At 39.5% G+C, this 72,089-nt stretch overlaps 1 protein-coding gene across 1 annotated transcript; it reads right to left on the bottom strand.

Moving 5' to 3' along the window:
- Positions 1-14,814: 14,814 nt before the first annotated feature.
- FAAP20 (FA core complex associated protein 20) lies at positions 14,815-66,134 on the bottom strand. Its single transcript, XM_053689867.1, has 5 exons — positions 65,946-66,134; positions 65,109-65,228; positions 38,691-38,835; positions 20,252-20,856; positions 14,815-15,096 (listed from the first exon to the last, which is right to left on the bottom strand). The coding sequence occupies exons 1-5, from the start codon at positions 66,035-66,037 to the stop codon at positions 15,024-15,026; spliced, it is 1,035 nt and encodes a 344-aa protein (XP_053545842.1). The 5' UTR covers positions 66,038-66,134; the 3' UTR covers positions 14,815-15,023.
- Positions 66,135-72,089: the final 5,955 nt, after the last annotated feature.

Here is a 72,089-nt window from a genome sequence, read left to right as displayed (position 1 = left end):
CAGCCCTAGTGGAATGAGCTGTGATTCTTTCGGGAGGCTGCCGTCCGGCAGTCTCGTAAGCCAATCTGATGATGCTTTTAATCCAAAAAGAGAGAGAGGTAGAAGTTGCTTTTTGACCTCTCCTTTTACCTGAATAAACAACAAACAAGGAAGATGTTTGTCTAAAATCCTTTGTAGCATCTAAATAGAATTTTAGAGCGCGAACAACATCCAAATTGTGCAACAAACGTTCCTTCTTTGAAACTGGTTTCGGACACAGAGAAGGTACGATAATCTCCTGGTTAATGTTTTTGTTAGAAACAACTTTTGGAAGAAAACCAGGTTTAGTACGTAAAACCACCTTATCTGCATGGAACACCAGATAAGGAGGAGAACACTGCAGAGCAGATAATTCCGAAACTCTTCTAGCAGAAGAAATTGCAACTAAAAACAAAACTTTCCAAGATAATAACTTAATATCAACGGAATGTAAGGGTTCAAACGGAACCCCCTGAAGAACTGAAAGAACTAAGTTGAGACTCCAAGGAGGAGTCAAAGGTTTGTAAACAGGCTTAATTCTAACCAGAGCCTGAACAAAGGCTTGAACATCTGGCACAGCTGCCAGCTTTTTGTGAAGTAACACAGACAAGGCAGAAATCTGTCCCTTCAGGGAACTTGCAGATAATCCTTTTTCCAATCCTTCTTGAAGGAAGGCTAGAATCTTAGGAATCTTAACCTTGTCCCAAGGGAATCCTTTAGATTCACACCAACAGATATATTTTTTCCAAATTTTGTGGTAAATCTTTCTAGTTACAGGCTTTCTGGCCTGAATAAGAGTATCGATAACAGAATCTGAGAACCCTCGCTTCGATAAGATCAAGCGTTCAATCTCCAAGCAGTCAGCTGGAGTGAAACCAGATTCGGATGTTCGAACGGACCCTGAACAAGAAGGTCTCGTCTCAAAGGTAGCTTCCAAGGTGGAGCCGATGACATATTCACCAGATCTGCATACCAAGTCCTGCGTGGCCACGCAGGAGCTATCAAGATCACCGACGCCCTCTCCTGGTTGATCCTGGCTACCAGCCTGGGGATGAGAGGAAACGGCGGGAACACATAAGCTAGTTTGAAGGTCCAAGGTGCTACTAGTGCATCCACTAGAGCCGCCTTGGGATCCCTGGATCTGGACCCGTAGCAAGGAACTTTGAAGTTCTGACGAGAGGCCATCAGATCCATGTCTGGAATGCCCCACAGCTGAGTGACTTGGGCAAAGATTTCCGGATGGAGTTCCCACTCCCCCGGATGCAAAGTCTGACGACTCAGAAAATCCGCTTCCCAATTTTCCACTCCTGGGATGTGGATAGCAGACAGGTGGCAGGAGTGAGACTCCGCCCATAGAATGATTTTGGTCACTTCTTCCATCGCTAAGGAACTCCTCGTTCCCCCCTGATGGTTGATGTACGCAACAGTTGTCATGTTGTCTGATTGAAACCGTATGAACTTGGCCCTCGCTAGCTGAGGCCAAGCCTTGAGAGCATTGAATATCGCTCTCAGTTCCAGAATATTTATCGGTAGAAGAGATTCTTCCCGAGACCAAAGACCCTGAGCTTTCAGGGATCCCCAGACCGCGCCCCAGCCCATCAGACTGGCGTCGGTCGTGACAATGACCCACTCTGGTCTGCGGAATGTCATCCCTTGTGACAGGTTGTCCAGGGACAGCCACCAACGGAGTGAGTCTCTGGTCCTCTGATTTACTTGTATCTTCGGAGACAAGTCTGTATAGTCCCCATTCCACTGACTGAGCATGCACAGTTGTAATGGTCTTAGATGAATGCGCGCAAAAGGAACTATGTCCATTGCCGCTACCATCAAACCGATCACTTCCATGCACTGCGCTATGGAAGGAAGAGGAACGGAATGAAGTATCCGACAAGAGTCTAGAAGTTTTGTTTTTCTGGCCTCTGTCAGAAAAATCCTCATTTCTAAGGAGTCTATTATTGTTCCCAAGAAGGGAACCCTTGTTGACGGAGATAGAGAACTCTTTTCCACGTTCACTTTCCATCCGTGAGATCTGAGAAAGGCCAGGACCATGTCCGTGTGAGCCTTTGCTTGAGGAAGGGACGACGCTTGAATCAGAATGTCGTCCAAGTAAGGTACTACAGCAATGCCCCTTGGTCTTAGCACAGCTAGAAGGGACCCTAGTACCTTTGTGAAAATCCTTGGAGCAGTGGCTAATCCGAAAGGAAGCGCCACGAACTGGAAATGCTTGTCCAGGAATGCAAACCTTAGGAACCGATGATGTTCCTTGTGGATAGGAATATGTAGATACGCATCCTTTAAATCCACCGTGGTCATGAATTGACCTTCCTGGATGGAAGGAAGAATAGTTCGAATGGTTTCCATCTTGAACGATGGAACCTTGAGAAACTTGTTTAAGATCTTGAGATCTAAGATTGGTCTGAACGTTCCCTCTTTTTTGGGAACTATGAACAGATTGGAGTAGAACCCCATCCCTTGTTCTCTTAATGGAACAGGATGAATCACTCCCATTTTTAACAGGTCTTCTACACAATGTAAGAATGCCTGTCTTTTTATGTGGTCTGAAGACAACTGAGACCTGTGGAACCTCCCCCTTGGGGGAAGCCCCTTGAATTCCAGAAGATAACCTTGGGAGACTATTTCTAGCGCCCAAGGATCCAGAACATCTCTTGCCCAAGCCTGAGCGAAGAGAGAGAGTCTGCCCCCCACCAGATCCGGTCCCGGATCGGGGGCCAACATTTCATGCTGTCTTGGTAGCAGTGGCAGGTTTCTTGGCCTGCTTTCCCTTGTTCCAGCCTTGCATTGGTCTCCAAGCTGGCTTGGCTTGAGAAGTATTACCCTCTTGCTTAGAGGACGTAGCACTTTGGGCTGGTCCGTTTCTACGAAAGGGACGAAAATTAGGTTTATTTTTTGCCTTGAAAGGCCGATCCTGAGGAAGGGCGTGGCCCTTACCCCCAGTGATATCAGAGATAATCTCTTTCAAGTCAGGGCCAAACAGCGTTTTCCCCTTGAAAGGAATGTTAAGTAGCTTGTTCTTGGAAGACGCATCAGCTGACCAAGATTTCAACCAAAGCGCTCTGCGCGCCACAATAGCAAACCCTGAATTCTTAGCCGCTAACCTAGCCAATTGCAAAGTGGCGTCTAGGGTGAAAGAATTAGCCAATTTGAGAGCATTGATTCTGTCCATAATCTCCTCATAAGGAGGAGAATCACTATCGACCGCCTTTATCAGCTCATCGAACCAGAAACATGCGGCTGTAGCTACAGGGACAATGCATGAAATTGGTTGTAGAAGGTAACCCTGCTGAACAAACATCTTTTTAAGTAAACCTTCTAATTTTTTATCCATAGGATCTTTGAAAGCACAACTATCCTCTATGGGTATAGTGGTGCGTTTGTTTAAAGTGGAAACCGCTCCCTCGACCTTGGGGACTGTCTGCCATAAGTCCTTTCTGGGGTCGACCATAGGAAACAATTTTTTAAATATGGGGGGAGGGACGAAAGGAATACCGGGCCTTTCCCATTCTTTATTAACAATGTCCGCCACCCGCTTGGGTATAGGAAAAGCTTCTGGGAGCCCCGGGACCTCTAGGAACTTGTCCATTTTACATAGTTTCTCTGGGATGACCAACTTGTCACAATCATCCAGAGTGGATAATACCTCCTTGAGCAGAATGCGGAGATGTTCCAACTTAAATTTAAACGTAATCACATCAGGTTCAGCTTGTTGAGAAATGTTCCCTGAATCAGTAATTTCTCCCTCAGACCAAACCTCCCTGGCCCCATCAGACTGGGTTAGGGGCCCTTCAGAACCATTATTATCAGCGTCGTCATGCTCTTCAGTATCTAAAACAGAGCAGTCGCGCTTACGCTGATAAGTGTTCATTTTGGCTAAAATGTTTTTGACAGAATTATCCATTACAGCCGTTAATTGTTGCATAGTAAGGAGTATTGGCGCGCTAGATGTACTAGGGGCCTCCTGAGTGGGCAAGACTCGTGTAGACGAAGGAGGGAATGATGCAGTACCATGCTTACTCCCCTCACTTGAGGAATCATCTTGGGCATCATTGTCATTGTCGCATAAATCACATTTATTTAAATGAATAGGAATTCTGGCTTCCCCACATTCAGAACACAGTCTATCTGGTAGTTCAGACATGTTAAACAGGCATAACTTGATAACAAAGTACAAAAAACGTTTTAAAATAAAACCGTTACTGTCACTTTAAATTTTAAACTGAACACACTTTATTACTGCAATTGCGAAAAAACATGAAGGAATTGTTCAAAATTCACCAAATTTTCACCACAGTGTCTTAAAGCCTTAAAAGTATTGCACACCAAATTTGGAAGCTTTAACCCTTAAAATAACGGAACCGGAGCCGTTTTTAACTTTAACCCCTTTACAGTCCCTGGTATCTGCTTTGCTGAGACCCAACCAAGCCCAAAGGGGAATACGATACCAAATGACGCCTTCAGAAGTCTTTTCTAAGTATCAGAGCTCCTCTCACATGCGACTGCATGTCATGCCTCTCAAAAACAAGTGCGCAACACCGGCGCGAAAATGAGGCTCTGCCTATGATTTGGGAAAGCCCCTAAAGAATAAGGTGTCTAAAACAGTGCCTGCCGATATTATTATATCAAAATACCCAGATAAAATGATTCCTCAAGGCTAAATATGTGTTAATAATGAATCGATTTAGCCCAGAAAAAGTCTACAGTCTTAATAAGCCCTTGTGAAGCCCTTATTTACGATCTTAATAAACATGGCTTACCGGATCCCATAGGGAAAATGACAGCTTCCAGCATTACATCGTCTTGTTAGAATGTGTCATACCTCAAGCAGCAAGAGACTGCACACTGTTCCCCCAACTGAAGTTAATTGCTCTCAACAGTCCTGTGTGGAACAGCCATGGATTTTAGTGACGGTTGCTAAAATCATTTTCCTCATACAAACAGAAATCTTCATCTCCTTTCTGTTTCTGAGTAAATAGTACATACCAGCACTATTTTAAAATAACAAACTCTTGATTGAATAATAAAAACTACAGTTAAACACTAAAAAACTCTAAGCCATCTCCGTGGAGATGTTGCCTGTACAACGGCAAAGAGAATGACTGGGGTAGGCGGAGCCTAGGAGGGATCATGTGACCAGCTTTGCTGGGCTCTTTGCCATTTCCTGTTGGGGAAGAGAATATCCCCACAAGTAAGGATGACGCCGTGGACCGGACACACCTATGTTGGAGAAAAGATACTTCTTAAAGATTAAAGCATCTATTTCCATTAGCCTCTGGTCGCTGCTGGAGAAAATGTAAGGGACTAGGATCACTGTATCATATTTGGTGGTTATGCACTAAAATACAACAATTTTGGGACGAAGTTAAGCTAAACTTAAATTGTTTATTGGAAAGCAATCTAGACTCCCTCATTCCACTGTTTAATAACAATCCTAATATAAAATCAAAGGTGCACATGAAAGTATTTAAATTAGCACTTAATAGTACCAAACAACTAATCCCTAGACCAGTGATTTTCAACCTTTTTTTTGCCGTGGCACACTTTTTAAAATCCTGCGGCACACCATCATCCCAAAGTTTTATAAAATCACACATTTTAGCCTAATACAGGATATATATATATATATATATATATATATATATATATATATATATATATATATATATACACACACACTGTACTGTGCTGTCATGCCATGCCTCCTACAAACTATACATGACATATTGACATTCATTCACAAACAATCATAATGATTGTCTGTGAATGAATGTCAATATGTCAAGGTTGTAAATGATGCCTGATGAGCCTGTCACATACCTCCCAATATTTCAAAATTTGAAAGAGGGACACCCCCGCTAGCTGGAACTGTTCTGGAGGAGGAGCAAAGCTGCGCCAGCATGCATGGGGGATTGAAGTGTTGCGGCGTGTAGAGCCGGCACTAGACACGTGTTGTGGTGGGAGGGGGTTCCTTCCAAGTGTGAACACGGGTTGGGGAAGCGAGCTGCCGCTGCGCTGTTACCCTCAGTCATCCTCTCACTCAAAAAAAAACAAAAAACGTCCCAGAATGAAAAACAAGCAAAATTTAAAAAATATGTCACACTGTTGTCAGTCTGCCGCGACACACCTGAGGACCTCTGACGGCACACTAGTGTGCCACGGCACACTGGTTGAAAAACACTGCCCTAGACTATGGGAACATGACAGGGCCCCCACTTTCTAAGCATGAATTCTCAAGTTATTCTTAACCTATCATTAGAGAGATATCTATCAGATAAACTGAACTTCTACAATGATATGTTTACATGGGAGTCAAGACCTAACTTTCATAAACTTAAACTCCCTGGAATGTTAGAGCCAATATTCACAAAAATCTAAAACTCACATGTAGGTTTTAAACCAAAGTCAGTCTTTTATCCTACCCATGTGAGGGGATCCATATTTGAATCCTTTCATAAGCAAGGGAGTAGGAACAAGGATAACTTAACTCCATCATTTAGAATAGCTTTGAAAACATTGCAGAGTAGGAAAGGGATTTTGATGAGTACGGGACACAAAATGCGTAAAATGCAGGAGGGTGCTGGACTCTTGTTTGATTATTTTATAAGCGTTTGATTTTTTCCCCTACGCTGTTTTTCATTTTTCCACCTTGTGGTTTTTATCGTCTCACTTTTTGCAATAAAAATATGTTTTTACTGGATTTAGCCGGTCTAGGGTCTCGTTTGTTTTCTGCTATATGTTTGGACTATACCCATTGGGCTCTCCAATAGGAGAAGGGGCTTTTACTTTGTAACCTGAAAGCATTATCATTACACCAGCCGTGAAGAGGATGCTGCAATGTCTGCAGGATTGACGCAAGTGAAACTTTGTATATGTATTTTCACTTATATGCATTTGATATCTTGCTGTTGGGAATTCGTATATGTTATTGATTTACTGCTATCTCTGATGGGCTGTTGTTCTAGCACATGAGTGCAGTACTGTTAAGAGAGATGCTCACATCCACCTTAGTCCACTACGGGTCATTCCTCCAGGCCAATATTATTTTGTGAAGCTGACACTATTTTATTGTGCAAGCTTTAGAAAGATTTTTTTATTGTGTAAGTTAATTGAATTATTATCTAAAAGAATGGATAACAGTTAACTAAACTGTAAAATAAATAATAAAAATGATATCTTGTATCCATTTAATTGATTAATGCCGTTACTGTGTGTGTCTATCCTAATATGCTTGCACATATATTGAAATAGTGACACCTAGTGGTCATGTCTATGAAGCCAAGCCTGTTTAAAATCCAAATTTGAAAACTGTGGGAAAACGAAACATTTTTTGTTACTGTGCTACGTTGAACGAATAAGCTATTGTGAAATACTTATGTAATGTCTGCTTTGCCCACAAGTGTGATCTCATTTACAAATATATATTTGATGTGGAGGTTCAGAGGGCAGGTCTGTGGATCATGTAAACCATGTATGCTTTATATGCAAAGCTGTACCGTTATCTTCTCTCAACTTTGTAAAAACTGTTCGGAGTATATTTCCAATCCTAGACAGGGCTTGTCTGTGCTGTATACACCTTGGGGGCCAGGGATCTGCTGCCTCTCTAACCAGTCCCTCGCGGAACCTTGCTGAGAAATATATCAATTCTACAATGGCTGAAACTATAACTAGCATGTCTCATCCAGCTAAGCACATATCTGTACCAGCAGTTGAGGTTACCTCTCCTCACAATTGTCCCCTGGGCCACCTATATATAGTGCCTTGTCTAGCTCCCCTAAACAGACAGGGTACAATTGATTCATCGTGCTTCTTTGCTGGGAATTAACTAAGTCGCAGGACACCATTGTAGGTATACTGGGGGAAGATGTATCTTTTACTTTTGGGTTAGAGCACATTCATGATTTGTTAAAGGGATAGTGTACACAGGCAAGCATTAGATACAACTCATTGTATTTAAATCTGGTGCAGGAACACATTTTAAAAGGGGCTGTGCTCACTCACCCCCACTGGGATGCATTATTGCAGTGATGGGTAAAGGTTTCAACAGGAAATGCAGCTATTTCAAATAACAAAATAAATATAAAGGAGCTATTTGCACCCGGAGGCTAGCACTAAGGTGTTAAGTTCTTTAAATCAGAAACATCTGTCTTCCCTATACCAGAAATAGTTTCTGAGCTGGTGCCTAAAGAGTGGAACAAGCCAGGGGTACACTTTGTTCCTTCAGCCAAGTTTAAGGCTATGTTTCCCGTACCAGCTTCTAATTTGGAAACCTGGAGACAGTCTATAAGGTTGACTGAGCTATCTCCAATTTAGCCAGGTGGACTACCAAGCAGTCCTTTAAAGGATGACAAACTGGAAGCCAATTGGCCACATGCAGCCCTCTGTACTAGTTTTTGTGATCCCTTAGAAAATGCAGAACTAACAATGTGTGCCATGGTTTGTGTGTCCCCAGCAAAAAGAGGAACTAAAAGTGTGTCTTCGGTACTTCTGGTGGGTAGGCACACAAAGTGGTCCTTTCGAGAGATTAACCCCTTAATGGTATGTACAGGGTACGTTGCTGGTCTTTCTATGGAGGGGGGGGGGTTGTTTTTTAATAGTGTCGAGACTGCACTTTTTTACCAAGAGTGCTGGAGGGAGGGTCTAATAGCAAGGTCTTGCTGCTCGCGGCAAGACACGCTCTATTACAGGCAGATAATCCCTTAACAACCAGCGATGTATAGGGTTATTTGTGATGCAGCAGTTGAAATGACTTGCATTAATGCTAAAAGTGCTGCAAAGGTCTGATTTAGATAGACATGCCTTATGCTATCATATCAATAGTTACTAGTTGTAATGGTCCCTTTTTTCCTGCAGAATAAAAAATGCAAAAGGCCAAACTGCATGGCACTCCAGGAACAAAATTGCCTCTTCTTCCACCAAGGTTGCAGTATTGCCTCTTAGACTTCATGGAGGCCTAGCTCATCCAGCAAGTCAGCATAAAGGTGTGTCCTCCTGTCAGGATTCAATCCCTGGCCGGGGCATATTGAGACTTTTTCAGGAGCTGTGGGCAAGCACATGTGTCCTCTTGTCAGGATTCAATTCCTGTTGGGGGCAGATTTTTCAGGAGGTGTGGACAAGCTCTATTGAAATTCCCTGGGTCTTAGAGATTTTTTTTTTTTTTCTTTATCAAGAGTCTATCAAAGCAAAAGCATTTTCTCTTGCATTGCAGATCTAGGGGAATAGAGGCATTGCTCAGGTTCCCTGGGGGGCAAACACAAGGTTTTCTACATTAGTTTCAAAATGAGACATTTTTGTCTTCAAGGTGGAAACTATACACACTATTCTTCCTCTAATGCAGGTCAGTTTATGTCAACCATAGACTTAAAAGCATATCTGCACATTCTGATCCTCATGAACCATGTGAAGCTACTCGAGTTTGCTTTTCTGGACTGACATTACCAGTTTGTAGTTCTGCTGTTCAGTCTTTAGGGTGTTCACCAAGATATTGGGGGCCTTTCTAATGGAGGCCCATACTCAACGCATTTCAGTGGCTCCTTATCTGGATGGTAATTCTGGTGCAGGCTCCTCCTTTTCAGAAGACAGTCAAGCACACAGGTGCCTTACTGCTGTTTCTGCTCGGCAAACACAATTGATGCATAAATGTACCAAAGAAGATCTCTCTTGTTCCAATTACTCAAATTTGCTTCTTGTCTCCTGTCTCTGACAGAAGAAGACTGGCCCAAGTTTCAGTCAGCATGTGCCCGGTTGCAGCACACCCCTTTTCCAGATAATTGAAGCAGGGGGGTTGAAAGTTTCCAGTTCAGATGTTGAGGTTTATTTTATGTCAGTAGGACATCACAAGGACTTGTCTCAGTTTATCTCCATGGATCAGGTGACAAAACAGTCCCTGAATTGGTGGCAGACTCACCCTTCTATTAACCAATGAACCTAATTTTATTGGACAAACTAGACACTACCCTATAGGATAGGGGGGAGGACAGGGAGCAAGGTTACTTATCAAGATTTTGGAACTCTGAGTGATCTTCAGAGCTCTACAGAGTTGGACCACTTTCAGTCAGGAATTTTACATTTAGTTCCAACTGGACAATGTGACGTAGCTTATGTCAATCATCAGGAAGGAATCTGGGTTCCTCAACTATGAGAGTGATGTCACCTATACTACGGTCAGAAATTTATTCGGCCATTCAAGTTTCAAGAGTTTACAACTCGGAGACAGACTTACTCAGTCGCTGATGCCTTCATCTAGGGCTAGGGTTTTTGACCAGACAGTAACATGTTGGAGAAGGCCAGAGATAGACCGTACGGCATTATATTTGAATTACAAGCTTCCCTGCTACCCCGCTAGGTCCTGGGACCCTCAGACAGTTTTGGTGGCTGCATTAGTGGTGCCATTGTTGTTCAAGCTAATGTACCATTACATTTGTGTTACTACCCAGATTCAATCAGGAAAACGTGGCAGTGATTCTGATTGTTCTAGCTTGGCCTGACAGATCTCTTCTTGCCCATAATGACCTCTTCCCCTCTTTAATTAGGATCTTCAGACCTTAGCTTTGACGGCCTGGTGATGGAGAACATGATCCTGGCTGACAGAGGCTTGTCTGACAAGGTGGTTGAAACATGTAACCAGACGTATAGACCACAAGGAAAGGTGAGTATCTGGCACTGTATGTTGCTTGGAATTTTAGTTGGAAATCCTTTTTGGTTTCCTAGAATCATGGGGCTCCATTTATGAAGCAGCGGATGCTGCTTCGGAGCCCCATCGTTTCTGGTCTGCCTGAAACAGAAGTTAAGAAGCAGCAGTCGTAAGACACCTTTTAGGTGGTGGACTGAAATCATCCCGATCCGATACGCTTGGGATGATTGATGGCCCCTGCTAGCGGCCGATTGGCCACCGGTGAGCAGGGGGCGGCATTGCACAAGCATTTCCCCAGAAATGCTTGTGCAATGTTAAATGCTGACAGCGTATGCTGTCTGCATTTAGCAAGGTAAAGCGGACATGATTCGCTACAACGAATCATGTCCCCTTGCCCTTTATTAAATCTACCCCATGGAAAATTGCTAAGGCTCCTGCTATACAGACCATATTAAATTTGTTATTTGGCCTGTAATTCCAACTCTAAGTTTCAATTTAGTCTTGAGGGTTTTTGAGACCCAACGGTTTGAAATTATCCACGGTCTAGCTCTTTAACTCTTGATTTTGAAGGTTCTTTTTATGTTAGTTAATTTTTTCATTTTGCCATGGTTTCTGAACTTTCAGCTCTACCCTGCAAGTCTCCTTTACTGGCTTTTTCATCAGGAAATTGCTGTTTTGAGAACTACCTATTTGTTTTTTGTATCTAAAGACACGATTAATCATGAGATTGCGTTACCTTCTTTGTGTCCAACTTTTAAGAATTCTAGGGAGCAAATTCTTCAAAACCTTGGAGTTGTTCGAGCTCTTAAATTTGATTACATTTTATGTGGAGTCAACTGAGCCTTTTATACTTTCCTCTCTTCATTTTTCTGGAACCTGCTAGGGTCATATGGCTACAGCTTCTACACTGGCAGCCTGGCGTAATACTTTAATTAGAAGGACTTACATTGTGGCAGATAAGTTGCACCATGAGTGTATTATTGCTCATTCCTCAAGTGCAGTAGCTCCTATTTGGGCCTTTGGCAATGATGCTTTTTTGGGACATCCCTCATCTGAAATGGCATTTGGCCTGAAGGTTAGTAATCTGCCTGCCTACCTTCTGAGTCCCACCCTATTTCTGGTGGTCTTGTGGACTTCATTGCTTGGATATTGGATTCCAAAGTGGTAAGGGAGTGCTGGGAGATGGGGTGTTTAGGTTTGTTTGCCTTTTCCTGCAATAAACCATGGACTAAATATCCAAAAATGCAACTCCTTTGCCCCTGTTAACGAGGATGAAGTTTCTGCCCTTATATTGTCCTCCCACTTCACTACCTGTCCCCTCGACCCCATCCCCTCACAGCTACTCCCCTCCCTCTATTCTACCCTCACCCCCATACTCAAACACATTTTCAAGCTCTCCCTCATCACTGGTATATTTCCCTCATCTCTAAAACATGCACTGGTCACACCTATCCTCAAAAAACCTTCCCTCTATCCAACCTCCCCATCCAACTACCGCCTTATTTCCCTACTCCCTCTTGCCTCAAAGCTCCTCGAAAAGCTAGTATACGCACATCTATCCCATTTCCTTACACTAAACTCTCTTCTTGACCCACTGCAATCTGGATTTCGTCCCCATCACTCTACAGAGACAGCAATTGTCAAGGTTACCAACGACTTACTAACAGCAAAATCCAAAGGCCACTTCTCTCTGCTTATCCTCCTTGACCTGTCTGCAGCCTTTGACACTGTTGACCACCCTCTTCTGCTCCAAACCCTCCAATCCTTCGGCATCTGCGACACAGCTCTCTTGTGGTTCTCTTCCTAACTGACTAACCGTACATTTAGTGTAGCCTTCTCCGGAGCACCCTGTGCCCGTTACCACTTTCTGTTGGGGTACCTCAAGGCTCTGTCCTCAGTCCCCTTCTCTTTTCAATCTACACGTCATCATTAGGTTCCTTAATAAAGTCCCATGGGTTTCAATATCATTTGTATGCCGATGACACCCAAATCTACCGCTCTGCACCAGACCTACCTCCTTCCTTACTAACCCGTATCACTAACTGTCTTTCTCATATCTCACCTTGGATGTCCTCTAACTACCTTAAGCTAAATCTCTCCAAAACTGAACTCCTTATTTTTCCCCCTTCTTCCAATGTCTCCACCCCCAAAATTTCTATAACTGTTGATAATTCCATCATTACTCCTACCCCGCATGCCCGATGTCTTGGGGTCACACTTGACTCAGATCTTTCCTTCACTCCTCACATTCAGTCCTTGGCTAAAGCCTGCCGCTTCCACCTTAAAAACATCTCTAAAATTAGACATTTCCTTACACAAGATACAACTAAGATTTTAATCCACTCTCTCATCCTTTCCTGCCTTGACTACTGCAACTCCATCCTCTCTGGCCTACCTAGCTGCCCCATAGCTCCTTTACAATCCATTATGAATGCCTCTGCCAGGCTCATCTTCCTTACTCGTCGCTCTTCATCTGCACCTCTCTGCCAATACCTTCACTGGCTTCCTCTTGCCTCTAGAATTAAACACAAAATCCTCACTCTGACATACAAAGCTCTCAACTGCACTGCTCCCCCCTACATTTCAGAACTTGTCTCCAGATACTCTCCCTCCCGTCCCCTTCGATCAGCTCAGGATCTCCTCCTCTCTTGTTACTTCCTCACATTCCCGTTTACAGGACTTCTCCAGACTGGCCCCCATCTTGTGGAACTCCCTGCCTCGCTCCACAAGACTCTCCCCTAGTTTTAACAGCTTCAAGCGCTCCCTAAAAACTCTACTATTGCTTACAACCAACACTAACCTTTCCTAACTCCACTGCTTTCCCCTTGAACCCGTTAGAATGTAAGCCTATGGGCCCAGCTGTTTGCAGATCGCCTTCATAAGAGCCAACTGCAACAGTGAAACTCTTGGCAGGGCCCTCTACCCACTTGATCCCTACAAAAGCTATCCTGTATACTGACTATGTTTACAGCACTGCGTAATCTGTTGGCGCTCTACAAATACCTGATAATAATAATGGACTCTCAGGATGATTTGAAAGAAAAGGCCATATAATGTCATACTAGGCCAGAGCAAACAGAAAAAGAAGAGCTGTGACCCAATAGCGGGTGAAGAGGCAGCAATTGTATGATCTATCTAAATCATGAAAAAATTGGGTTTCATTTCCCTTTATGATTTTCTACCTATATTCCCATACAACAACAGTTCCTTTCTCTGTGGCACACTGTCAGTCCTGAAGGATTTCTGCAAATTAGTGTATAATGTAAAATGCTACTATATTAAAAGGGACACTCAAGTCAAAATAAACTTTTATGATTTAGATATAGTATGCAGTTTTAAGACACCTTCCAATTTACTTCCATAAACTAAATGTGCACAGTCTTTTCATATTCACACTTTCTGGGGAACAAGATCCTACTGAGCATGTGCACAAGCTCACAGTGTATCCGTATACTAGTCTGTGATTGGCTGATGTATGTCACATGACACAGGGGGCTGGAAAATGGGAGATTTTTTTCTGACAAATTTATGTCTATTTCCGCCCTCCTGTATCATGCGACAGCCATCAGCCAATCACAAATGCGTATACATATATTCTGTGAATTCTTGCACATGCTTAGTAGGAGCTGGTAACTCAAAAAGTGTAAATATAAGAATAAAGTGCACATTTTGTTAATGGAAGTAAATTGGAAAGTTTAAAATTTCATACCCTATCTGAATCATGAAAGTTTAATTTTGACTTGAGTGTCCCTTTAAAGGGACACTCAGGTAAAATAACATTTTCATGATTCAGATGCAGCCTGTAATTTTAAACAACTTTCCAATTTACTTCCATTAAAAAAAATGTGCACATTCTTTTATATTTACACTTTTTGAGTCACCAGCTCCTACTGAGCATGTGCAAGAATTCACAGACTATACGTATATGCATTTGTGATTGGCCGATTGCTATCACATGGTACATGGGGAGTGGAAATATACATAAATTTGAAATTTGTTAGAAAAAAATCTACTACTTATTTGAAATTCAGAGTAAATGCTATTGTATTGTCTTGTTATCTTGCATTTGTTGATTATGCAAATCTACTGTGTTTACTGGTCCTTTAACTACAACAGTATTTTGACACAAAAAAAAAACTGTAACAAGCATAGTAAATATAATATACATATATTCTGATTTTATTCTATTCGCCAAAGGGCGCACACTAATATTGTTGTAGGAACTCCTTTCACAAATACAAATAATAATAAAAAAATATTTGCTTTTCCCTGAAATCCAAAGCAAGATCCGAATGGAGAGATCCGTTTTATAGGTTCATCAAAATATTCTTCAGTCTCCATCAGATCACTTTAAATGTTCTTACCACATTATATCTATTGTTGTTTCTGACAAGCATTGAGCTAAATGGCTGTCAATATCAAGCTGTGATAACCTGAATAAATTAAAAGAAAGAAAAAGGAATTTATTAGAGGGAACATTGTAAATCAGGAATTGTAAAAATTTACACCAAATGTAAAAAGAACATATATTACTGCACTCTGTTCTATAATTAATGTATGTGTAAGAGCCTCAAATATGTATTGCGTGCAAAAGGTTAAAAGGACTGTAAAGTGAAAATGAAACTAGCACGGTTCCGATAGAAACGCTTTCCAATTAACGTTGATTATCTGATTTGCTTTGTTTTGCTGCTATTCTTTGCTGAAAATCATACCTAGGTAGGCTCAAGTATAGCAATGCACTACTGTGAGCTAGCTGCGTATTGGTGGCTGCACATATATGACTGTTGTCATTGGTTCATATATGACCGTTGTCATTGGTTCACCTAGTGGTGTTCAGCTAGCTCCCAGTAGTGCATTGCTGCTCTTTCAAAAAAAGATACCAAGAGAATGAAGCAAATTTGAAAAAAGAAATCAATTGTATAGATGTTTAAAATTGTTCTATCTGAATCATGAAATAAAATATGGGTTTCCTTAAAGTAAAAGCCGTTTAAATGTAAAGTGAAACTAACTGCATGATTATGTGCACCTTAGTACTGGGACTCTGCTGATCACTGGCTGATATTAAAGGGACACTAAACCCACATTTTTCTTTCATGATTCAGATAAAGCAGGCAATTTTAATCAACTTTCTAATTTACTACTATTATAATTTTTTCTTCATTCTCTATGTATGCTTTGTTGAATAAGCAGCAATGCACTACTGGTTGCTGACTGAACACATGGGTGAGCGTGAGCCAATGACAATCAGTATATATATGCAGCCACCAATCAGCAGCAAGAACCTAGGTTCTTTGCTGCTCTTTAGCTGTCCTAGATAAACCTTTCAGCAAAGGATAAAAAGAGAAGGAAGCAAATTAAATAATAGAAATGCAGTGGAAAGTTGTTTAAAATTGTATTCTCTATCTGAATCATGAAAGAAAAATGTTGGGTTTCATGTCCCTTTAACAACTGCCACAAAAAAAAAAGAGTTGGCTTGTTCACTGTAATTAGGACCGTCTTTAACACAGGGCAAAAGGGGCAGCTGCCCAGGGCCCAGTTTCTGTTGAGGGGCCCAAGAGTCCTAAAAAAAAAAAAAAATTTTTTTTTTTTTTTTTTTTTTTTTATGGTCATACCAGACTGCTGATGTGACATGGGGAACACACACATTCTGTCCTAATACTCTCACAGTCAAACATACTCTGCTTATATTTTTTTTTTTAAAAAACTGTGCCAGACCGTGCAGGTGTCATGTGACATGCCAAGCTATTGCCATGTGCTGTTTTAGATGTGCACTGTGCAGCACTGAATGCAAAGTCCTAACTCGGCATCCAGCCATTCCCACAGCATCATATAAGGTCCTACTGGGGTTACCAATGTTACCAGGTAACTGCTCTCGTGGCAAGGATTGTTTCTGGGTAGGGCTGACTGTAGGCGCATGCAGCAGAAAGCTGGAGCGGCAAGCACATGAGGATTTGAGCATCTGTGCAGCTGCATACACTGCTCTATTCAGTCTTGAGGCTGTGTGAGTCATCTCACACTGTATCCATGCAGCCTTGGACAGACAGCATCCAGTCTGCTGGTCCCCTTAGCCCTGCTCTTTCTGCTGTGGTCCTAAGATCAACTAACTGAAGTTTGTAAGGGGAACAGTGCTTTGTCAGTGGGAAGAATAAGTGAGTGCACACACACCCCTCCCCATGCAGCATTGTCTAGTGCAGGGTGTGAGGGAACTTGTTTCTAGCAAAGAAGTGACATGTGCTGCTGTGGCTGATGTAATAGTGTCATGCTGATACTTCACACATTAATTTAGGTTTATTTTTATAGTTTGTTTTCTCTCTGTCTCAGATTTTACAGCTTCCCATAGTAGTTCTGTTGTTCCAGTCAGTAAACTTATACTGCACCTCCATGCTTCCTCCTCAGTCTTTACTTTGCTTTGCTCCTGTTGCTGCCCTAAATCTCTTTAACCAGCTAACCTCACACCAGAATCACATTCAAAAGAATATTAAATGAATCCACAGTGGAGGAATTTATATATTTATTTACTTATTAGTACTGCTTAGGTCCAGTTTCACATATTGCAATTTATTTCATTTTTTAAATGATTAGCTCAGCATTGGATAATCCACTGCTGGACTAATAATTAAAAAAAAAATTGATTTAGTTGTTTTTTGGAATGTTGGGATGGAGAGCGAAATTGCATGGGGGGGGGCCCAAGAAAATTTTTGCCCAGGGTCCTGTCAATATTAAAGACGGCCCTGACTGTAATGTAATGATTGTATACTTAAAATGGAACCTGCATGCTGGTATCATGCTCAGTGGGCTGCATGACTCAGGAGTGAGGCGCTCCAGTGATGCCTCCTATGGTCATGTGATCGCTGTGAATGCCAGTCACGCTAATCACGTGTCAGAAATCACCAGCCATTGTTTGTAAATAATGGTTGTCTTGACCCCCCCTTTTCTCACTGTCAGCATCAATGTCAATCAAAGTGGTAACATTTATTTTACTGTATTTTTTAGAAATGTATTTTAATAAAGTTTTATTTTCTGTCCTCAGCGGAACTAAAAGTGTAAATACCCTAGTGTCTAGTTTCTCCAAATATATACTTTTGTCTAGCGGTTATGGATTGGGTGACCATTCATTTTTTTAGTGTAAAACCAATCTTTATTGTAGTATTTGTTATAAATTACTGGGAAACCTAAACATATGAGGTATTCCTAAAATCAGGACAAACCAATGAAGCTATTTTAAGGGTATTTTTCTTTAGAAATCTATTTAACAATAGTTGTGTAGTAATAATTATAAAGAAAACTGAAAAAAACAAACCATTTATTTCAATTTCTCCGATTTTTCATTATTAAATTCCTATTATTTGTTATTTTATGTACCCACATAGGGTATAACAAGAAAGCCCTGCTAAAAAAAACAGTATATAATACGTTTGTGTGCACTTAAAGGGACAGTCTAGGCCAAAATAAACTTTCATGATTCAGATAGAGCATGTAATTTTAAACAATTTTCCAATTTACTTTTATCACCAATTTTGCTTTGTTCTCTTGGTATTCTTAGTTGAAAGCTTAACTTAGGAGGTTTATATGCTAATTTCTAAGACCTTGAAGGCCACCTCTTTTCAGAATGCATTTTAACAGTTTTTCACCACTAGAGGGTGTTAGTTCACGTATTTCATATAGATAACACTGTGCTCATGCACGTGAAGTTATCTGGGAGCAGGCACTGATTGGCTAAACTGCAAGTCTGTCAACAGAACTGAAATAAAGGGGCAGTTTGCAGAGGCTTAGATACAAGATAATCACAGAGGTTAAAAGTATATTATTATAAATGTGTTAGTTATGCAAAACTGGGGAATGGGTAATAAAGGGATTATCTATCTTTTAAAACAATAAAAATTCTGGTGTAGACTGTCCCTTTAAAAAGAGAGCAGATAATTATGGTGAAAAATGTCAAAACTGCCTATGTTATATTAGCATGGAAACTGAGAAAAACCTTTGTCCTTATAGTGTCGTGAAACCCAGTTATTTTCTTTCATGATTCAGACAGGGCATACAACTTTCCAATTTACTTCTATTGGTTGCAGGAACATAAGCTTAGGAGCGTGCATATGTCTGCATCAATACATCGCAGCAGTTTATCAAGAATGTTAAATATACATTTGCAAGAGCACGATTTATTTATAAAATATTTTACCAGGAAGGATACATTGAGATTTCTCTCGTTTTCAGTATGTCCTGGTGGCAGCGCGTTTTTTTCCTGCCGTGTAGTGCTCAAGACACCACCCTATGTATCTCTTCAACAAAGAATACCATGGGAACGAGGCAAATTTAAAAAGAAGTAAATTTGAAAAACAAATTACAATTGTATGCTCTAAGTCACAATTATTTTTGTGGGGGGGTCTATATCCCTTTAACCCTTTGAGTGCTAAGCACTTTCCCACCTGGGTGCTAAGGTGATTGAAGGTTTTTTTTTAAAAAAAAAAATTTTGATAATTTTTTTTTTAACTTTTATATATATTTTTTCAGATCCCCAAGACTTACACCACTGGAAAGGTTATGTGATTACCTTTCCAATGGTGGGTCTTGGGGGTCTGTAGCTGCTTAGATGCCTGAGATACAGGCGTCTAAGCAGCATGCCCCCTTTCCCTATACTTTGTATTGTTACTTGTTCATAAAGTTGCGCAGTGACGTCATCACGTCATTGCGCGTGATGTCACTGCGCAAAACGTGAAGCCCCGGCGATGCCTGTCACTTCAAAGGCACGATCGCCAGGGTAGGAGCGGGTGGGAGCCCCCAGATCTCCCTCAATGTGGGAGAGTGCTAGCGACGGCTCTGAGCCGTCGTTAGCACCAGAGTGGGAAACTCTGTGACGGCTCAGAGCTGTCGTTAGCACTCAAGGGGTTAAAGGGTTAAAATGTTAAAGTGACATGAAACCCAATTTTTTTCCTTCATGCTTTAGAAATAACATGCAATTTTAAACAACTTTCTAATTTACTTCTATTATCTAATTTGCTTCATTTTCTTGATATCCTTTGCTGAAGGATATCAAGAAATATCTGAATCACGAAAGAAAAATTTGGGGTTTAATGTCCCTTTAATGTAAGCAGAAAAAAAGAAAAAGCTAAAAATCAACTTGGCACAGTGGTGTGAAAAAAGCTTAGCAACGAAGGAAGCCATTCTTTCCTCCAATTCTAATAAATAAAAAAAATTAAGACCAGTATTTATTTTTCCCCCTGAAACCAGAGGTCTCCTACAGAAGGAATAAATGTTCCAAATCACAAGGACATTTTTCTATTCATAACTGTAGCTAGTGTTTGTGCCATGCAAGTCTTCCTTTAATAGGAAGCCAAGAAAGGGATTGAGTAGATACTGCTTAAGATGAAAGGAAATCATTCTAGTTGCATAATAAGAGGGCAGATTGCATTAGAAATATAAGCAGCAAATGAGATTAGTTACTATAGGGGAAGATAAGAGGAGCTCATGCCAATTCATTACAAAGTTTTAGAAACTGTCTAACATTTCGCTTTGATGCTTCTGGTAAAGTGCCACACCATAACGGATACCGCTAAACTCACTCAGCTAAAAATGAATAAATCAACTCACGGTTTAGGAAACTGCATCAAACAAATAGGACAGCTTGCTAATGTCTTGGCACCATCTGCTTTGTCTATATCCTTCTCCAAAGTCTGTGGGGCAGCACTTGATGTTCCAGCATCATCGTCTGAAATATCCACCATGATGACATCAGGTTTAGGTTGTGTCTGTAAATTTTGTTTTATCTTTTTATCAGGCTTTTGGGACAAGGTCCTGATTTTGTCCTGTTTTGTATTTTTTGTAGACGTCTGCTTGTGAAGAGATGGCTTTTTGGTAGTTTTTAGCCCTACAACAATCTTTTCTGAGCTTTTGGTTGAGACCGTTTTGTTATTCTGCTCAGGTAGGTTACAAATTTGCTCGCAGTTAAGTCTTTTTTCTGGATTCTCAGTTATGCCAACAAGACTTTGTTTTTGTACTGCAGTGTGGAAATTCTCTTCTAAATGTTCTCTCCTCTTCTCATTGCATCCAAGTCCATCGTCATTGTCCTGTATGTTAATCAAAGTTTGGTCCGAACTTTGGTTCCCTGGAAAATCAGGGAATGGATCCCATTTAAATTTTTTCTCTCCAATGGAAAAAACTTTACAATTATGCTTTGCCTTTTCATTCTCAACTACCTGCAAAAAACAGATTTCCAACATTAAAAGATCACAGTCTATGGATATTATGAAACTATACTGTATATCTAAAATTCTTAGACTGGAGACAATGTCAGAACTTTAAAGGGACGTGCAACCCAATTTTTTTCTTTCATTATTCAGATAGAGCATGTGATTTTAAACAACTTTCTAATTTACGTCTATTATAATTTGTTGTCATTCTCTTGCTATCTTTTGTTGAAAAACAGGGACGTAAGCTCGAAAGTGTGAAAGTCTGGAGCAGTATGTGGCAGCTGTTTTGCAAGAATGTTATCCATTTGCAAGGCACTAGATGGCAGCAGTATTCCAGCTATGTAATGTTCCAGACACCTAGCAAAGTATCTTTTCAACACAGAATATTATCGGAACGAAGCAAATTTGATAATAAAATTAAATTGGACACTTTTTTTTTTAAATTGTATGCTCTGTCGCAATCACAAAAGAATGTTTTTTGGTTTCATATCCCTTTAATACTTTATTTACTTAAAGGGATGGAAAGGTCAAAGTTGAAATTATATGGGTGCATTTTAGTTTCCATTAGCAGAAATAATTCTAGCAAAAATTACATTTTATGCGGGATACGCACATATGCTGTGTGTGACTAGTGCTGTGTGTACAGTGTCAGCTCTGAGAAAGTGTGGCGTTTGCTGGCGCACGGGCCCTCACAGCATATGTGTGTATGTCGCTAAAATAATAACTTTTACTAGAAGTATTTTGCTAATCTAAGTATACTGCAAAAAATGTTTCTATTCAAAACTGAAACGCACCCAGGCACATTTCAATTTTGACCTTTCTATCCCTTTAAACTGGAAGCTACATAAAAATTAAGTTTCATATCGGAGAAACGTTTGTAATGAAAAATGCAGCCTCTTTTCGTCAAGAAATCATTTTTTTTTTTTTAATATTTTTATTGAGGATTAAAAATAAACATACAGGAATCCCATTGTGAGATAACATAAATATACAGGTAATATGCTCCATGACAGTTACTTGACATATAAGCAAATAGGTACCGTAAATGCAAAATAAAGTGGGATATAATGATGTAGTCAAAAGTCTAAATATTATCTGTAAAATAAAACAAAGAATATCAAATTCTAATCCTCAGTATCCCACCTCTATAACACAAGTGAGGCCACTTTTGGACCTCCAACATATCTATTATTAAGAATAACAGGAGGGTTACAATAATATATGGTCACTTTTGGAAGTTATAGAAACACATCAGTTATAAGTATGACATATTCATCTAGTTTGTATAGTATATAGAAACAAACCTCAATTTGTAAACGTACAAAAGTAATTATCCTCTATAGAAGACGAATATATGGAGAGCAATATAAAAAGAAGAGCTCATAGAGATATATTGAGGGAGCTACTGTGACCTTATTAGTGTAATATGATCTGACAAAATATGTTTGTTTATAAAAGGGTAGGACTACAACATTAGGTAGCTGGAAAATACATTTATTTGTATCTAGATAGGAAATCTCCATATTCATGAAGTTAAAATAAAGGCGTGACTCTCTATGTTGTATATCATTGTGTCAAAAAATATCTGTACCCCTTGAAACAGTCTAATAACAGTAACTTCTGCAGCCTAACTCCAGTAAAAAAAAAACAACAACCATATAGTCACCCAAAATGAGCTTGTCACTATAGAGATACACTTAGGAGAGCATAGGAGAATAACATATGGATATGAGATTTTATCAGCAACGTATCCAACATGTGACGTACCCATAAAAAAACCTGCTCTTATGAGGCCTATGTAGCAGTGCTTGTAAAGTTAAATATATAGGTGTCTTGTACATTAGTTAAGAATATCTAATTGCGGCTGAACTAGGTTGTCAAGGTTATACATCAGGGCTACTTCTAGTATAATCTTCGATTCTCATAGATTGATAAGATGATTAAATTTAGTAGCTTACCAACCAAGGTACATACGGACTCCAAGTAGTATAGTGGAACATAGAGGGGTCAACAGACAATATAAATGGCCCAGGGTGTGGCGAGAGAATCTGGGTAGTATTAGGGTAAGGTTACATTTTTGCAGAGAAAATAGGTAAGTTTATCAAACAATGCTAGTAGGATCTAAATATTTTCTCATATATTAAAGCAGGGAAAAAAATTAAAGCAAAGCGTTCTCTTCCACATGTTGCTAACCATATATCTAGATGTTGTGAAGTGTTTTACTTCTAGGATACATTTATCTTACTCTTAGTACGCACAGATCTCTGAATGTAACATTAGTCTCCTCAATTCTAGATAATTTGCAGTGTCATAAGATGCTACATCAGTTTGTGAAGTCGTTATGAATCGTATGTCCACCATGAGTTTAACATAGTTCTGAGAGCATCATAGTAATGTCTGACAAGCATTTTAGGCCTATCGATAATTCCCCTCAAAGCTCAGAAAATCTATGTATATCCTTAGGGACATATTAATATGGGGTTGCTGAGTCTCTATAATCATAGCTGGATGGACGGGCAACACCAGTGTGTAATAGATTTAACCAATGCCAATTTTCCAGTGGCTCTGACCCCAAATTTGGTTCACAAAGGAATATTGGAAATCGGGTGTAAAGTGACTGCTCACCACATTTCTGGCAGCTAAGAAACTCCTGGACCCTAGGAGGATGGTCTGTTTTCCCATCGGCAGCATGGATGTCACTTTCCTGAGACCGCCGGGCCAAGCTGTGTTACCAGCATTTGGGTCAAGGCTCAAGATGGGGTCTGGACATGGCGGTAGATTTCCAGATCGCAGAGCCAGGTTACTGGAGACGGCACTCTCACTTGCATTTTTTTCTGCATTCAATGGCCCTGGTAAGAGTCCACCAGATGAGCAGACATATGTTGGGACCCATGTCGGTTGGAGTGCGCAGTGTAGCAGGGAGTCACTTTTGTCAGAGTCGGGGCAGCCGGCTGCACCACCCAGTGAATGGAATACCAATAGGTCTGTATCGGGTGTACTCAGATTGCTGGTCGACAGAGTATCTTCAGTGTTCCTCCACCTTTGTTCTCCACTTAGCACCGGACTCTCTATGCCTCTGCTTACTGATCGCAGAGGGTTCCAGAGGACTCAATAGTGTATAAGCAGGAGATAGGTAAGTCGATGGAGGCTCAGGTTCGCATTGGCTGGGGAGCTGTATCCCAGCAGTGCTCTCTCTCTCTGGGTCACCCTGGTACGAAACCACCAGTGAAGGGCTATCTCCCTTGATGATCTGGCGACGTATATCCTTTAGGGGATCGCTGAAACAATGGTTCCAATGCATCTTCTATAGTGTTGCGTAGCTCTCTTTCAAAGTTTCTTAGCAAGTTCTGTACTGCTTGGTAAGACTCTTCCATAGCTAGAATCTTCTAAATCGCTCAAGTCGAGGTAATAATCAGAAGAATATTGTCTCCTTGTAACTCCCTTGACTGTAATTTTAGGAATTAGGGACAGCTCGCAGAGCTGCTGGACCTGATCTGTCAGGAATTATGGAGCATAGATGAGGGCTAGGTCGTTTAGTAGGCCTCCGCTGCGTACCTCATCTAATCCGGTCTGCGTGGCTGAGATTCTAGATGAGAAATATAAAAATCTGTTCCTTAGGTATTATTCCTCAGAACTGCTGTCGAGTAGGACACAGATTGCAAATCAAAGGGGTGATAAACAGCGGATTTATTAGTACCAGGTCTCAGCCATATAAGAAAGCAGCCATTTTGGTCGGTGTACGGACCCGCCCCCAAGAAAGTATATTTTAATGATTTTTTTTCAACTGATTTCCCTGTACCCCTAAACAAACCCTTACTGATTCATCACCTTCCTGTCCATAGACATGTGGTAGGTACTTGAAGTGCTTACTCATGCGCAGTAGAGAGAGACGTATGACTCTACACCCCAAAGCCATCCCCTTTTCTTTTCGTTTACAGTGATTGTTAAAAGGAGAGTATACACCAATTTTCATATAACTGCATGCAATAGACACTACTATAAAGAAGTATGCACAGATGCTGATCTAACAATCCAGTATAAAACCTTTTAAAAACTTACTTAGAAGCTACCAATTTAGCACTGTTGATGAGGTTAGTCTAGGACACCCACTGAAAGGGGCTGAAAGAAGAACCTCCCCCCTCCCCTGCATATGAAAAGACCCATTAAAAAAACAGAAACAGTCTGAAGTCTGTAGACATCAGTCTACATCTAAAACTTTGGGGCTTGGTTAGGAGTCTGAAAATTAGCACAATGTTATTTAAAAATAAGCAAAACTATACATTGTTACAAAAACACACCCAGAAGGACTATATAAATGGATCAAATACAACACATTTATGCAAAGAAAAATCTAGTGTATACTTTATAATGTCCCTTTAAGTAAAAAATAAACTTTCTAGTTTGAGATAGAGGATGCAACTTTCCAATTATCATCTGTTATCAATTTGCTCCCAGTCTTTTTATATGCGCTTTTTCTGAGGCACCAGTTCCTTCTGAGCATGTGCAAGAGTTCACAGGTATACGAGTCTGTGATTAGCTGATGGCTGTCACATGACAGTAGGGGCAGCAAAATTTAATCAATGTTTGAAATTTCTCCGATTTTTTTTTCCTGTTAATTTGAAATTTAGATTATGTGCAATTGTCTTTTTATTGTGTATTTATGGGATAAACAATTACTGTATTTAACGGTCCTTTTAGGTTGTTTAGCACATGGCCTTGCAGAACTTGGGACACGCATCTAGTTCAGGTGTCTCCTTGCAATTTACTTCTATTATCAAATTTGCTTGGTTATCCATTGTAGTGTCCACATGTCAAAAAACTTTGCAATAGCACTACACTATTACCAGTGGAGATGCCCCATATATATGTCTTTAACATAAATAAATGTTAGGGGGGGCTAGAGTGCTTGTGCATAAATTGAAAACATAAAGGGAAGTGGGGTCAGAACCAGACTCACCCAAGTATGCACTTAACTAGCACTTCTGTGTCTCATTACTACTTGTAAATTGAAAGTAACGCTCTTGTTAAAATATAACTTAGCACTCAAATCAGTTTCAGTGAGGGTAACGTTATCTTTGTTGTAAGTGTTAAAGGAACAGTCAATACTAGAATTGTTCTTGTTTAAAAAGAAAGATAATCCCTTTATTACCCATTCCCCAGTTTTGTATAACCAACACAGTTATAATAATACACGTTTTACCTCTGTAATTACCTTGTATATTTATTTATTTATTTATTTATTTATAAAATATTTTACCAGGAAGGATACATTGAGATTTCTCTCGTTTTCAAGTATGTCCTGGGATCACAAAACATTGCATTGATACAATAGGGTACAATAAAATACAAAAACAATAATAAAAATACACATTATATGCAAACATTTAACATAGAGCAGGTATGAAATATTTAACCATGACAGGAGCATTCTGTTTTGAGATATGTATAGAGGGATCTCTTAAAGGATTTTAGGCTTGGGGAAGTTTTTAAAGTGTGAGGGAGGTCATTCCATAATTGTGGCGCTCTGTAGGAAAAGGAGGATCGAGCTGCTTTTTTTTTGTATTGAGGCAAGCTAAATAATGTGCTGTTATTGGATCGGAGGTTATAGGAGGTGGGAATAGCAGGGGAGAGCATTCTGCTCAGGTAGGGTGGGAGCTTCCCAGAAAGGCTCTTAAAGACAAGGCAGGAAAGATGGAGGGTGCGTCTGGATTCTAGCGACAGCCAGTTTAGTTCTTTTAGCATGTCACAATGGTGGGTCCTGTAGTTACATTGTAGCACAAAGCGGCAGAGCGAGTTATATAACGTATTTAGTTTATTAAGGTGAGTTTGCGGAGCAGGTGCATATACTATGTCCCCATAATCCAAGATAGGCATCAGCATTTGCTGTACAATCTTTTCCTTTACTGTAGGGCTGAGGCAAGATTTGTTTCTGTACAGGGCACCTAGTTTTGGATAAAGTTTAGAGGCAATTTTTTCTATGTGGAGTCCAAAAGATAGATTGGGGTCTAACAACATACCTAAGTATTTAAAAGAGTGGACTGCGGTCAGCGTGCAATTGGATTTTGTTTTGATGCGAAGATGGGAATTTTGTAATTTATGTATTTTAGGTCCCATTCCAAAGATCATTGTGACCGTTTTGTCAGTGTTTAGGAAGAGTTTGTTTTTCGAGATCCACTTTTCTACCTCTGTGAACTGGTCTTGGAGCACTGTTTCAAGCTGCAGCAGATCAGATTTGTTTGCATAGATTACTGTGTCGTCTGCGTACATGTGTACAGTTGAGGATTTGCAGACATTAGGCAAATCATTTATAAATAATGTGAATAGTAGGGGGCCGAGAATGGAACCTTGGGGAACACCACACGTGACTGGGAGAGGGAGGGAGTCAATGTTAGAGACAGAGACATATTGTGATCGATCCGATACATATGATTTAAACCAGGTTAACGGGTGATCAGCAATACCAGAGTTTTTTAGTTTGAGAAGTAGTAGGTCATGGTCCACTGTGTCAAAAGCCTTTGCAAAATCAAGGAAAATAGCTCCAGTTAGGTCTCCTTGTTCCATGGCAGTTTGGATGTCGTTGCAAACTTTTAGGAGGGCAGTTGTAGTGGAGTGATTCGGTCTGAAACCTGATTGATCAGGGGTCAGATAGTTAGAAAGTTGGTAATACTCGCATAATTGCGTATGGACGCATTTTTCTAGGATTTTTGACAATACAGGGAGCAGTGATATAGGACGATAGTTAGAAACCAAGGTTAACTCCCCACTTTTATGAATAGGCACTACTCTTGCAGTTTTCCAGAGTTTGGGTATGTATCCAGACACCAAGGATTCGTTAATTAGGGTTGCAACAGGCTTAGCAATTGCCGGCGCACTGAGCTTCAACAGCATTGCTGGGATTTGATCAGGTCCTGACTGGTTTTTCATTTTTAGATTATCGAGGTGTTTCTTAATGACATTGAAGGGTACAGGTCTAAAATTGAACTTTTCTATATTGGGTCTTTGCTGTTTTAGTGGGGCCTGATCCACATTTGTAGCTTCAGGATGCGTGCCATTTATTAGTTTGTCAATCAGGGTGGTGGAGCATCCTACAAAATAATTGTTAAAGGCATTTGCTACTTCTAAGGGGAGTTGCAGGTTTTGGTTATCCACATTGACAGTAGAGGGTTGGGAGTGGATTGGTGGATTTTGTAAGTTATTTATGAGTTTCCAAAACTTTCTAGGGTTACATATATTATTGTTCAGATTTTCACAGAAATATTGCGCCTTAGCCAATTTTGTTTGTTTAGTACATATATTTCGCCATTTTCTATATACACAGTGATCATTCATAGAGCCAGTATGCTTGAACTTTGACCACAATGAATCCCGAAATTGGTACATTTGAATGAGGTCAGCAGTGATCCAATTCAAGTGTGCTCCTTTTACTCTCACCTTACGCAGCGGTGCATGTAAATTCCAAACTTGTAGGAGTTCAGACTGAAAGAATTCAACTGCAGAGTCTAGATCTGGGATTAGGTTTAATCTGTGCCAGGGGAGGTTCTTGATGTCATTTAGAAATGATTGAAGATTAAATTTTTTGAAGGACCTGGTGATTGTAACCTTGGGAGAGGATTTAGTTGCCTTTATTTTGCGCACGCAGTACACTAAGCAGTGGTCACTGAAATTGTTAGGGAGAACACCTGCCTCCTGGATTCGGTCGGGAGAAGTGGAGAGAATCCAGTCGAGCAGGGTATGATTATGGCTTTTGATGTTTATGCGAGTTGGGGAGGAGATTAATTGCGTTAGATGCAAAGATTTAAACAGCGAGCGACAACTGTTATTTTTTGGATTCAGCCAATCGATGTTAAAATCTCCAAAAACCAAAATTTCACTTTTTGGGTTTTGAGTTATGGATTCACTAAGGAGCTGTGCTATGTCCGAAATGGAATGCACAGGGGAGCTTGGTGGGCGGTAGATTCCTGCAACAATGATTGATTTACTGCACGGGATCTCAATTTTGCCAGAAAGGAAATCAAAGGTGGCAGGAGAGCTAGATTTTTGTAAGGGGGTGAACTTTGTGGAATTGTCAACATAAATTACAATGCCACCTCCTCTCTTTGCTCTATCATTTCTATGGCATGAATATCCATGTATTGCAATGGCAGAGTCAGGTATTTTGCGGGTTAGCCACGATTCAGAGATCACAATGATTTTGGGTTTGTATTGTAAACACCAAGCTTGCAGTGCATCAATTTTCGGTAGTAAGCTGCGGATATTACAGTGCACAAAGGAGAGGCCTTTCTTAGCTGGAAGGCTAGGAATGGAATTTGTTAGGGGACCAGGGTTAGACTCTACGTCATTTGCAAGGGCAAGTAACATAAGGAATAGGAATTTGGAAATCATTTTTGATTGGCCATATAGTGAATGTGATACTTTATAATATTGTGAGGTGGGGGTAGGAGGGTTATTTTTTATAACCCTCCACCAGCACTCAGCAGATAAGTTACAGCAACAGAGCAGGCCATGATGTATGATAATTTGTTTTCCAGTTTGAGGTGTGTGCTTATGGCGGTTATTATGTGAACCAAATTGGAGTGAGAAAAGGGTTATCATGAATAACAGTAAGGATATATTTGGATTCATGTTAGTGGTATGAGGTGTGTAGATAAAAAATAAAAATGAAAAGTATATACACTATTGATGTGTGATATATAGCTATATGTAGGAAGAGAGGGTATTTATTCTATAGGGTTAAGTAGAAGGAAGGATGTGCTGATCAGTGGTTGCAGCTGTCATTTAAGGAGAATGAAATAAGTGTGGGAGACTATCTATAAAGGAAGAAATGAGCCTGGGGTGGGTGGGGTGGAAACTATCTTGCAGGATCTACCTTTTTGCAAAGCAGGGGCACAGCTGAGATAAGTTCTGTATTTTCTTGCAAGGCTTGGGTAGATATGTTTAAAAATCAGGCTAAAGGAGAGAGATAAATTAGCGTCAGATTGGGCTGCAAACATTTAGAGGAATGGGGAGGGAATATCTATGAACATTTGAGCTAAGGGTCATAAAAGCAAAAACACAGGGAAAGTTAAAATTACAGAGATAACACAGAGGTATTCATGTAGGGGAATAAAACCATTAAAGTCCAAAAAAGATACATGGCCTTAGCTGATTAAACTAACTTTTAACATAATGGTCAGACATAATGGTAATAAAATATGCATTTTAAATCATAAAAACAAAACAATAAATAGCCAATACATATAATACACACATCAGAAAATAACAGGGTAGGTTAAATATAATGATATAACTATCTTGCAGGATCTACCTTTTTGCAAAGCAGGGGCACAGCTGAGATAAGTTCTGTATTTTCTTGCAAGGCTTGGGTAGATATGTTTAAAAATCAGGCTTTTTGCAAAGCAGGGGCACAGCTGAGATAAGTTCTGTATTTTCTTGCAAGGCTTGGGTAGATATGTTTAAAAATCAGGCTTTTTGCAAAGCAGGGGCACAGCTGAGATAAGTTCTGTATTTTCTTGCAAGGCTTGGGTAGATATGTTTAAAAATCAGGCTTTTTGCAAAGCAGGGGCACAGCTGAGATAAGTTCTGTATTTTCTTGCAAGGCTTGGGTAGATATGTTTAAAAATCAGGCTTTTTGCAAAGCAGGGGCACAGCTGAGATAAGTTCTGTATTTTCTTGCAAGGCTTGGGTAGATATGTTTAAAAATCAGGCTTTTTGCAAAGCAGGGGCACAGCTGAGATAAGTTCTGTATTTTCTTGCAAGGCTTGGGTAGATATGTTTAAAAATCAGGCTTTTTGCAAAGCAGGGGCACAGCTGAGATAAGTTCTGTATTTTCTTGCAAGGCTTGGGTAGATATGTTTAAAAATCAGGCTTTTTGCAAAGCAGGGGCACAAGCCTCAGCAGACTGCCCCCTTATTTCAGTTCTTTTGACAGACTTGCATTTTAGCCAATCAGAGCTGTCTCCATGGTAAATTCACGTGCATGAGCTCAATGTTATCTATATGAAACACGTGAACTAATGCCCTCTAGTGGTGAAAAACTATCAAAATGCATTTAGATTAGAGGCGGCCTTCAAGGTCTAAGAAATTTGCATATGAACCTCCTAGATTTAGCTTTCAACTAAGAATACCAAGAGAACAAAGCAAAATTGGTAATAAAAGTAAATTGGAAAGTTGTTGTAAAATGACATGCCCTATTTGAAACATGAAAGTGTTTTTTGGACTTGACTGTCCCTTTAAACGGTTCACAATTCATAAATAATGGTACTGGGTTTTATTTGTGATACTCTCACTTTATTAGGCAACAGGGTTTACGATGTGTCACTTTGGAGCTTATTTATGAAACATAGTATCAGCGATAAACCATTGTTACAAGTTATTGCTTGCCAGTATGTGGTTATACGTACAACCTTGCTATATACCACTGATCATAAATAGATATAAATAATGTCAGTTGTAAGTTATTTAACATATGTCACATAATAGTTCTATATCGTTCCCAACATGAGACTCGGTTTAAATATAGTAACTTCGAGAGTTTGTATATACCCCAAAGACAGAGATACACTATATCTATATGTAGTGTGCACATGTCTGGTGCACTTCATGGCTGCCATCTAGTGCTCTTGCTAATGTATAACATTCTTGCAAAACTGCTGCCATATAGTGCGACAGACACGTGCACACTCCTGAGCTGACCTTCCACTTTTCAAAGAAGGATTTAAAAAAAAAAAAAATGATAATAGAAGTAAATAGGTAAGTTGTTTAACCTCTTAAGGACATATGACGGAATTTTTCCGTCATAAAACAATTGAGCAAACTGAAAGCTGTGTCCTTAAAGGGTTAAGATAGTATATTCTATCTGATCATAGCGCTGCGGAATCTGTTGGCGCTCTACAAATACCTGATAATAATAATAATAATCTGATTCATCTACGCATGCGCGAAACGCGTCAGGCGTTCCTGACTGTGACCTACACGTTTACTGTTTGGTCTGAGAAATAAACCTTTGATGTTCCAGCAAAATTCACTCCTGAGCCAGCGTACTTCTTCTTTGTTTGTTTTTTTTAATAATAATAATAATCTGATTCATAAAATAAAATGTTCAGGTTTTAAGTCCCTTGAAGTAATTCATTGCAGGTCTCTTTTTGAAACCAAAGGGTCATGTGATATTTTGATCAACTCCATTTCAAGTATAAGTATCTCTCTACTGTAGTTCAGCAGATGGAGCAGGGGGTGGCTGTTAAATTTTATTTAAACAAAGGATACTTTCTACTCGGTGAAATACAAGTGATGCTTTGTAATTAAAATCATTGTATCTATAGTAACAGTGAACGTAGTTCAATTTCCTTGTCCTGTTTTTTAGTCTTATTTTTTTGTAATACAAAAATCTATGTTCCTGTTAAACTGAGGCTTTTTTTATTTTTTAGCAAAAAAGTATAAAGGTGGCACAGGGCATTTACGAAAATATACTTTGGAAAAAAAAGAGCACTTGCCATCTACATTGAACATATAAGATCGTGGCTCTGCATCAAAACTAAAATTGGCTTTCGAAGAATCTGTCTGTACAATCTGTTAAAGTCATCACAAAGCATTTGGTGTGAGCGTCAAGTCAAACTGTCACTTTCAGATACTTTTAATATATCATTACGTTCTAATTCGATGCCTATTGAATCCCTGGCAGCCAGTGCCCTTTAACACATTTAATTTATGAATATAAATATGTTTAAGGGAGACATAAAAGTCAAAATTAAACTTTCATGATTCAAATAGAGCATATAGTTAGTTCCCCATAATGCATTGCCGTTTCTGAGCCTACCTGGAAAAGCTCTTCAACAAAGGATACTAAGGAAATTAGAAGTAAATTGGAAATCATGAAAATCTAGTTTTTAATTTACTGTCCCCTTTAACAAAGGTGAGATCTCCTGAATTTTAAAGAAGAAAACTATTTTAGAAGTGCATAAAACGTTTTAATGTAATACTTTTCTGCAGTCACACAAATTAATATGCCACCGAAGTATGAACCTTTTCTGAATGTATTAACACTTTCACTACCGGAAATTTTAGAAACAAAAACGCCCAAAAAATGCCGGAGAGTTTTTAGCATTTTTGCTATCACTCAGTTTAAAGAGAAATAAAGCGTTTTTTTATTTGTTGTTTTTTTAGTTTACCCATCAAAACTAGATATATATTATTTTTTTGTAGAAAACCCAAGGTATTGACCCAGACCCATTTTGGTATATTTCATGGCACCATTCTGCCGCAAAATGCGATCATGTTTAAAAAAAAAAAAAAATCGTTAACTTTTTCACAAAACTTTGGGTTTCTCATTAAAATTATTTACATACCGCTTGAGCAGTCACAAAATAGTTGTAAAAGCTTCTCTGGGATCCCTTTTGTTCAGAAATAGCAGATATGCATGGCTTTGCCAATACTTTTTTATAATTAGAAGGCCGCTAACTGCAGTTGTGCACCACCCTTTTAAAATTCCTGGCAGTGAAGGGGTTAATTAGTTAGTCGGCAAGGGTACAATTATTGTAGTGTTGGTATTAACCTTCCACCTCCCTCCCAAAAACCTCTCCCCCCCCCCCCCACTGTGAACCACCATCTTAGGTACTGGCAGTCTGCCACTATGAATTTTTAGGGCTTTTTTTAATTAATTAATTAATTTTATTTATTTTCGGCAGTGTAGGGATCCGCCTCCTTACCCTCCCACCTTCCAGGACCCTCCCAAACTGCTCTCTAATCCTCCTCCTTCCCAATGATCACTGTCATCTTAGGTACTGGCAGTTGTTTGCAAGTATGCAGTTTACCTTAATCTCTTTAGTTAATTAATGAAATAAAAAAATCTGTAGTGTACAGGTCCACCCCTCAACCTCCCCATCTCCATGGGCCACCCACCTGCCTCCCTCCTCCCCTCCCACACCACCCACGGCACCAACACATCAGATATAGACAGTGGCACTGTCTGTATTGGCGATCTATCTTCATCTATCTTCATATAGTACAGGGAACATAATCAGTGCTCCCTTGCCATATGAAGGCAGATGCCTTCTGCCCCTGGCTGCAGTCTCCACTGTTCAGGCAGTGAGACCGTAGCATGCACCTGTGTTGGATGTAGGTGCTACTGGGCAAAGTACTGTGTTGCGTAGTACCTAAGTCAATTTGGTGCAAGGGGTTAACACATTGCTTGCTGTAATTGTTTTTCAATAGTCAAATTCCCTCAACTACTTGCCTTAGTTGGAACCAATACAGATTTGTTACTGGAGTACACAAGATTAGCCACTGTTTTTTTTATATGTTAGGAAAACATGCATCTTATCATATCACCTGCTGAGGCCAGTAAGTATGTGACAAAGCAAGACCGGTAAATTCTGCAGATTTAGATTTTAGATGAAAGGGGGAAAAATAAATAACAAATGTACATTGCAGAGTTGTTAGTTTTTTTACTACTTGTGATTAAATATTTTATATTATAATCTCAAAGTGCGTCATATTCCTTTAATTAAAAAAAAAAAATTGTTTTTCTGAGTTAAAATGCTAGTTTTTATTTTGGATGTTATTTTTTTAACTATTATTGTGTTTTGTTTATTGTTTTGTTTTTAGAAGAATTTGTTATTGATTTTGATAGAAAGGTCAAAAATGAAATGTGCATTGGTGCATTTTACTTTAATATAGGAACATTTTTGCAATATACTTCCACTAGTAAAAATACTTCTAGTAAAAGTTATTACTATTTTTCAGCCGGATACGCGCATATCCTGTGAGGTCCCATGCACCAATATTCAATCACCACACTTCAGGGTGTCAGCAGTAGCTCGTATGTCCCAAATTATGACTTCAGAAGCAATGCACGTCACCGCCAGCTCTCTGAACCTGAAACTGAAAAGCAGAAGGCCAACTCTAATTCATGGGTATAGCACAAATAACAATTGCACTTAAAACTTAAAAATACAAAAAGCATAGCACGATGTGAATATCAAGCAAACCCCTCTTGTGATGATGGTAAATCCAAAAGCTGCCAAATATGATGGCTGGCTGCGTACTCCTGTGGAGTCACTATGAATGGCACAGGTAACTGAAGACTTCCTGGGACACGCCCTTACGTGTTTCGTTCACCATACGTGCAGACTTTCTCAAGGGTTTCAAATGTATGAAACCTTTGAGAAAGTTTGCATGTTTTGTGGGCGAAACGCATAAGGGCGTGTCCCAGGGAGTCTTCCATTACCTGTGGCATTTAGAGTGACTCCATGGGACTACACATCCAGCCGGCATATTTGGCAGGAGTTTGCTTGATGTCACATAGGAGAAACCTACAGTGACTCAGGTGATATGCTTTCGTGTTTTTAGCAAGTGCAATTATTATTTGCGCTATATTTAATTATTAAAGTAGACCCTTGAATCGGCATTGCAGTTCTTCTTATGCTTCGCAGGTTTTTTCTTTACGTGTTTTTTCATTGGTTTTATTTATTGATTGTGCTATACCCTCGCCTATGGCTAGGACTACACTATCAACTGCATTTATTGTTGTATTTATTTAACTGCTTGTGTGCCTTTTATCACCCTTTGTTACTAACTTCATTTATCTTGGGCAGTGGACTATCTGGGGTGGGGACCCTAGACATTCCCTGTTCAGATTTTAGGCAGCATTTGCAGTCATATATTTAACACAAATACTAGTCTCTGGGCTTCCACTTAGCGCTGATTTTTTTTAAACCTCTTCCTATCTTCCTAACCATGCACATTTCATTTTTTACTTTCAAATCCATTTAATAGAGATTTTAAGATACTTGAGGTTAGGAGAATAGCTGTTTCTCCACAACTCGTAGATCAGAGAATCACATGGTAAATCCATCTAGCCGAGGAACCTTTAGAAGCCCTTTTGGAGCTACAGAAGAAACTTTTAGGGCTAGTGAACAAGCATATTTTAACATTTAATCTCATTGTGTCTCTTTTTCTGTGAGCGTCTCTCACTGTGTGTATCTACGTGTGCCTCCATCTTTTTATATATGTGCGTTTGTCTCCGTCTATTTGCCTTTTTCATAGCATTGATACAACCTCAAATGTATTTTTAATAAAACATTATCTGTCTCTCTCTCTCTCTCTCTCTCTCTCGAGTGTCACTTTGGGTTCGTGTCTCTCTGTGAGTAAAGTACAGTACTAAAGTGCAGCTATAATACTCAAAGGCATTTCAAGAAATTTGTTCCTGATCAGTAAATTGTGTTAACAAAACAACTGTTTAAAAGGCTTTTAAAACTTTGGCATACAGAGCTCACCCAATGCACTACTGAGAGCTAGCTGAACACATCTAGTCAGCCACTCTCAAAAGACAAATGTGTGCAGGCAACAATCACCAGCTAGCTCCCAATAGTGTAGGATATGTACATATTATATTTTAATAAAGGATACAAAAAGACAAACTCTTTTTACAAAGGGATTTGCTAAAATTAGAACTATGGGCAAGTGAATGGAAAATGAGATTTAATACGGAAAAATGCAAGGTTCTACATTTTGGAAGTAAAAATAAGCAGGCTACGTATTTTTTAAATGGGACAAGACTTAGCCAAACACAGGAGGAAAGGGATTTGGGAGTAGTAATAGATAACAAGCTAAAGATGGGTGCACAATGCAGGGCAGCGGCTTCAAAGGCTAATAAGATACTAGCATGTATTAAAAGAGGCATTGATTCAAGGGAGGAAAGCATAATTCTGTCATTATATAAAGCCCTGGTAAGACCTCACCTTGAGTTTGGAGTGCAGTTCTGGGGACCGATTGCTAAAAAAGATATTGCAGAACTAGAAAAAGTTCAGAGAAGGGCCACAAAGCTAATAAGGGGATTGGAGAAATTAACCTATGAGGAGAGGCTAGCCAAACTGGGTCTGTTTTCTTTAGGCGCTTGAGAGGTGACATGATTACTTTATATAAATATATTCAAGGCCCATATACAGAGATGGCAGAAGCTCTGTTTATTCCAAGAAAATAGTTTCTGACAAGAGGTCATAATTTAAGGTTGGAGGAAAGGAGATTTAATCTCCTGCAACGGAAACGTTTTTTCACTGTAAGAGCAATAATATTGTGGAACTCATTACCAAAGGAGGTAGTGAATGCCAATACCATAGATACATTTAAAAATAGTCTGGATAAATTTCTGTATATAAACAAAATTCATGGATATGATTGCTAGTATTAAATGGGTCACATTTTAATGGGGTTATTTAAGCTTAACTGGAGCTTTTTGTAAGTATTTTAGATTTGTATAAGTTGAACTCGATGGACTTCAGTCTTTTTTCAACCTTATCTACTATGTTACTATGTATTTGATAATAGAAGTGAATTTAAATGAGTCTTAAAATGACATGTGCTATCTAGATCATGCTAGTTTAATTTTGACTTTCATATCCCTTTAATTACTGATATTTACTGTGTCGGTGACATGTGTACATACATACACATGCACACTGTACATACATATTTTACACACACCCTTTATTCAGTTCATATACAATTCTGCGGATACTATACATGCTGTATGACATTCTTGTTCTGACCCCATCATATCGATACCACAGACAATTCTGTCACATGCACTGCAACTGCTGCTTTGCCGTAGTGTAGATGAATTGACTACAGGCGCACATTTTGGTACAATACAGGGCTAACTCCCTATTATTCTATGTCACATAGCTTGGTAATGCACCTGTAACCTTCTTTATAACCCAATCTGCTTGACCCAAATTTAACCCCCAGTAACCAGAACATAGTGCACCTCACTCAGGTTGAATGATGCCTTGGGTAGTCTCTTTCAGAAAGGTCTCAGCTGCTAGGAGATATCCAGACAGTCTCTTTACCACAACGCCCCTCCCTATCAAAGAACTTACAGTCTTCAGAATATTCTTCCAGCTTAGGAGGGGTTAAAGTGACACTGAACCCAATTTTTTTTTACTCCTATTACCACATTTTCTTCATTCTCTTGGTATTTTTATTTGAAAAGCAAGAATGTAAGTTTAGATGCCGGCCCATTTTTGGTGAACAACCTGGGTTGTCCTTGTTGATTGGACAGCACCAATAAACAACTGCTGTCCGTGGTTTTGAACCAAAAATGAGCCAGCCTCTTAGCTTAGATGCCTTCTTTTTGAAATAAATATAGCAAGAGAACGAAAAAAAATTGATAATAGGAGTAAATTAGAAAGTTGCTTAAAATTGCATGCTCTATCTGATTCATGAAAGAAAACATTTGGGTTCAGTGTCCCTTTAAGTAATGAGTACAAGATTCTCTATTAAACGACTGCTACGTATAGTGATAAGAGGCAAAGAAAAACCTTAAAAATGAAGGCAAACACTAAGAGAAAGTGTAAAGCAGATGGGAGCGTATGAGGCAAAGAACTGCAGCTGCAGGTCCTACCTTGAGGGAGGGAGCGGAGGCAGTCACAGTTAGCACGGCCACAGAGGAATATGTAAGGCTCAGGGCTGGCCCGGTCACCAATAAAGGGCAACTTCTTGATGTGACTGCTGTGCCTGTGCAAGGCGGAGCTAAGGCTCTCTACAGAGGCTGTACATGCGCCAGTCTTCCGTACACTGGAAAACAGATGCGCTGCAGCTTAAGGAGGAGAGGGTTAAAAAGTGCGGATACTGGGCAAAACTCCCGCCATTCTTTTTCATTACCAGCTCAAAATATTAATACATAAGTATACAAAAAGAACAGCCACCTCCCATCTTCCCCAGTCTGCAACCCTAGACACAGCCTAGGGTCTAATACGCTCCTATACTGTATATATTTATATATATATATATACATATACATATATATATATAATACTAATAATGTCTCTTTTTTTCTAAGCACTATACCTGATCGCCAAAGTTTGGCAAACTTGGCACTGCATCCCAGCTTATGCTTTTCAAGTCTGGAAAAGCTGCATTTAGAACCTGCTTCCACATTTGTTGGCTACCAGTTAATTCGATTTCATCAAACCAGGAACTGGTAGAGCTGCGTCTGAAAGAGAACAAAAATAAACAACTAAATTATAAGTGAACACAAAATTCTGTCAAATTCCATCAATCTACACCATGGCTCTGTCAGAAAAATTCTAAATGTCTCACTGGAAAAGGAAATGCATCTGAACAGTCATAAACACAATTTCAACACGCTATAGGAGTAAAACTAAACGAATAGATGCCAGAATCAAAAGATAATCTCTGTCTACAGAATAACTAATATTTCTTATTAAAAGGTTATTTTCCTCGGACGGGTGGCATTATAAGTAGCCGGGTGGGGGAAGTGTAATACTTTGCAATTATAACATTTTCTGCTATTTATAAATGTTATTTAAAAGCTATTCAAAGCAAAAATGAATTGCATAATTTAACATAAATTGATTTCATGAACATATATGCAACAAATATTGAAATAATTTAACCTCTTAATGACCACCGTACCCTGTACATCGCATAGTCGTTGAGGAGTTTACTAGCGCAGCTTCAGCGCTGTACGGCATGCCTCATTTACAGATGTTGGCAAGGCCTGCACTATAAACAAGGCCAGATAAAAGGGTCTGTTAAAGGGACATTGCACACTAGATTTTTATTTGCATATATGTTTTGTAGATGATCAATTTATATAGCCCACCTGGGAGTGTTTTTGTAACAATGTATAGTTTTGCTTATTTTTATTTTTTTTAAATTGTGCTAATTTTCAGACTCCCAACCAAGCCCCAAGGTTTTAGATGTATACTGATGTCTACAGATTCCTACTTGCTTCTGTTTGTCTAATGGGTCTTTTCATATGCAGGGATGGGGGGGTCTTTTCTTGCTTTCTCAGCCCCTTTCAGTTGGTGTCCCAGTCTAACCTCATCAGTGCTAAATTGGGAGCTTTTAATTATGTTTTTAAAAGGTTTTATACTGGATTTTTATATCAGTATCTATGCATATTCTTCTTTATAATAGTGTCTATTACATGCAGTTATATGAAAATTGGTGTATACTGTCCCTTTGATGACTGCTGAGTTACCTGCACGTTGTCAGTCGTTAAGGTGATAATAAGACAAGTTTAGCTTAATATTGGCTTAAATTTTAGCCCGATGGTGTGAACACTAAAAAGCTACTGGGGAGAATACTGTTTATTTTATTTTGCATACAAAGATTAAAGCGCTCTACCAGGAACGAACAACAGCTCATCAGCTAGTTCTATGGCGATTTACTACCCAGGAGCAGCCTCTTTTAGACCAGTGTGCTTTTCACAGAGGAAAACTTTCCTAAAGTATATCAGTCTGATCCCGCCAAGTAAGGTCAGTCCAGCCCCGAAATACCAGTCAATTCTTCTCTGAACAAGGAACATGACAACCCCAGACGATCGTTTCGGCCTCCTATGGGCCTCGTCAATGAGGTGCAGCCACATTCCTCTAAGCACACTGGGCAACTGTTTATTTTATATTATATAGCCATACATTTTTTTATTTAAAAAAATCAAAAACAAATTTTTACTGTTTTTATTTCACATTACATAGAAATGATCTCACTAAACAAGCTGTACTAAATGTTGACGCTTTACTTTAGATGTTGCTTTTTGGAGAGAATTAGTTGAGCCATAAGGAAAACTATTCTTATCCTCTCGTTTTATTCTTATTATGTACTAGATTCTGAAAATTTCTCCTACTCACCGAGTAAAAAAAAAAACAGGAGATGATTCACATTCATAATATAATCATGCCCTCCCCTCTTGCTCATTAAATATATATTTAATTCTATGTTGTCTGTCATTTCTCCCCCACAACAGTGTGTTTAGATTATGAGAAAAACACAAAACAAACCGTAAACCAGAGAAATAACATTGAATGTGAACAAGTTAAAGGGGTAATAAATTCAAAATTAAAGGTTCATTGCAGCAACAAAAGTACACTGTCAAATTTGTTAGAGCATGTAATTTTATCACTAATGACACAAACAATTTGTGTTTAACTGCTACAAAAGCGTTAAAGGAAAAGTCAACTGTCACGCATCGCTATGAAGATTTATATAGTAAATCCAAAATTAGTGTTAATTTAAGTCATCCATTTTTTTAACATCGTTATTAAAAAAAACATTTTAAAGTACCTTTTACACCGCCCGGTTCTATCTCCGTAACTCTGCCCAGCTATAAAAAATATTTTTGTTTTGTAATGACAAATCAGTTGAAATCCATTTTGATTGGTCCCCCACTGGCGTCCCAACAGACTAATTTTACGCCCACCAACCTAAATACGCATGCGTGTCTAAAGAAATTTACGGCCGCAATATATGCGTGTTCATGAGACACGCATGCGCATTCTCTGTTTGGAAGGATTGACGATAGACAGACAACAGATAAGTAAAGAGGGCTGGTAGGGGAGATTGTGTAGATGCGCCTGTTGCAATGTTGGAGAGAGAGCTAACCTTAGAATTAGCAGTTGTAATGTAAGTTATACGAGCATGCTGTGAAGCTCTCTATTCTATAAAAAGCTAAAGCTACATCCTAGCTACCTGTCAGCATTGAAGGCAGACTCCCGCTCGCTCCTCCTAACTTTTACTTGTTGTCGGTCTCACTCTGAATGTCACCTCACCCGGTCCCCAAGTCAGTAGTCAGTGGTTGGGATTGGAATGCCTTCAATGCCGCTCCTGGCGGTGACCCGTTGTGCTTGGCTGTCAGTCATTCCAATCCCACCCACTGACTACTGACTTGGGGACCGGGTGAGGTGACAGAGTGAGACCGACAACAAGTACAAGTTACTAAGGACATTTAGGACATAGGAGGATAGGTAGCTAGGATTTAGATTTAGGAGTGAGCGGCGGTCTTCTTTCCTTCAATGCCTGCAGCTCAAAGTATCGATCGTTTTTCTGCGCATGCGCAAAAGAATATGCCTCACGAGAACGCGCATGAATGTACACGTAAGAGCGGGTGGGACCGGTCTTACGTGTAAAGGAGAGAAATCAGGAAATGATCGGGTGGACGGAGGAAGCATAGCAAAAGGCATGCTATTTAGGATATAAATTACTAATAAAGACAAATCTAATGAACATTAATGGATGGCATTAATGTTGAGGCTCTAAATTTACTTTCACTTTAAACACATAGTTAAAGAACCACTCAAGAGTACTGCCAGGCCCAAGCAGAAAAACGGCTGCTGATCAGCAGTGCTAGTAGCTCGACACACATAGGGCTCTAACGGCATGCAATTTTATCACTATATTAGCCCTTTAACATTAAAGGGAAATGAAACCCAAAAAACATAATTTATGCTTACCTGATAAATTCCTTTCTTCTGTAGTGTGATCAGTCCACGGGTCATCATTACTTGTGGGATATTAACTGCTCCCCTACAGGAAGTGCAAGAGGATTCACCCAGCAGAGTTGCTATATAGCTCCTCCCCTCTACGTCACCTCCAGTCATTCGACCAAGGACCAACGAGAAAGGAGAAGCCAAGGGTGTAGTGGTGACTGGAGTATAATTTAAAAAATATTTACCTGCCTTAAAAAACAGGGCGGGCCGTGGACTGATCACACTACAGAAGAAAGGAATTTATCAGGTAAGCATAAATTATGTTTTCTTCTGTTAAGTGTGATCAGTCCACGGGTCATCATTACTTGTGGGATACCAATACCAAAGCAAAAGTACACGGATGACGGGAGGGATAGGCAGGCTCTTTATACAGAAGGAACCACTGCCTGAAGAACCTTTCTCCCAAAAATAGCCTCCGAGGAAGCAAAAGTGTCAAATTTGGAAAATTTGGAAAAAGTATGAAGCGAAGACCAAGTTGCAGCCTTGCAAATCTGTTCAACAGAGGCCTCATTCTTAAAGGCCCAAGTGGAAGCCACAGCTCTAGTGGAATGAGCTGTAATTCTTTCAGGAGGCTGCTGTCCAGCAGTCTCATAAGCTAAACGAATTATGCTACGAAGCCAAAAAGAGAAAGAGGTAGCAGAAGCTTTTTGACCTCTCCTCTGACCAGAGTAAACGACAAACAGGGAAGACGTTTGTCGAAAATCTTTAGTTGCCTGTAAATAAAATTTAAGGGCACGAACTACATCCAGATTGTGCAAAAGACGTTACTTCCTCGAAGAAGGATTTGGGCACAAGGATGGAACAACAATCTCCTGATTGATATTCCTGTTAGTGACTACCTTAGGTAAGAACCCAGGCTTAGTACGCAGAACTACCTTATCCGAGTGAAAAATCAAATAAGGAGAATCACAATGTAAGGCTGATAACTCAGAGACTCTTCGAGCCGAGGAAATAGCCATTAAAAATAGAACTTTACAAGATAACAACTTTATATCAATGGAATGAAGGGGTTCAAACGGAACACCCTGTAAAACGTTAAGAACAAGGTTTAAACTCCATGGTGGAGCCACAGCTTTAAACACAGGTTTAATCCTGGCCAAAGCCTGACAAAAAGCCTGAACGTCTGGAACTTCTGACAGACGCTTGTGTAACAGAATGGACAGAGCTGAGATCTGTCCCTTTAAGGAACTAGCGGATAACCCCTTTTCTAAACCTTCTTGTAGAAAAGACAATATCCTAGGAATCCTAACCTTACTCCAAGAGTAACCTTTGGATTCGCACCAATATAGGTATTTACGCCATATTTTATGGTAAATCTTTCTGGTGACAGGCTTCCTAGCCTGTATTAAGGTATCAATAACTGACTCAGAAAAACCACGCTTTGATAAGATCAAGCGTTCAATTTCCAAGCAGTCAGCTTCAGAGAAGTTAGATTTTGATGTTTGAAAGGACCCTGAATCAGAAGGTCCTGTTTCAGAGGTAACGACCAAGGTGGACAGAATGACATGTCCACCAGATCTGTATACCAAGTCCTGCGTGGCCATGCAGGCGCTATTAGAATCACTGATGCTTTCTCCTGTTTGATTCTGGCAATCAATCGAGGAAGCATCGGGAAAGGTGGAAACACATAAGCCATCCTGAAGGTCCATGGTGCTGTCAAGGCATCTATCAGGACCGCTCCCGGATCCCTGGATCTGGACCCGTAGCGCGGAAGCTTGGCGTTCTGTCGAGACGCCATGAGACCTATCTCTGGTTTGCCCCAACGTGGAAGTATTTGGGCAAAGACCTCTGGATGAAGTTCCCACTCCCCCGGATGAAAAGTCTGACGACTTAAGAAATCCGCCTCCTAGTTCTCCACTCCCGGGATGTGGATTGCAGACAGGTGGCAAGAGTGAGACTCTGCCCAGCGAATTATCTTCGATACTTCCATCATTGCTAGGGAGCTTCTTGTCCCTCCCTGATGGTTGATATAAGCTACAGTCGTGATGTTGTCCGACTGGAACCTGATGAACCCCCGAGTTGCTAACTGGGGCCAAGCCAGAAGAGCATTGAGGACTGCTCTCAATTCCAGAATGTTTATTGGAAGAAGACTCTCCTCCTGATTCCATAGTCCCTGAGCCTTCAGAGAATTCCAGACAGCGCCCCAACCTAGTAGGCTGGCGTCTGTTGTTACAATTGACCAGTCTGGCCTGCTGAATGGCATTCCCCTGGACAGATGTGGCCGATAAAGCCACCATAGAAGAGAATTTCTGGTCTCTTGAATGGAATGAAGGACACGGCATGCATTTTGAAGTTTTGTTAACCTGTCCTCTGTCAGGTAAATCTTCATTTCTACAGAATCTATCAGAGTCCCCAGGAAGGGAACTCTTGTGAGTGGAAAGAGAGAACTTTTCTCTTCGTTCACTTTCCATCCATGCGACCTTAGAAATGCCAGTACTATCTCTGTATGAGATTTGGCAGTTTGAAAGCTTGAAGCTTGTATCAGTATGTCGTCTAAGTACGGAGCTACTGAAATTCCTCGCGGTCTTAGTACCGCCAGAAGAGTGCCCAGAACCTTTGTGAAGATTCTTGGAGCCGTAGCCAGTCCGAATGGAAGAGCTACAAACTGGTAATGCCTGTCTAAAAAGGCAAACCTTAGATACCGGTAATGACTTCTGTGAATCGGTATGTGAAGGTAAGCATCCTTTAAATCCACTGTGGTCAAGTACTGACCCTCTTGGATCATGGGCAAAATTGTTCGAATAGTTTCCATCTTGAACGATGGAACTCTTAGTAATTTGTTTAGGATCTTTAAATCCAAGATTGGCCTGAAGGTTCCCTCTTTTTGGGAACTACAAACAGATTTGAGTAAAACCCTTGTCCTTGTTCCAACTGCGGAACTGGATGGATCACTCCCATTAATAAAAGATCTTGTACGCAGCGTAGAAACGCTTCCTTCTTTGTTAGGTTTGTTGACAACCTTGACAGATGAAATCTCCCTCTTGGGGGAGAGGATTTGAAGTCCAGAAGGTATCCCTGAGATATGATCTCTAACGCCCAGGGATCCTGAACATCTCTTGCCCAAGCCTGGGCGAAGAGGGAAAGTCTGCCCCCCACTAGATCCGGTCCCGGATCGGGGGCCCTCAATTCATGCTGTCTTAGGGGCAGCAGCAGGTTTTCTGGCCTGTTTGCCCCTGTTCCAGGACTGGTTAGGTTTCCAGCCTTGTCTGTAGCGAGCAACAGCTCCTTCCTGTTTTGGTGCAGAGGAAGTTGATGCTGCTCCTGCTTTGAAATTACGAAAGGAACGAAAATTGGACTGTCTAGCCTTGGCTTTGGCCTTGTCCTGAGGCAGGGCATGACCTTTACCTCCTGTAATGTCATCAATAATCTCTTTCAAGCCGGGCCCGAATAAGGTCTGCCCTTTGAAAGGAATATTAAGCAATTTAGATTTAGACGTAACATCAGCTGACCAGGATTTTAGCCACAGAGCTCTGCGTGCCTGAATGGCGAATCCTGAATTTTTAGCCGCAAGTTTAGTTAAATGTACTACGGCATCTGAAATAAATGAATCAGCTAACTTAAGGAATTTAAGTTTGTGTGTGATATCATCTAGTGTGGATGATTGAAGTGTCTCTTCCAGAGACTCAAACCAAAATGCTGCTGCAGCCGTGACAGGCGCAATACATGCAAGAGGTTGCAATATAAACCCTTGTTGAACAAACATTTTCTTAAGGTAACCCTCTAATTTTTTATCCATTGGATCTGAAAAAGCACAGCTATCCTCCACTGGGATAGTGGTACGCTTAGCTAAAGTAGAAACTGCTCCCTCCACCTTAGGGACCATTTGCCATAAGTCCCGTGTGGCGGCGTCTATTGGAAACATTTTTCTGAATATAGGAGGGGGTGAGAAAGGCACACCGGGTCTATCCCACTCCTTAGTAACAATGTCAGTAAGTCTCTTAGGTATAGGAAAAACGTCAGTACTCGTCGGTACCGCAAAATATTTATCCAACCTACACATTTTTTCTGGGATTGCAACTGTGTTACAATCATTCAGAGCCGCTAATACCTCCCCTAGTAACACACGGAGGTTCTCAAGCTTAAATTTAAAATTTGAAATGTCTGAGTCCAGTTTATTTGGATCAGAACCGTCACCCACAGAATGAAGCTCTCCGTCTTCACGTTCTGCAAACTGTGACGCAGTATCAGACATGGCCCTTGCATTATCAGCGCACTCTGTTCTCATCCCAGAGTGATCACGTTTACCTCTTAGTTCTGGTAGTTTAGCCAAAACTTCAGTCATAACAGTAGCCATATCTTGTAATGTGATTTGTAATGGCCGCCCAGATGCACTCGGCGCTACAATATCACGCACCTCCTGAGCGGGAGATGCAGGTACTGACACGTGAGGCGAGTTAGTCGGCATAACTCTCCCCTCGTTGTTTGGTGAAATATGTTCAATTTGTACAGATTGACTATTTTTTAAAGTAGCATCAATACATTTAGTACATAAATTTCTATTGGGCTCCACTTTGGCATTAACACATATAGCACAGAGATATTCCTCTGAATCAGACATGTTTAACACACTAGCAAATAAACAGCAACTTGGAAATACTTTTCAAAGTACTTTACAAATAATATGAAAACGAACTGTGCCTTTAAGAAGCACAGAAAATATTATAACAGATAAAATAATTAAGTTATAGCATCAATCTTTGTCAGAATATACAGTTTTAGCAAAGGATTGTTCCCCTCAGCAAATGATAACTAACCCAGGCAGCAGAAAAAAATACACAAATAAACGTTTTTTATATCACAGTCAATACAGTCAGCACAGCTCTGCTGTGAATGATTACTTCCCTAAAAAAAAAGACTCTTGAGATCCCTGAACTCTGTAGAGATGAACCGGATCATGCAGGAAGAAAATGAACCTCTGACTGAGTTTTTCTGATGCATAGTGAAAGCACCAAAATGGCCCCTCCCCCACACACATAACAGTGAGAGGGATCAGTGAACTGCTCTAATTTAAATCAAAACTATTGCCAAGTGGAAAAAAAGTGCCCAAAACATTTCTTCACCCAGTACCTCAGAGAAAAAAACGTTTTTACATGCCAGCAAAAAAACGTTTTACCTCAATAATTAATTGTCATTTAAAACCTATTGCAAGTCCCTGCAAAATAGGTTAAGTCTATGTATACAGTTTAAAAGCCAGAGAAGTACCACTTCCCAGAAAACTGAAGTGTAAAATATACATACATGACAGCCTGATATCAGCTACATCTACTGCATTCAAGGCTGAGTTTACATTATAACGGTATGGCAGGATTTTCTCATCAATTCCATGTCAGAAAATAATAAACTGCTACATACCTCTTTGCAGATTAATCTGCCTGCTGTCCCCTGATCTGAAGTTTACCTCTCCTCAGATGGCTGAGAAACAGCAATATGATCTTAACTACTCCGGCTAAAATCATAGAAAAACTCAGGTAGATTCTTCTTCAAATTCTACCAGAGAAGGAATAACACACTCCGGTGCTATTATAAAATAACAAACTTTTGATTGAAGATATAAAAACTAAATATATCACCATAGTCCTCTCACACATCCTATCTAGTCGTTGGGTGCAAGAGAATGACTGGGGGTGACGTAGAGGGGAGGAGCTATATAGCAACTCTGCTGGGTGAATCCTCTTGCACTTCCTGTAGGGGAGCAGTTAATATCCCACAAGTAATGATGACCCGTGGACTGATCACACTTAACAGAAGAAATTTGCTTTCATGATTCAGATAGAGAATACAATTTTAAGTAGCTTTTCAGTTTACTTCTATTATCAAATTTGCTTAATTCTCTTGGTATCATTTGTTGAAAGAGAAGCAATGCACTACTGGTTTCTAACTGAACACATGGGTGAGGCAATGACAATCTGTATATATATGAAGCCACCAATCAGCAGCTAGAACCTAGGTTCTTTGCTGCTCCTGAGCTTACCTAGATAAACATTTCAGTAAAGGATAACAAGAGAAGGAAGCAAATTAAATAATAGAAGTAAATTGGAAAGTTGTTTAAAGTTGTATGCTCTGACTAAATCATGAACGTGTAATTATGACTTTACCGATTAAAACAAAAATACATTTCCAATTTACTTATATTATCACATTTTCTTTGTTATAGAGAGTAAACCTAAGTAAGCTCAGGAGTGTGCATGTGTCTTTACCACTCTATTGCAGCAGTGTTTGCAACCATGTATAGGACTGCTTCAAACATTGTTGCAAACACTGCTGCCATAAAGTGGTAAACACACGTGCACACTAATGAGTTTTAATATCAGGTAAATTCAAAAGGATGATAATCTGCCAACTGATCTTATTAAAAATAAGGGTAGGGTAAATATTACAATATTTCTATATGACTTTATACCACAAATAATCTAATATATGTACAATTAGATGGCGTTAGCAATACTGTAACAGTCTCTAGAGCAGTGTTTTTCAACCAGTGTGCCGTGGCACACTAGTGTGCCGTGAGAGATCCTCAGGTGTGCCACGGCAGACTGACAACAGTGTGACATATTTTTTAAACTTTGCTTGTTTTTTACTCCCAGTGCAGGGGTAGTTTGTAGGAGGCATGGCATAACAGCACAATACATACAGTATGTGTGTGTTCGTGTGTATGTGTATATATATATGCTGTATTAGGCTACAATGTGTGATTTTTTTAAAATTTTGGGATGGTGGTGTGCCACAGGATTTTTTAATGTAAAAAAGTGTGCCACGGCAAAAAAAAGGTTAAAAATCACTGCTCTAGAGACTGACATGGAAATGATAAGTTTCCTGTTTTTGTTTTATTTTATCCACGTGCAGTGAAATAGAATTCGACCTCTGGTCTATAAAAGCATGTGAATTTGTTTATCAAGGGTAGCCGTTTTAAATGGATAAATTAGTTGTTCATTGGGCTTCTGAGGAACTGGCCATTTACAAGACGTGAAACGTGTTAAGTACCCTTTCATAAGTTGTTTTTCTTTTTTAAATAAATATTTTTTATTTATTTTTATTGAATTCTGATGTCCATTGTTTCCTAAGAGACTTGATCTGTGCAGAGTGTGGCACATTAAAGGCTTTTTTTACTGTGCATAATTAAAAGAAAAGTCTAAAGCAAAAATGACATTTATTTGTTATTTTTGTATTACTGACAGTAGCTTCCATTAGGGTTGATCCCAATCTATAGTTTGATCATTATCAGCATGTTAATTAATGGCTGCAGATTAGTAGTTTTTTTTTTTTTTAAAGCTGACACATTCAGAATCAGCCATTTTTATTATTTATTAGCAGCACTTTATTCCATGATCAGTCTGGTGAAAATGTCCCTGTACCTAAAGGGTGATTGTCTTGCTTCGCCAATCATATTTATTAAAATTCTCGATAATGAGGACATTTTAAAACACCAGACAACACTTTTCTCATTATCAACTAGTATCTCAAAAGGTTTGAGAAGGTAACATTGTTTTTGGCCACACACAAAATACACTGACATTACCCCCATAATATTACATGACATTAGGAAACAACTTCCCCCAAAACAGATACAAAAAATGCTACCTCCTCAATCAATTAAAGATAAAACAATATTAATAAACACTTTTAATCCCGTAAAAAGACACATATGGTTTTGGAGGTCTTTCAACCTGTGATATAAATAGCTAAATCCGCCAAATCACCTTGATGTTTCTCATCAACGGTGCACATTTCATTTTTGGATTAAATGGACATTTCGGTCAAAACTGAAATGCACATAGATTAATTACATATTAGAATAGAAACCTATTTGAAATATACTCGTAAAAGTTATCACTGTTTTAGTTCTCTCTACACGTGCATGTGAAGCATAGCTGGATATTCTCAGTGCACCAGCATTTTAAATACTGCATCTGCTCAGAGCACCAGTGGGGCATGTGTCATGTCAGCAATTAACAAATTGAGTCATTACCAGATGGTACAAAGTACTAAGGGCTCTCTCAGACAAGTGCTGTGTTTAAAATGCTGGTGCACAAATCATACTTAAATACACTTTTGAAACAGTTACAGATTTTATTAGAATCACTTTTGATAATACATGTATATTATAAAAATGCTTCTGTTCAAAACTGAAATGCATCCATGTGAATTCCAAATTTGGCTGGAATTTACCTTTAAAGGGACAAACAACACCAGAATTTTTATGATTTAAATAGATAATCTCTTTATTATCCATTCTCCAGTTTTGCATAACCAACACAGTTTTATTAATACACTTTTTTCCTCTGTGATTACCTTGTTTCTAAGCCTCTGCAGACTGCCCCCTTATTTCAGTTATTTTGACAGACTTTCATTTTAGCCAATCAGTGCTGGCTCCTTGGTAACTCCACGGGCGTTAGCACAGTGTTATCTATATGGCATACATGAACTAATGCCCTCTAGTGGTGAAAAAAAATCAAAATACATTCAGATAGGAGGCGGCCTTCAAGGGCTAAGAAATCAGCATATGAGCCTACCCAGGTTTAGCTTTCAACTAAGAATTTCAAGAGAACAAAGCAAACTTGATGATAAAAGTAAATTGGAAAGTTGTTTAAAACTTCATGCCATATCTGAATCATGGAAGTGTATAATTGTCTAGACTGTCCCTTTGAGAAATTTATGATTTTGCATTGTTTTCGGTAGGTAACAAGGTAAGGCAAATATTACACGCTCTAATGTACTATGGCATGCTAATTTACAAGTAGAGCACAATCAATAATGCAGGGTGAATTATCTTTTGCATGACTTTACTCAAAGGATAACGCACATCTGGTATTACAAGTGGATTGCTAAATATTTTCAGCAAAGTATCTTAATGCAGACAAAACGTTTTTGGGGCACCCTATAGCAAGGAATGCTATTAGCACACTCGTTGCACTTGTGTTACAAGTAGTGAGTTAAAGACACATGAAACCCAAACTTTTTCTTTCTTGATTCATGTAGAGCACGGAATTTTAAACAACGTTCTAATTTACTTCTATTATCTAATTTGCTTTGTTCTGTTGGTATCCTTTGTTGAAAATTATATCTAGGTAGCTCAGGAGCAACAATATACTACTGGGAGATAGCTGCTGATTGGAGACTACACATATAAGCCTTTTGTCGTTGGCTCACCCACTGAATTCAGTTAGCTCCCAGTTGATTTTTGCTGCTTGTTCAGAAAAGGATACTAAGAAAATGAAGTAAACTGGGTAACACAAGAAAATTGGAACATTATTAAAAATGATATGCTCTATCTAAAATGTAATCATGGAAGACAAATGTTGGGTTTCATATCCCTTTAAAGGGACACTGAACCCAAATTTTTTCTTTCATGATTCAGATAGAGCATGCAAATTTAAGGCAACTTTCTAATTTAGTCCTATTATCAATTTTTCTTCGTTCTCTTGCTTTCTTTATTTGAAAAAGAAGGCATCTAAGCTATTTTTTTGGTTCAGGACCATGGAAAGCACTTGTTTATTGGTGGGTGAATTTATCCACCAATCAGCAAGAACAACCCAGTTTGTTCACCAAAAATGGGCCGGCATCTAAATTTACATTCTTGCATTTCAAATAAAGATACCAACAGAATGAAGAAAATTTTGATAATAGGCTTAAATTAGAAAGTTGTTTAAAAATGCATGCTCTATCTATATCACAAAAAAAAAAAATAGGTTCAGTGTCCCTTTAAGTATTGCACTCAACCACAATACAGCTTTAGAATTTAGTGCTTTTTAAGACTTGACGTAAACCATTATTATGAATAGGATAGGACTGAACTACATGAACAACTTAACGCATGACACGACAAATTTACATGTAAAAATTAGAAGCATTATTGATTGCGCTCGCACCATGTTAACGCACAATCGCACTAATATGTTGCGCTCCACTTGTAATCTAGGCCCTCATGAAGAACACAGTTTTTTGTGTTATTCTTCTCCCTACTTTGTTCAAGTGAACTGAAAACACTGCGCATATTTGACCAATTATTTGAAAATAAAGCAGGAGGTAGCAGCATCTGAAAAAGATCAAGCGCCAGGTTGAATGGGCAGCTGCCTTTACAGGAAAAAAAGGTCACTTTGATTTATGTTGACAAAGAGGCTGTGGCCCTTAGTTAACCCCAGAGTATGACGCAATGCAGAGACGTGTACAAATTCAAGTTATAGTAGTAAACAAAACCGCACAAACAAAAGCATCGCTTTTCCCTCTGGCGGCATAAACAGAATGCACCTAGTACTGGGGTTTCCTAGGAAATACTGGATTGTTTTTCACTTGACAGCTGTCTTCCCGCATCATCTGACCTCATTCACACACTGCTGGGCTCGGTTAGATCGTCTGCGTGTGCTCTCGGCTTCCTGGTACTGACAACGTCACATCAATGGAGACTGCAAGGTGCTTAATCTTTATCCCTCTTAGCAACTTCAGTACTGAAGAAAATGGTAAATGAACTGCTTTTGTGTATGGCTTACATCAGTGAATCTCAATGTTTTCAGCATCAAGCATATTATGCAGTATAATATTATAAAATATATTTGTTTTAAGTACCCCTTACTACCACATATACATGTTATGGATTTAAAGGGACATACTAGTGTCCAAATAAAATGTGTTTCATTAAAGCATATTTTTTTTTAAAAATGTTGCTTCACTTCTAATGTGATGCAGTACATGGGATGTGATTTGAAAATCCTCTTTTTTTCAAAACAACGCGGCGGCGGCAGACAGGAGGGATACAAGATGTGAACAGTGGGCTTGTGACCGCCATCTTTCGCGTTTCTTTAATGCCGAAAGACATGAGCGCCTACCCAAAATGGCGACGGTCTGCAGTGCCGGATTTATTCAAGTAAAAGCGCGACACACAAAGTTCTGTGCAAATAGCGAATGCTAAATAACAAATATATGCACGTCTCTAGGTACTGCATGTGCACACATTGCACAGCGATGGAAACGTTTTCTGTCCCTTTTAAAACATAGTTAAAGTCCTGCCAAAGAGCTGCAAAAAACTGGAAACTGGCAGTGAGCCAATCAGCAGCAGCAAAGGGTCATGTGACTACCAATGCAGATTGGCTCACTGATAGCATAGTCTCAGGACCAGCAGTTCTCTGCAGCTCTCAAGCACTACTTTATGCATTTAAGCCTTTAGCAGGGTTTGAATACAAAGTTGCAGGGTTGCTAGTAATAAAATTACACGTGCTAACGAATTAGAGCAAGTAACTTTTTCCACTATAATCCTTTTACTGTGAGGTAGCTGAACACATCAGGTGAGACAATAACAAGAGGCATAGATGTGCAGCCACCATCAGTAGCTTCTGAGCCTTTTCAACAAAAGATACAAAGAGAACGAAACAAATTAGATAATAGAAATAAATTGGAAAGTTATTTAAATTTGTATGCTCTATCTGAATCATGAAAGAAAAACATTTGGGTTTCATGTCCCTTTAAATGGAAATTAAATACATTTTTTAATTGTATAAAACATGTTAGCAATTAAATGAACATACGACACATAATAATTACAAGATTTGTGTGCAGTGTTGCAATAAATTAACATTCATGCCAATTCTGAAAGCTTTTACAAATAGATTAAAACCTTGTATGCTGCAACTGTTTTTCAATGGCTAAACTCCACTTATCACTTGCATTATTTGAAGAGACCAACACAGATTGGATTAAATGTTGGCCTAGATTCAATAATTTATAACTGTTAACTTCCCACGGCACAGAACCAATTCCACTGTCGAGAATACCGGCATTACAAAAATATTTTAAAAACATTACTAAACAAAGGAATAAAAATCAAAGAAGAAAACAGCCTCTATAAAACTATCCACTTTAACATGAGCAAAAGAGACATGGGGGCCCATTTATCAAGCTCAGTATGGAGCTTGAAGGGCCGTGTTTCTGGCGAGCCTTCAGACTCGCCAGAAACACCAGTTATGAAGCAGCGGTCTAAAGACCGCTGCTCCATAACCTGTCCGCCTGCTCTGAGGAGGCAGACAGACATTGCGGGAAATCAACCCGATCGAATACGATCGGGTTGATTGACACCCCCTGCTAGCGGCCGATTGGCCGCAAATCTGCAGGGGGCGGCGTTGCACCAGCAGCTCACAAGAGCTGCTGGTGCAATGCTGAATGCGGAGAGCGTATTGCTCTCCGCATTCAGCGATGTCTGTCAGACATGATCCGCTGATCGGATCATGTCGGACAGACATTTGTTAAATAGGCCCCATGATCATGAGAGAAAGTACTTCCCACGGGCAAATACGTCTTTCTAAATTAACATACTGAGTCACAGTTTGGGTGAAAAATGCCCAGAACGCCCACTGTCAATCCTTTGTATTGGCAATCTGACAGATCCAAGAAAAATCACTGTTTTATCCAGCGAGACTACTTTAACCCCTTCCTGCCGTTAGGAGGTTCCATGCTGTCCTAACTGTGCTGGGCTTTAGCACCGCTAGGACGTTCCATGGCATCCTAACGGCTGTTCTGAAGCCATAGAGGCTTGCTAAATGGGATGACGGGCTGGAGGATGTGCATAGGAGCTCCCCCCGACCCAATCCCATTATTGATTTACAATAGAAGACGTCTCTGAGATGGGGAAAAGAAAGTTACGTTTAAACCTAACACCCTAACATAAACCCCTAGTCTAAACACCCCAAATTAGCCTCCCTCGACATCTAAATAAAATTTGATTAACCCCTATTCCGCCGCTCCCCGACACTAAATATAATTATTAACCCCATTCCGCCACTCCCTAACATCAATAAAAGTTATTAACCCGTAATCCGCCGCCCCCGACATCGCCAACACCTAAATAAACCTATTAACCCCTAAACCGCCGTCCCCCACATCGCAAAACACTACAATAAAGTATTAACCCCTAAACCTCCAGCCTCGCAACTAATAAACTAAACCTATTAATCCCTAAACCTCCAGCCCCTACATTGTTACTACTAAACTAAACCTATTAACCCCTAAACTGCCGGCCCACCCACATCGCAATACACTAAATTAAACTATTAACCCCTAAACCTAACACGCCTCTAAATTTAAATTACAATATAACTATCTTCAAATAAATAACAACTTACCTGTGAAATAAAAACAAAATTTATGCTTACCTGATAAATTTCTTTCTTTTGCGATGTACCGAGTCCACGGTTTCATCCTTACTTGTGGGATATTATCCTTCCTAACAGGAAGTGGCAAAGAGAGCACCACAGCAGAGCTGTCTATATAGCTCCCCCCTTAACTCCACCCCCCAGTCATTCGACCGAAGGACAAGGAAGAAAAAGGAGAAACTATAAGGTGCAGAGGTGACTGAACTTTTCAATAAAAAATACTACCTGTCTTGAATAGACAGGGCGGGCCGTGGACTCGGTACATCGCAAAAGAAAGAAATTTATCAGGTAAGCATAAATTTTGTTTTCTTTTGCATGATGTACCGAGACCACGGTTTCATCCTTACTTGTGGGATACCAATACCAAAGCTTTAGGATACGGATGAAGGGAGGGACAAGACAGGAGCCTAAACGGAAGGCACCACTGCTTGCAAAACCTTTCTCCAAAAAATAGCCTCAGAAGAAGCATAAGTATCAAATTTGTAAAATTTGGAAAAGGTATGAAGCGAAGACCAAGTCGCAGCCTTACAAATCTGTTCAACAGAAGCATCAATTTCAAAAGCCCATGTGGAAGCCACCGCTCTAGTAGAGTGAGCAGTAATTCTTTCAGGAGGCTGCAGTCCAGCAGTCTCGTAAGCCAAACGGATGATGCTTTTCAGCCAAAAGGAAAGAGAGTTAGCCGTAGCCTTTTGACCCCTACGTTTTCCAGAATAGACGACAAACAAAGATGTTTGACGAAAATCTTTGGTTGCCTGCAAATAGAACTTTAAAGCATGAACCACGTCCAAGTTGTGCAATAAACGTTCCTTCTTAGAAGAAGGATTAGGACACAGAGAAGGAACAACAATCTCCTTATTGATATTCCTGTTAGTAACAACCTTAGGGAGGAACCCAGGTTTGGTACGCAAAACCACCTTATCAGCATGGAAAACAAGATAAGGCAAGTCACATTGTAATGCAAAAAGTTCAGAGACTCTTCGAGCTGAAGAGATAGCAACTAGAAACAGAACTTTCCAAGATAGAAGCTTAATATCTATGGAATGCATGGGTTCAAACGGAACCCCCTGAAGAACTAAAATTAGACTCCATGGCGGAGCAACAGGTTTAAACACAGGCTTGATTCTAACTAAAGCCTGACAAAAAGCCCGAACGTCTGGGACATCTGCCAGACGCTTGTGCAATAGAATAGACAAAGCAGGTATCTGTCCTTTTAAGGAACTAGCTGACAATCCTTTCTCCAATCCTTCTTGAAGAAAGGACAAAATCCTAGGAATCCTGATCTTACTCCATGAGTAGCCTTTGGATTCGCACCAAAAAAGATATTTATGCCATATCTTATGATAGATTTTCCTGGTGACAGGCTTTCGGGCATGAATCAAGGTATCTATGACCGACTCAGAGAAACCCCGCCTTGATAAAATCAAGCGTTCAATCTCCAAGCAGTCAGTTGCAGAGAAATTAGATTTGGATGCTTGAACAGACCTTGAATCAGAAGGTCCTGTCTTAGTGGCAGAGTCCATGGTGGCAGAGATGACATGTCCACCAGGTCTGCATACCAAGTCCTGCGTGGCCACGCAGGTGCTATCAAAATCACTGAAGCTCTCTCCTGTTTGATTCTTGCAATCAGACGTGGAAGGAGAGGGAAAGGTGGAAACACATAAGCCAGGTTGAACGACCAGGGTACTGCTAGAGCATCTATCAGTACTGCCTGAGGATCCCTTGACCTGGATCCGTAATGAGGAAGTTTGGCGTTCTGACGAGACGCCATCAGATCCAATTCTGGTGTGCCCCATAGCTGAACCAGTTGCGCAAACAACTCCAGATGGAGTTCCCACTCCCCCGGATGAAAAGTCTGACAACTTAGAAAATCTGCCTCCCAGTTCTCTACCCCTGGGATATAGATCGCTGATAGATGGCAAGAGTGAGTCTCTGCCCATCGGATTATCCTGGAAACTTCTATCATCGTTAAGGAACTCCTTGTTCCCCCCTGATGATTGATATAAGCTACAGTCGTGATGTTGTCCGACTGAAATCTGATGAATCCGGCCGAAGCCAGCTGAGGTCACGCCTGAAGAGCATTGAATATCGCTCTTAATTCCCGAATATTTATCGGTAGGAGGGCCTCCTCCTGAGTCCACAAACCCTGTGCTTTCAGGGAATTCCAGACTGCACCCCAGCCCAATAGGCTGGCGTCCGTCGTCACTATGACTCACGTTGGCCTGCAGAAACACATTCCCTTGGACAGATGATCCTGTGACAACAACAAAAGAAGAGAGTCTCTGGTCTCTTGATCCAGATTTATCTGAGGAGATAAATCTGCATAATCCCCATTCCACTGATTGAGCATGCATAGTTGCAGTGGTCTGAGATGTAAGCGAGCATATGGAACTACGTCCATTGCCTCTACCATTAAACCGATTACCTCCATACACTGAGCCACTGACGGCCGAGGAATGGAATGGAGAGCTCCGCAGGTGGTCAAAATCTTTGATTTCCTGACCTCCGTCAGAAATATTTTCATGTCCACCGAGTCTATCAGAGTCCCTAGAAATGAAGTTCTTGTGAGAGGGAAAATAGAACTCTTTTTTACGTTCACCTTCCATCCATGAGATCTTAGAAAGGCCAACACTAAGTCCGGGTAAGACTTGGCTAGTTGGAAAGTCGACGCTTGAATTAGGATGGCGTCTAGATAAGGCGCCACTCCTATGCCCCGCGGCCTTAGGACCGCCAGAAGGGACCCTAGCACCTTTGTGAAGACTCTTGGCGCCGTGACCAACCCGAAGGGAAGAGCCACAAACTGGTAATGCTTGTCTAGAAAAGCAAACCTGAGGAACCGGTGATGATCTTTGTGGATAGGAATGTGTAGATACGCATCCTTTAAGTCCACGGTGGTCATATATTGACCCTCCTGGATCATTGGTACAATAGTCCGAATGGTTTCCATCTTTAAGGATGGAACTTTTAGGAATTGGTTTAGGATCTTGAGATCTAGAATTGGTCTGAAGGTTCCCTCTTTTTTTGGGAACCACAAACAGATTGGAGTAGAACCCTTGCCCCTGTTCTGCTTTTGGAACTGGGCAGATCACTCCCATGGTAAAAAGGTCTTCTACACAGCGTAAGAACGCCTCTCTTTTTGTCTGGTTTACAGACAATTGAGAAAGATGGAATCTCCGCCATGGAGGAGAATCCTTGAAATCTAGAAGATACCCCTGGGTTACAATTTCTACGGCCCAGGAGTCCTGAACGTCTCTTGCCCAGGCCTGAGCAAAGAGAGAGAGTCTGCCCCCTACTAGATCCGGGACCGGATCGGGGGCTACCCCTTCATGCTGTCTTAGTGGCAGCAGCAGGCTTCTTGGCCTGTTTACCCTCTTTCACTTTACCCTTCCTGCTTAGAGCTGGCAAAGAGAATGACTGGGGGTGGAGTTAAGGGGGGAGCTATATAGACAGCTCTGCTGTGGTGCTCTCTTTGCCACTTCCTGTTAGGAAGGATAATATCCCACAAGTAAGGATGAAACCGTGGACTCGGTACATCTTGCAAAAGAAAAACCACTACGTTTAAAGTATAAATTAACCTAACATAACTATTCTATCAAAACTTTCGCCGCCGGGATGAGGATAGAAGACATCCCCAAGATGGATGAAGACTTCTCGTCGCCTGGATGACGATGGATGTCCGGACTTCAGGAACCGTGAGCAGATTTTCTGGGGTTAGTGTTAGGTGGGTTTTTTTTTTAGATTAGGGCTTTGGGCACATGTAAAATAACTGAATGCCCTTTTAAGGGCAGTAAAAGAGCTGAACGCCCTTTTAAGGGCAATGCCCATACAAATGCCCCTTTAGGGGCAATGGTTAATTTAGGATTTTTTAGAGTTAGGTTTTTTATTTTGGGGGGTTGGTTGGGTGGGGGGGGTTTACTTTTAGCGGGGGGGCTTAGTAATTCTTTAAGGTAAAAGAGCTGTTTAACTTAGGGCAATGCCCTACAAAAGGCCCTTTTAAAGGCTATTGGTAGTTTATTGTAGGTTAGGGGGTGTTTTTATTTTGGGGGCTTTTTTATTTTTATAGAGCTATTAGATTAGGTGTAATTGTTTTTATTTTTTATTATTTTGTTTATTTTTTGTTATCTTAGAGTTTTTTATTTTTTGTAATTTAGTGTTTATTATTTTTTGTAATTTTAGAGTTTTTTAATTTTTTCGTAGTGTTTATTTTTTTAAATTTGTCATTTAGATTTTTTAATTGCTATTTTTTTTTCATTTTTTCTTAGAATAGTTATGTTAGGTTAATTTAAAGTTTAAACTTAGTATTTTTTTATTTCATAGGTAAGTTTATATTTTTTTAAAGATAGTTATATTGTAATTTTAATTTAAAGTGAGGGGTGTTAGTTTAATTTAGTGTTTTGCGATGTGGGGGGGCCGACGGATTAGGGGTTAATAGGTTTAGTTTAGTAATTACAATGTGGGGAGCTGGAGGTTTAGGGGTTAATACTTTATTATAGTGTTGGCGATGTGGGGGGGGTGTCGGTTTAGGGGTTGATAGGTTTATTTAGGTGTCTGCAATGTCAGGGAGCAGCAGATTAGGGGTTAATAACTTATTAGTGTCGGCGACGTCGGGGAGCGGGGGTTTAGGGGTTAATAGGTTTATTTAATAGTCGCAATGTGGGTGGGTGGCAGATTAGGGGTTAATAAGTTTAATATAGTGTTTGCGAAGCGGGAGGGTGGCAATTTAGGGGTTAATAGGTAGTTTATGGGTGTTAGTGTACTTTGTAACACTTTAGATATGAGTTTTGTGAAACATTTTTGTTACACAAAATCCATAATTACTGCTCTCAGATGGCGGTATGGATCATGCCGGTATAGCCTGTAACACAAGCATTTTAGCCGGACCACACAGCCTGTAATACAGGCGCTATGAAAATCCCACACTCAAACGTCATTTTTTTGAGTGGGGAATGGACGTTGCGTTACAGGCTAAAATGCTTGTGGTATAGCTATACCGCCACGACTCGTAATATGTGTTGCCGGACATTCCACCCGCAATGGCCAATTTTTCAGCGGTATAGCTGTACTCCAAAACTTGTAATCTAGCCAAAAGATAGCATTAGAAGGTATTTACTTGCAGGCTCAGCCCACTGCTATGGACATACCTAGAGAACAATAGGTGATGGTTTAGATGAGCAAAACCAGCTATTTTAAATACAAAAAACAAACACGAATAATCTGCAGTAGGTAAAACAAGTTATTTAGAACACAATAAGGGTAAACATTTTATAGTACAGTGTCCCTTTTACAAACATTCAAATATTTAATATTTACAAAACTCATTTTGCAAACGGGTTGAAGTTGTATTTACTGTTTGTCTGTGCTACTAGCAGTTAGCGTTTGCGGTGTGAGATATGATATACTGGGCCCATTTAACTCAACTATAGTCAGTGTTCTCCCCAGGTCCTATTTAATTGACACACCAGCCAAGTCATTTTACTGATCTCCCAGCTAAAACTCATGCAGCTAAAATTATTCAATGTTTATTGCACACATTTTAATAAAAAAAATTGTGCTTTAGGATAAGAAACATTTATAAATAACAGAAAATGTTATAATATTGCTAATTCATAATGCTACATGGTTGGCTACATTTTCTGTGGAGAGCACTAATGTTAAAAGGGAAATTAAAGGAATAGGAAAGTCAAAATTAAACTAGCAAGAATCAGATAGAGCATGACATTTTAAGACACTTTTGAAATCACTATCATAAATGTGCTTTGTTCTCTTGGTATCCATTGCTGAAAATGAATATACACATATCCTACACTAGTGGTAGCTAGCTGGTAAATGGTGCATGCACACATTTGTCTCTTGTGATTGGCTAACTAGATATGTTCAGCGAGCTGACAGTAGTGCAATGCTGTTCCTTCAGCAAAGGATAACAAGAGAATGAAGCATATTTTTCTTTGTTCTCTTGCTATCTTTATTTAAAATGCAGGAATGTAAAGGTTAGGAGCCGGCCCATTTTTGGTTCAGGACCTGGGTTACGCTTGCTTATTGGTTAGCAATAAGCAAGCGCTATCCAGGGTACTGAACCTAAAATGGGCTGGTTTCTAAGCTTTATATCCCTTCTTTTTAAATAAAGATAGCAAGAGAACGAAGAAAAAATTGATAATAGGAGAAAATTAGAAAGTTGCTTAAAATTGTATGATCTATCTGAATCATGAAAAAAAATTGGGGGTTTTAAGCCACAGCATCAACTCAGGAAAAATAAAAGAGAAAGAAATACACAATAGTGAAATCCTGTTTAACTCCTCAGTTATTCCAAGCAACTTCACAGATTATTAATCACGTAGTTAAAAGCTTTCTTGCAAAACTCAAATACAGCAGTGTTATGTAAGGACCATAACCAGCCTCTCACTCGGCATGGGTTAAAAACTTTAATTATTAAAAACACATATAGAACTCACAATAAAAAAAGAAAAAAAACAGCTTATGAAAGGCTTGGTTAAAGCTGAAACGCGTTGATGATAATTTATTGCTGCTGGTGCCGGACATATCAGCGTAGTTGGAAAGCCGTCAGGAACATTTGAACGGCATGGAATATCTTTTGTAAACAATATGTTCCTCCGGTGTGTACCACAGATTGTTGGAAGACCGTAGTGTTCATAAGGAGAATGAATGTTACAAAACTACTGTTCTGAATACTAGCACGGAGCGCTGCCTGGTCAGCGGGTCACAGACTGAAAGGATCTTACGAGGAATTTGATTCAAGAAGAAACGCTGGGTCAGTGTGGGAGATCTTAATAGATCATAAGTTTTATTCCGTGTTGAAATAGAATCAAGTACAATTTAAGATGTAGCAAAGACACTTTATTTTATTGCCTTTTGAGTGTAAGGAACTTACAAGTTACCTACTCAGATACGGCCACTGCCTGGTCAGCGGGAAGAATTAATTCCAAGCTTGTAATTGAATTGAAAATGGAACACTGCCTTGTCAGTGTGAGGAATCAATTATAAGTATTTTCTCTGTCTTTATTACAGACGGAACAAAGAGATACAAAAAAGGTAATACTCAGGTCTGAGGAAAGAAACGTAAGTAACAACTCTTACAAATTAGAAACTTTATGTGTAATACACTGCTTCACATTCCTATAAGAGCTGGAAAGATTCATATCACGGCAACAGTTACTTATTCCAAAGACGCTTATATCAGACTGCGATTGGTTGAACGAGTCACATGGTCAGATTGCACTATACGTCCTAATGGAATAGAGGACATTGTTATATAGAAAGTATATGCTTCTCCTATTTACTAATTTGTTTTATGTGATCTTTTAAGATTTTAATTTAAAGATTTCAGAGTGCGCACTCTTTTCTGTTTATATGTATATTTGTCTTATTAAAACATTTGTCTTTAGCTTTAATTAGCGCTGACGTTTTTGGTCGATATTGCTTGTTTTTACAGGAGATAAAGTATTTTACAGTTTTTCACAGCTAGACAGTGCTAGTTCATGTGCTCACCCCGTGGAGTTATTTATGACTCAGCACTGATTGGCTAAAATGCAAGTCTGTCAAAAGAACTTTAATAAGGGGGCAGTCTGCAGAGGCTTAGATACAAGGCAATCACAAAAGTGAAAAGTGTATCAATATTACCGTGTTGGTTGTGAAAAACAGGGGAATAGGTAATAAAGGAATTATCTATATTTTTAAACAAAAACAAATGTTGCTGTAGACTGTCCCTTTAAGGACCGTGAATTTTAGAGAAAAACTTGCCCAAAGTACCAGAGAATTTTTAGCATTTTTCTCTCATTCCATTTAAAAAGAAATAGTGTTTTTTTAATATTTACCAACCAACACTATATATTTAATTTAATAGACAACCCAAGGTATTGATCTAACCCATTTTTCTATATTTCATGCCACCGTTTTGCCCCAAATGCGATCATACTAAAAATTGTTAAAGGGACACTGAACCCAAATTTTTTCTTTCATGATTCAGATAGAGCATGCAATTTTAAGCAACTTTCTAATTTACTCCTATTAACAATTTTTCTTCGTTCTCTTGCTATCTTTATTTGAAAAAGAAGGCATCTAAGCTTTTATTTTTTGGTTCAGACTCTGGACAGAACTTTTTTATTGGTGGATGAATTTGTCCACCAATCAGCAAGGACAACCCAGGTTGTTCATCAAAAATGGGCAGGCATCTAAACTTACATTCTTGCATTTTAAATAAAGATACCAAGAGAATGAAGAACATTTGATAATAGGAGTAAATTAGAAAGTTGCTTAAAATTCCATGCTCTATCTGAATCATGAAAGAACAAATTTGGGTTCAGTGTCCCTTTAAATTTTTCACAAACTTTGGGTTTCTCATTGAAATTATTTACACACAATTACTACAGTCATAAAACAAGTGGTTGTAAAAGCTTTTCTGGTCCCCTTGTTCAGAAACAGCAGACATGCTTGGCTTTGAAATTGTTTTTGGTAATTAGAGGGCTGCTAATTGCATCTACGCACCACACTTCTGTAATTCCCAGTAGTGAACGGATTAATCAGGTAGCTTGTCAGGTTAATTTTAGCTGTAGTGCAAAGATTACCCTCCCACCCCTGATCCCTCCCAAACAGCCATCTTTTCTCCCTCACTCCCACTGGTCACCACCATCTTAGATATTGGCAGACAGTCTAACAGTATGCAGTTTAGGGAGAGTATTTTTTTTTTTAATTATTATTTCTGTAGTGTAGCTCTCTAAACCTCCCACCTCTGACTAGAAGCCACCATCTTAGGTACTGGCGGCAGTTTGTAGAGGTTTTATTTATTTAGTTTTTTAGTATTTGTTAAATAAAAATCTATAATGTAGCGATCCCCCCCTACGGATTGTGTTAAAGACCCCCCTTTCCATAGTGTAGGGAACCCATCCGTCCTCCTCTCTCACTAATCATTTATTTTTCCGTAGGTAAGGATTCCCGCCTTCCTCCCCATCCAGCAATGCTCTCTCACTCACCTCCCTCCTACACCACCAAAGTAGAACCACAAGCTGATGAAAACAGTGACGAAGAGTGTTTACATCGGCAATCTACCTTTGTATGGTAAAGGGGGCACAATTAGCACTCCCTTACCATATGAAGGCAGGTGCCTTTTGCCTCTAGCTGTGGTCTCAGATGTCAAAGCTGACAGCTGGGACCGCAGCATGAGGCAGAAGGTTGGACGTAGCTACTACATTATCAGGGTACGCTGAGTAAAATACCCTGACACGTAGTAGCTACGTCCAATAGGTAGAAGGGGTTAAACACCTCTTGATATTGTGTAAAGCTTTTGCTTTGTAAAACTTTGTTACATAACTTGCTTTTGGGTTTCTATAGAAAGTGTGGGAAAAGCAAAATATTTGCACAAAAGCAAGAAGTGTTTATTGCCCTTATAAGGGGCATGCTAGAGTGAAAATAAATGTGTATTTTATTTATTTTGCTTCATGTTTAAAACTTGAAAGGAGTTAAATGCATAGTTATAGTTGTCCACCTGGGTCACTCTAGATCACTGGTTTTCAAACTTGTCGTCTTCAGGCCTCCTAAACAGGCTAAATTTTGAGGATATATGAACTAGAGAACAGGTGAAATAATCAGTTGATTAGTAAACATGGTTATTAATCAAAGTTATCCTGAACATCTGACCTGTTGGGGAGGCCTGAAAACCAGTGCTCTAGATGAGGAAATGGCTGATGAACATACATGGGTATGCTAGAATTACTGTCTGTATCCTCCTATGGGGGTGTACAAGGAGCACCCACTGGCTTGGCTGTGACAAACTTGTTGCAGTAGAAGGTTTAGTTAATCCTGGCTGTGAAAGTATCGAACATAGATCTTACCTTGGCACTGGAGCAACAGCCTGTAGCCCGGCCACGGAAACCTGTGCGTCCTGTGCTGCGCATCCTTTCCTCCTCTTCAGCTTCAGCTTAGCGGCCCTATCCTCAGACATCTTGAATATGCTGCATAGGGAAAATAGATATAAAAATGTACTTACTCAACTGTGGCAGAACTGTGGTTACACAACATATTACCAATTTTAGATACGCAGATAAAACAATGTTTTAAATCTTAAAAAAAAAAATTATAAGAACTTTAATGTATTTGCTTTGAACATTTGAGTGTGCTCAAATTTGTTCTATCATCTGTATAAAAAGTGCAGCATTTAAATGCGTTTTTTTTTTTTGGGGGGGGGGGGTTCTTACAAATTTGAAGTAAATGTTTACATTAAAAAAGGAAAACCAATACAGCAGTACCAGTTGTGTACTCTGTAAGTATATTTATCAAGTGATAGGGAGTTCAAACTTAAAGTGATGGTAAACTCTACCCTTTATAAATATAGATCAGTTGTAATGAAAATGCGCTATAATTAATTTTTTAATATAGATATAAAAATTCAAATACCCCATGCTCTGCAGCCCATTTCAAAAGTCAATTTTTCTGGGAGTTAACGGTTTGAATTATTTTCAATCAACGCCCTAGCTAGAACAAAAGTGCCTGGGTATTTGAATTTCATATTTATATTAAAAAGTAACATAGTACATCTTCATTACAACTGATGAATTAAAGTGAAGGTCAATTTTGATGAATTAGTGCCCGGTTTTTAATAATCCTATTAAAAACAAGGGCACTTTAATTCATCAAAATTGACATTTCACTTGTTTTCTTCAAAACCTTACCTTTTAATCCTGGCAGCGCTCCAGCACTTCCTCCGCCCGTCGCAAGCCATCTTCGTGGGTCCATAATGACGAATCTGGCTTCCTCCAATCATGGCGTTGTATCAGGCCAAGATTCCCCCGGGGAAGCCGTGATTGGAGGAAGACGGATTCATCATTTCTGACGTCTATAGAGACTTCCGACGGCCATGGGAATCGATGGAGCGGCTGCCAGAATGAAAAGGTAAGTTTTTGAAGAAAAAGAGTGAAATGTCAATTTCGATGAATTAAAGCGCCCTTGTTTTTAATAGGATTATTAAAAACTGGGCACTAATTCATCAATATTGACCTTCACTTTAACCTTTTAACGCTGTTATGCTGTTCTATTCCGTCATAATTACACTGGGCCTTAGAGCCATTATGACGGAATAGAACGTCATAGCCAACGGCTGTCCTGAAGCCTTCTGCGCTTCTTGGATTTGATCGCGGTCTGGAGGGCGTTCCTAGGGTTATAGGGACACCCCCCAGACCCGATCCAATAATTGAAAATTTTTTCCGATGTAGACACTTTAACCCTGGCAGGAAAGGGTTAAAATCCATCTAAATTATCATTAGCATTCCAGATCTGATTTTAAAAGAGGAGAGTTTACCATCATTTAATGCTCATTGGCTGATAATTACAACTCCCATAGCACTATTGGTGAAGGACACACGTCTGCAAGTTTAAAAGGACAATGAACCCAATTTTTTTTCATTTGTGATTCAGATAGAGTAGCAATTTTAAGCAACTTTCTAATTTACTCCTATTATCAATTTTTCTTCGTTCTCTTGCTATCTTTATTTGAAATAAAAGCCATCTAAGCTTTTTTGGGTTAAGAACTCTGAACAGCACTTTTTGATTGGTGGATGGATTTCCACCAATCAGCAAGGACAACCCAGGTTGTTCACCAAAATGGACCGGCATCTAAACTTAGATTCTTGCATTTCAAATAAAGATACCAAGAGAATAAAGACATTTTGATAATAGGAGTAAATTAGAAAGTTGCTTAAAAATCCATGCTCTATCTGAATCACAAAAGAAAAATGTTGGGTTCAGTGTCCCTTTAACAAAAAATATATATTACTATACAAGGATCAAAACTATACAACCACTTCTAAATGTAAAAAATAAATAGGGCTACAGGTATAGTGCCAGTTTGTTTAATTTATTTACTTTTGAAAATAGTGTCTCACGCAATTTCTTATACAAAATAAAAAAATTGTGTAAGAATATATAAATCCTGTAAATCAAAGAAACAAATACATATTAAATGAAACCCACTGCAAGTCACAAAAATGCATAGCACCATATGTAACATGCATGTGCTTTACATAAACACATGTATTGTAAGTGCAGCCTGAGATATATATATTCACAATTTCACACATATATATTGTTGTGTATATATATATATATATATATATATATATATATATATATATATATATACACACGCACATTTAATATTAAAAAATTGCAAATCCGGATAGCATATCCATAAACGTGCAGTACAGCACAGCATGCACTTCTGTCTGAACATATATACTGCTTATACAATATAGATTCAGGGCAACACTGAACACTCCCTACACAGGCAACCTGCACCCCCACATCTCATAGCCGTGTGATGTCATGTGACCACACGACACGGATGACAGATTATCAATATAAAAGCCTATCGCGACAGCCATCAATGACAATAGTAATTATATTTAGACGTCAGATGCGCGCGCTTCTATAGCCAAAACTTTCTAAACACCAACCTAGCTTGGAATCCAAAGATGTGGAAACTCGGAACTCATCGCTGCGCACACAGATTGGCTGCTCTGTTACATGTGACACAGTAGTCCTTATTTGGTAAAGTGGGAATTGTAGTTCTAAAAACTTCAAGCGTTAGGAATGTTAACCGATGAGGACTACAATCCCCAGATCTCTATGCTCTCATAAGAGGCTCTTCTAATTACCCGCTTCTGCTGTTCACAAAAATAAAGCTAGCTGAGGTGGACATTTAAATTAAACTAGGAGACTGATAAATAACAAAAATACCTTCCTGATTTTCTACAAAGAATAACAAGAAAACGAAGACAATTTTATAATTTGTATGCTTTTTTTTGTTCATTGACCTGAACCTTAAAATTAGTATAACCCATTTCCAATTACTTGTTACGCTAGCAACAAAGTATAAAATGTATAAGGGATTGCTCCTTTAAAGGGACATAAACCCAAACTTTTTCTTTCCTGATTCAGAGAGAATATACTATTTTAAAAAGTTTTCAGTTTACTTCAAATTTTTTTCATTTTCTTGTTAACCTTTGTTGAAAAGCAGGAAGCTCATGAGTGTACATGTGTCTATAGCACTGTAAATGGCAGCAGTTTTGCAACAATGTTAAGAGTCCTAGATGGCAGCACTATTACCCGTCATGTAGAGCTTCAGACATGTTCACTCTATCTATCTAGATATCTTCAACAAAGAATAACAAGAGAACCAAGCAAATTTGATAATATAAGTAAATTGTAAATTATTTTAAATGATATCCTCTGAATCATAAAAGAACAATTTTGGGTTTCATGTCCCTTTTTTTTTTTTTATTAAATATTTTTTATTGAGGTAAAATTTGGCATATAAACAAGATATATAGAACATTTCACAAGTGCCATCACAATAACACAGTATAGGATTCATCATACAGTTGAAAACAAAACAACAAGGTAACTAATGTTGAAAAAGTTTTTCAGAGGCACAATACAATCATGCCCATAATGGTATAAGCCTCCTTTCTTGTTTAAAAGGGCCACTCTTGGACCCCTGGCTAAGTGAGAGGTTTACCAACATGGGAGGCTACCTGTTAAATAGGAGATCACTCATGGATCTTGTTTTGTTTACCTCAGATTTTTTTTAAAGATTATTATTCTGTATTAACACACTGCTAGGGATTATATCAAAAGAAAAACATGCAAATAGAACCAGGGTTAATCCCTTCTAACTATCATTAAAGACAATATGTCCATGGGAAGATGAGTGCTGTAACAATGTTTAAAGAAATATATTCATAAAGAAGGTAGTGAAGATGGGGTACAAGTAACAGAAAGACCGCGTAGTTAGCTCTCCTAAACAAGGAGATATACTATGTGGGGGGGGGGAGGTGGTAACCTGGGTATGGTGAGTTTAGTAAATTAGGCTGCGTTCTTATAATATAGTGTAAACATGCCTCAGGGTGACTCAACTAGCTATATGAAAAGAAGCATATATGGGTTAACAATAAATGCTCAACAAAGAACCAGTGCATAATGGGACAATGTCATATCCAAAATATCAAGGGAAAAAGGTCTAACTGTATGGGTCTGACACATCTTATAAAGCTTAGCTCTGGGACTATGATGAGGGAAACTGTATATACTGCAGGGACAGCCTGCGGGAATACTATGTTAGGAACATAGTTACCCATAGTGATATGTGACTATACTAATGAGCAATAATCTAGGACTATCATGAAAGGGCATATATGTGCATTTATTACAATGAATAGATATGTCATGAAGACACAGTAAATTTTAAGCTTTAATTGGGATGTAGGAGCCAGGGTGGGATTTTTATATTAGCAGTGTTCCTAACTATAAAAGACTGCGCTTAGTTTGCTACCTGTGCCCTGTGACAGATTATAATGTACGCTAACAGTATTTTTAGCAGAAATTAGCTAAGGGCGATAGGAAGAACATTTGTATAAAGAAGGGGACAGAGAATTGTACCTTATAGGACAGCTATAGCACTGTACTGGCTAACTGTTTAGGCGGAGCCTCGACCGCTGGCTACGCCCACCTTACAAGAAAATAAGACTCAGTACTCAAAGTGTAATGTCCTAATATAACTTATGATAAATGCACATATGAATAAAGAAGTAATGATTATCTCACTTAAAGGGACATGCCACCCACATTTTTTCTTTTATGATTTAGAAAGAGAATGCAATTTTAAACATCTTTCTAATGTACTTATATTATCTAATTTGTTTCATTCTCTTGATATTCTTTGATGAAAGGCATATCTAGATATGCTCACTAGCTGCTGATTGGTTGCTGCACATAGAAGCCTTGTGTGATTGGCTCACCATGTGCATTGCTTTTTCTTCAACTAAGGATATTTAAAAAATGAAGCAAAATAAATAATGGAAGTAAATTGTAATGTTGTTTAATTTTCTACTCTCTATCTGAATCATGAAAGAAATATTTTCGGTTTAGTGGCCCTTTAAACGTTAAGCATACTCATAGAAAACTTCACATTTAGAATAGAGCATATTATAGATATTAATATGAGCTTTTTCCTGGTAGATTAGAGGTGCAATACCCATATACACAATTTCAGGGACGTATAAGGGGAAAATAGAAGTAAATTGCTTAGGGGGTAAAAGACAAACAAAAAACTTTCACTTCATTTTTCCTTGTTTTCTAGCGTTGAAACTAAAGAGATGCAATCTTATCAATAAAACATTATGTTTAAACCACATCTAGCATGCAAACTAAATAGCCATGTATGCTGCAGCAGTGTGTCCTAAAAGACTGGGCACACCTCTGCTTTGCTAACAGAACAATGGCTCATTTCTATTATTGGGTTCAAGTCTGCTCAAACACTGCAAAACATTATCCTTGGAGTAGGCTAGATGATAGGCTTGAAATAGATCAGATCGCCACCGGGATCCCAGCCTCTTAGGGGGGGAAAAAGTACACAAAATGTTATAAGAGGCTGCGGTGGAGCTGTCCTGCTGCTCTCCACTCACTTATTAGACTCTAACCCACTCCAGTTGTCAGTTTAGGTATGGGGGGGTTGAAGTACTCTCTTGAGTATTCTGGCATGTTCCCTTTAAGCTTACTTCTAGTAGGGGCAACCGCAAGCCCAGATACAGTCAGTTCTGCTGCTACCTCACGGAGTAAAGGGAAAGTCCCACAACCAAAGTCGCGGTCTGAAAGTTTCTCATGAACCGCAGCTGTAGGCAAATTTAGGAGCGGTGTCTGAGCAGCCACAGGCAAGGTTGTAAGAGGGAGCTGGATATTTCTAAAGTTCTGCGTCCCATCGGGCAGCCCAGGGGCAATGCGTGCAGCTAGGTTGACACAATCTTCCGCCCCCGGTGATATGCACGACTCACCAGCAGCTCGATAGGAGGTAGGCCCAAGTGCGCAGCAGCTCTCAGGAGTTAGAGAGGTGAAGGATTCGCGTTGATCCATACTCTTCCAGCTGCCAACTAGAGATGTCTGGTGCGGTTCAATATTGTAAAGCGGAACCTCCGCCTTAGAGTTGCAGGTGTCAGTAGCTATGCACCGCATGGTTCCTATCGCGCTGCAAATATCTCGACCGTGGCCCGTCAGAGCAGGGATGGTATAGTTGAAGGGTGCTGTAGCTAAGCTTTTGAATAGCTGAGTCTCTAATAGTCGGTGGGAGGCCTCAATAAAGCCCAACGCCATCAGCTCCCAATCCTCCGTTGTCGCCATTTTTAGACTGCTCCCTCCAGGCCACGCTGCAGAACCCAAGTCGGGGTTGTATTGAGTATAAAGTCACCCAGGCTAAATGAGCAGTAAGCTGTTTATAGAGAACATGTAGATATGTTCAATCATGATGCATAGTTATATCGTAGATCGTGGTATAACTCCAAATTCACAATTTAGAGTCAGAGCTCTTGCAGCATGCGTCCGGCCATGTAGGCAGTTGGCTCCGCCCCCCGGTTTCATGTCCCTTTAACCCCTTAGTGACCAGACCATTTTTCAATTTTCTTACTGTTAAAGGGACACTGAACCCAATTTTTTTCTTTTGTGATTCAGATAGAGCATGAAATTTTAAGCAACTTTCTAATTTACTCCTATTATCAAATTTTCTTCATTCTCTTGGTATCTTTGTTTGAAATGCAAGAATGTAAGTTTAGATGCCGGCCCATTTTTGGTGAACAACCTGGGTTGTCCTTGCTGATTGGTGGATAAATTCATCCACCAATAAAAAACTGCTGTCCAGAGTTCTGAAAATATAAAAAAAGCTTAGATGCCTTTCTTTTTCAAATAAAGATAGCAAGAGAACAAAGAAAAAAGATAATAGGAGTAAATTAGAAAGTTGCTTAAAATTGCATGTTCTATCTGAATCACAAAAG

Source organism: Bombina bombina, chromosome 8 (genome assembly GCF_027579735.1).
Source record: "Bombina bombina isolate aBomBom1 chromosome 8, aBomBom1.pri, whole genome shotgun sequence".
Lineage (NCBI taxonomy): Eukaryota > Metazoa > Chordata > Amphibia > Anura > Bombinatoridae > Bombina > Bombina bombina.
This window is presented reverse-complemented; position numbering and strand designations above follow the sequence as displayed.

What these genes read in the sequence shown, in the direction of transcription:
- FAAP20 (XM_053689867.1), bottom strand. Translation starts at nt 66,037, where the DNA reads ATGATTGGAGGAAGCCAGATTCGTCATTATGGACCCACGAAGATGGCT. An exon ending in GCTGTTGCTCCAGTGCCAAG is followed by an intron (nt 38,836 to 65,108) that starts GTAAGATCTATG and finishes GTTCTCTTTCAG; the next exon opens with ACGCAGCTCTACCAGTTCCT. An exon ending in TTGATGCAGTTTCCTAAACC is followed by an intron (nt 15,097 to 20,251) that starts GTGAGTTGATTT and finishes TAATTTATTCAG; the next exon opens with GTTATCACAGCTTGATATTG.